This window comes from Ambystoma mexicanum, chromosome 11 (assembly GCF_040938575.1).
Source record: "Ambystoma mexicanum isolate Mex_15411 chromosome 11, UKY_AmexF1_1, whole genome shotgun sequence".
In the NCBI taxonomy this organism is placed as follows: Eukaryota; Metazoa; Chordata; class Amphibia; order Caudata; family Ambystomatidae; genus Ambystoma; species Ambystoma mexicanum.
In genome coordinates, this window is record NC_090934.1 from 13,129,041 (window position 1) to 13,201,129 (window position 72,089).

Sequence of the window (72,089 nt, forward strand, 5' to 3'; positions counted from 1 at the left end):
TCTTATTATCATGTTTGTTCTGATTGCAAACGGCGCATGTTTGTACGTGGATCCTAATGTATCCTTCATCTTCGGCCACCAAAACTGTCTTTGTACTAAATGGAGAGTGTTGGTAATTCCACGATGTCCCGAATGTAAGGTATCATGACATAGCCTTGTGATTCTTTGTCTCAGTCCAGGAGTGGGAATAACTAGGCGATTGTCCTTGAATAAATATCCGTCCTTTGCTGTGAGATTCCATCTGTTATTTCTCTTGTGCTCCTTCCAGAGGTCCGAAAGTCGAGTTTGGCCTTGGATATTCTCCCGGAGGGTGAGTGCTTGGGCAACAAAGATTGTGTGGGGAAACATTTTTGGAAAGGTCCGATCCTCAGGGTTTACATAGTCAGGATGTCTGAAAAGGGCATCAGCAATTATGTTTTGTGATCCAGGGACATGATGGATGTGGAACTGGTATTGGGCAAAGAAGAAGGCCCAACGGGCCTGACAACTGTTCCTACACTCCAAAGATTGTAGAACTTGAACATTTTGATGGTCCGTACCTGGACTTGATGCCTAGCTCCCAGGAGTAGATGTCGCCACTCTGTAAAGGCTGGCGGATGGCTAATAGCTCCTTTTCCAAGACGGAATTATGAGTCTCATTGGGAGTCAGAGTTCGTGAAAGGTAAGCAATGGAGTGCTCCAATTTGTCCTCAAATTCCTGTTTTAGGACTGCTCCTATGGCGTAGTTAGAGGCATCCGTCTCCACTAGGAATGGCCAGTTAATGTCGGGTTGCGCTAGGATGGGGGCTTGAGTGAACTCTGTCTTTAATCGTTGGAATGCCTTGTCTTGGGCTGGGGACCAGAGAAATGGGGTATCTTTCTTCAAGAGAGAAATGATCGGTTGAACAATTTCAGAAAATAACGGTATGAACTTTCGGTAAAAATTAGCAAGTCCCAGGAAGGATTGAATTTGTTTCACGGAAGTCGGAGCCGGCCAAGATAGTATGGCCTTTACCTTTGAAGGATCCATTCCAATTCCTTCAGGACTAAGGAAGAGGAATAGCATATCCGAGAACATCCTATCCATGAAACGTTGAAAAACTGCTGGGGCATTAGCAAGTCCGAAGGGCATGACCAGGTATTCAAAATGGCCGAAGGGGGTTCTAAAGGCTGTTTTCCATTCATCACCTTCTTTTATACGAATGAGATGGTAAGCACCCCTTAGGTCTAATTTAGTAAAGATTACTGCACCTCTGACTGCTTCTAGGATAGCCGAGATGAGGGGTAAGGGATAACGGTTCTTGAGAGTACACTGATTTAGACCACGGTAGTCCAAACATGGTCTGAGTTCCTTGGTATCTTTCTTTGGAACGAAGGACAATGAAGCGCCCGCTGGAGATTTGGACGGGCGTATGGTACCATTTTCCAGGTTAGTATCCAGGTATTCTCGGAGAGCCCTCTTTTCAGGTTCAGATAATATAAACATTCTGCCGAAAGGAATCACTGCAGTGGGCTCGGTATCTATGGCCCAATCTTCTGGTCTGTGAGGAGGTAGAGCTTGAACTATAGTGGTCGAAAAGACATCAGAAAAGGCTTGGTAGGCTCTGGGAATCTGGATGATGTTAGAAACGGTGACTGGACTTTGTTGGTTCTCTTGAAAGTCTTCAGAAGGCTTTGGTACGGTCTCCAGGGATAGGCAGTAAGCCATACAATATTCAGATCCAAGAAACAGTGTGCCGGCTGCCCAATTGATGTAAGGATTGTGCCTTTGTAGCCAGGGCATTCCGAGAACCATCGGATAATGGTCTGATTGAATGAGGTCAAATTTGATCCTCTCTTGATGGTGATTAATAGAAAGTAGAATCTCTTTAGTCTGAAGGGTAATGGGTCCTGAGGAAAGAGGCCTTCCATCAATGGCCTCTACTGGTTGCATTGTTATTCGGCTTTCATGTGGAATGTTGTGAGCAGTGACCCAATCTTGATCTAGAAATACGCCCATGGCTCCACAGTCAACTAATGCCAGGATGGGGTAGGATTCTGTCTTGGAAGGCGATAGTAAGGCCTGAAGAACCACAAGGTTATTTTGTCCAGGAGAGTTCAAGGATGGAATTTATGTGGAGCAAACTTCTCTCTCCCGACACTGTGCTCCATCTAGGATCGGGAGCTGACGTTTCCCGAACGCCATGGAGGAGCAATAGGACATTCTCTCACCAGATGGTTATCGGAGGCGCAATACATGCACAGACCAGTATGGATCCGTCGCATCCTTTCTTGAGGGGTAATGGGTCCATGGAAGACTCCTAGTTGCATAGGTTCGGGGTCCTGGGTAGAAGGAACAGTAGGCTCTGCTCTAGGAGCATGTTCCATGCTGGTCTTTTGGAAACTCGCCTTAGACTTCTTTTTCTCTGCTCTTCTTTCTTGAATTCGGAAATCTATCTGTAAGGATAGGTCCATAAGAGCCTGGAAGGAACTTGGGCGGGCCACCCTTGCTAGCTCATCTTTTATTTCTTTGTTGAGCCCCCTTAGGAAGAGAGTAGAACTAGCTTCTGGAGACCAGTCTGCTTCCTTTACAAGTTGTTTGAAACGAGTAACATAGGTGAGAATATCCTGGGACCTTTGTTGAAACTCGAGTAATCTCTCTTGAGCACTGTACACTTGTTCTGGGCGATCAAACATTTCCTTAAGGGCTCTCACAAAGCCACCATAGTCATCCAAGAGGGCATCACCTGAATTGACCTGGGGAGTGCCCAAGTCAATGCATTTCCAGTGAGGTGTGAGATCATAAAACCCACCTTTGCTCTAGGAGTGGAGAAATAGTGGGTTTGAAGGTGAAGTAAACTAGAGACGAATCAAGTAAGTAAGTAAGGCACGGAGAGTCTTGGAAGAACCGTCATACTTGTCCACTATTCCTCCCAACAACACACTTTCTTTTGTCGCTGAATCACGTAATAGAACTAACTGCTTTAACGCAGCGTTCTCTGTCTTAAGGTTCTGTACCTCTATTGTTAACTCCTGCATGCCTCGCATGAGGTCTTGAACAGCGGCTTCCATCTCTGTATCTGTATCATTTTTTACGGCGTCTCAATCTGTCACAAATCTCTCCCGTCTCACCTGTTTTTGTTGAGTACTTGCGACCTTCTGGGATTTCTTCTTTTTTACGGTCCGGGATTTGTATAGACCCGAACGCTGATCTTCGGCGTCCAGCGTGAGGATAGCGGTTCAGTTTCCAGGAGCGTTCAGAAAGTCCAGGGTACCACCAGGAAGCAAACAAGTTACGCTCGGAGGCATGGGGGACCGTGACATGAGCGCAGAAGGTTTTCCAGGAGTTTGGAGAGGGTAGGAATAGGACGGGGACTGGGAGCTGGGAACAAGGAATCAAGCGAGAGCCCCGATCGAACTCCGGCAAAGCACGTCCGACTACAGGTAGCGGTAGCGTTGAGACGTGCAGAGCCGCGGTGGCGTGTCTCTCTTGTAGGATGAGCAGCGTGGAACGCATAGACTGATCTGGAGCATTCCGTTCTGAGCGGCCATGTTGGAAGGAATACTGCATGCAATCCTCTGCGAGTCAGGGACCAGGAGGACCAGAAAGGAGGTAGACGACGGTTCATGACACTAAGTCTTGTCCACTGAAATCCGAGAATACTTGTTCGAACCGATTAAAGAACTCGGTAGCACCCTCAGACTTTCCTTGGATACAGGCTGTAAGCTTGTCCCAAATAATTCTCTTTTCGGGAATTATGGTTTTTAATTTAGCAACGATTCTGTCAGGCAAAGTTAGTATCACCTGAGGCGGTCTCTCTCCAGCTGGCCTTTCTCCGTCAAGCCTAGTTATGTTAGCCCACGTATCTCCCAACCCAGGTACGTCGTCTATAGTTCTAACCTGTTTCCACAAATCTACGGGCAGGAGTACAGGAAACAACAAATCAATGTCGCCTAGGGTGAACACTGAGGACTGCAAAACGGACTCTATCTCTTTATAGAACCCGGTCGGATTTTTCCTAATGTCAGGAATAGACTGTCTAATGGTGTTCACTTCCTGCCGTGAAAATGGGACGTGAACAAACTGATAGATAATGTGCAGGGATGTTCACAGCGACTATATTATGTGCAGGATCAGCTGCAATCTCAACCTTCGGGTCAAATGTCGGAGGAACCTCTCTCATAGGCAACTGAGATGTAGGCAACTCCGAACGCTTACTAAGCAACAAAGCCAAGTCGAGAAAAAGCTCTCTTATAAATGTTCAATAACTCTGTGGGACAACTAATCTTCCTTTTTACACACTCATCCTGCAGGTACTCTACCATTACCTGTATCACTTTACTCTGCATTTCTAGCATATATTGACTGTATGTGTCATATACCTCAACTGGAGTTATCGATATGTCTGAAATCCATCTAATCGCATCTTTCTTACAAATTCACATTTCCTCAGATATCGATTTACGACAAGGAAGGAACCGTTTCTGCACATACATACTTTCCCCTTTTGTCATCCTCATTCTGTAACCTTTCCAACTCCTTTCTATACTCAAATATCCTCTCGACATGCTCATTTACTTTCTCCACAGTGTCTCTTGAAAATGCTTAAGTTTTTAAATCTCTTAACCCTTGTGGGAGATCTACATTATTTAATCTTCCCCACATTACACACAAATGAATCCCTAAACCTTCAATGAAAACATTTTTCTTAGGAAAATTATCCATTTTAGAAAGTGTGGCAAAAACATTAGATTGATCATCCCTCTCTATACAATCTTTAGCCCATGCAAACAAATCCTGTTTCTTTTCTGTAGGAACAGTATTACGAGTAACAACCCTCGACCTTGCACCCTCATCAACTACAAACGGTACAGGACTACTTGGGTGTCATGCTGCCGAGTTCCTGGCATCTATGGAGCCGCTGGCGACGCGGAACTTAGTCCCGTTCACCGGCAGCTTTCGGCCACGCACCCTGTTTCCTGGTTTTACTTTCCGTCTGTTCCTATTGGTTGGGCGCTGCGCGGCCCGGTGTTTTAACCAGCCACTTCCGGGTCACGGATGCATTGCAACTCTTCCGGTTTCGTCCGTTAGCCCTGAGTTGCTTGCTACCTGTTGCTATCTTCCTGGGTTACTCGCTTTTCCTGCCGGTCGGGTCCTCGTGCCCAGTCCGGCTCCCCCTCTGTTCTTCCTTCGTCCTTCCGCTGGTTCTATCTGCCTTTCTCTCGCTCCCTTGGCTTTGTTTCACTCGCCCGACTCCTCTGCCCTCCTTCCAACTTGCTTACCCTCTCTCCTTCCCATCTTCACTTACCGCTTTTCCTCCTCTTGTCTGTTCCTTGCTCCGTCCTTCTGTTTCCTACTTCCTCTCGCTCTGCTCCGTACCTTCCGTGTGCCAGTTCCCTGCCTTGTCCATTCGACTTGCTCTCGTCTACCTTCTGGATTGTTTGCTGTGACCTTCCATGTACCAGACTCCGGCCTGTTCCCCTGGACTGCCTTTGCTTACTGTTTTGTTACTTCCACTTCTAGCCTCGTGTACCAGTTCCTTGGACCGCTTACTGGACTGCCTGTGTTCTGGGGGGGTGCACTCACGTGCTGCCTCCAGACACTTTCCACCAGCTCTCACCCTTCAAGGATTCCTGGTTCCACACCTCCAAGGCACCCGACGATAACACAGGGGTTTTTTGTGCCTAAGGGCTTTTTCCCCTCTTGGTCGATCCCGGGGGAGGGGCCCCCTGGTCTCCCCTCTTGGGGGGCACGGTGGCTTCCTCCCGGGGGCGTCCCTATCTACATAAAAAAAAAGGTGCGATCACGAAGAAAGGAAAAGAAGGGTTCTTGGAAGGAAGAAGAAGGTGAGGGGTCGGGGGAGGGGGAGATCTCAGAATCTACACTGTCGGACGAAGATATCACCGACCCCGGTGACATTGGGAGTGGGAGTGCAGGCAAATTCAATGGAGGTACTATTACCGGTGCAATGGGAAGAGGTGGAGGAGCAGGTGGAGGAACGACAACCGGAGGAATAGGAACAACAGGTTGAGCAGGAAGAGCAGGAATAACAGCAGGAAGAGGTACAGCAGCGGAAAGAGGAACATACAGAGGTGGTGCAGAGGCACCAGGCCTTTGTTCATTTAAGCAATTTGTCAATAAACTCATCAGAAACATGAAGATCTTTAGAAGGATAGATTTTCTGAATACCGAGTGAGAAAGCCCTATCCATATTTTTAGTCGCCTCAGACTGTTTGTCCGTTCATATAACAACGCTTTTTCAGCATTCGTTTTATGACGGCGCACATGTTTTTCCCTACTTTTAAGCTGTTGCAACGCTTCTCTTTTCCAATTCTGCAAAACATCAAATGCTGCAGGTCTAGCCATTTTCTTTAACAAGACTGACTCCAAATATTTGATGCGAGGGATCGCAAAACTCCCATTGATTGGCCACTGAAGTTCGGAGGAATGTCTGCTTTGTCTGTGCCAAATATCATTAAATACTATACTTCCAATGCCATGCTTACAGTAATTAGTACATGCCGGCGACCCCTCCTGTGGTGCGGGACGGCTAAATTCCAAAGATTGTCTATCGCTGTGGAATAATGCCCTAAAGCAGGTAGACAATTTCCCAGGCATATCTCAAATTCTTGGTGTTACCTGGTCAGTAATTGTGTCTGCAGGTACAATGCACCAAATTCAAATTGTCAGGATTAAATTAAGAATCGGGTCACGACTCACCTGACCAAACCTAAGGAGGTCCGATCGGATTTCAAAGAACTTACCTAACGAATTTTACCTTGTGTTTGGTGATTTCGGCAAATCTGCCCGCCTCAAGAAATGGACCCTCGTCAAGAAGCCGTCTCGGACCACACGCTTATCGTCCAAGGATCGGGTCATGCAGCGCTGCTGAGGTGTCGCATCTCGTTCAGTGGGGCCCCTTATGTCACACCATCCGATCCCTGTCCGATAGCGTACGTCAACCTTCAACAATCCGGCATCAATCTTGAGGGTCCCTATTCGGGCGCCAACTTTGAAAACAAAGAAATAATATGAGGCTGGGTAGCCCAAAAAGGAAATACACCAAACACAGGTTACAAAGGAACATACAATGGTCTTTATTTTATGCTGAACAGTTACAAAAAGTCAAAGACAAATCAGATAGCTATCGGCCCTCAGTACAACACAGCGAACTCCAGCGTGCAGCGTGGTTCGGTGTGCTCAGTGAGTGGGAATATTCATTGAAACAGTCAGGCTTTTATACGATTTTCAGCCTCCTGTCCAACCCTACTGCGGGTTAACTATTCCATAAATACATTACTGATCTAAGGTTCGTGCCAGGTTCGCTTCTAATTTGTTCGTCTATATGTATCTAGTTCATCTTTGGTTTACACATCAACAAGTCAAAATGGCAACAGTGTATTCTCTAGGTTTAACATTAAGCCCTAGGACATAGTTTATACAATGTAGTTAAACAGGCGTTCCCATTCAGTTATTCAAATGACATTGCAGTTAATATATGTTCATAGATCAGTTTCGTTGACACAGGTAATCCATTACACACAGGTCAGCAAAGGACAAGGTCTCAGTTCATGACCCTAACAAGTGGCCTGCAGGCAAGTTACATATTAGCTGTACACAGGGGTCATGACGGCCGTATTCTATTCTGAATGACATTGTCCACCATTTTAACTCACAGGGTGACTTTACAGGGAGAGAGAACCTAAAATGGCGGTTTACATTGATTCTAGGGTCAGGACCTTGCAACACAAATTTCTTCACAAGTAGCTTGTTAGCAGCTTGGCGTAGGCCAATATACATATATTCATAGCAATAGGAGGCACAATATAATTTCCAGTTTGACATTAGGGGTTGGTGGGTTAGCAGGGTGGTTCTACTCTTCTGTTTATGGGGTGGTTCTTTGTTTTAGGGGTGGTTCTGTTTGCAGGGTGGTTCTACTTGTCTGTTTTGGGATGGTTCTGTTTGCATGGTGGTTATACTCTTCTGCTTTAGGGGTGGTTCTTCTCTGTTGGGGTGGTTCTGTTAGCAGGGTGGTTCTACACTTCTGTTTTACGGGTGGTTATGTTCACAGGGTGGTTGTACTCTTCTTTTTTAGGGGTGTTTCTTCTCTGTTTTTAGGGGTGGTTCTGTTTGAAGGGTGGGTCTACTCTTTTGCTTTAGGGGTGGTTCTGTTACAATCATCTGCTTTAGGGGTGGTTCTGTTCGCCGGTGGTTCTGCTTTTCTGTTTTAGTGGTGGTTCTGTTCTATGGGTGGTTCTACTCTGTATTTAGGGATGGGTCTCTCCTATGGGTGGTTCTACTCTTCTTTTTTTGGGGTGGTTCTTCTCTGTTTTTAGGGGTGGTTCTGTTTGAAGGGTGGGTCTACTCTTTTGCTTTAGGGGTGGTTCTGTTACAGTCATCTGCTTTAGGGGTGGTTCTGTTCGCCGGTGGTTCTGCTTTTCTGTTTTAGTGGTGGTCCTGTTCTATGGGTGGTTCTACTCTGTATTTAGGGATGGGTCTGCCCTATGGGTGGTTCTACTCTTCTGTTTTAGGGGTGGTTCTTCTCTGTTTTTAGGGGTAGTTCTGTTAGCAGGGTGGTTCTACTGGTGTTTCTGGTACATTCTTCTGCTTTATGGGGTGGTTCTGTTGTATGGGTGGTTTTACTATGTATTTAGGGCTGGGTCTGTTCTATGGGTGGTTCTACTCTGTATTTAGGGATGGGTCTGTTCTATGGGTGTTTCTACTCTTCTGTTTTAGGGGTGGTTCTTCTCTGTTTTTAGGGGTGGTTCTGTTTGCAGGGTGGGTCTTCTCTTCTGTTTTAGGGGTGGTTCTTCTCTGTTTTTAGGGGTAGTTCTGTTAGCAGGGTGGTTCTACGCTTTTGTTTTAGGTGTGGTTCTGTTCCATATTTCTGTGTTAGGAATGGTTCTGTTCACAGGATGGTTATACTCTTCTGTTTTTGGGATGGGTTAGGTAGCAGCTTGGTTATGCTCTTCTGTTTTAGGGTGGTTCTGTTTTATTCCTCTTTTTTAGGGGCGGTTCTGCTCTATTCCTCTGTTTTAGGGGTGGATCTGTTTACAGGGCGGTTCTACTCTTCTGTTTTAGGGGTGGTTCTGCCCTGTTTTAGGGGTGGTTCTGTTAACAGGGTATTCTACTTTTCTGTTTTAGGGGTGGTTCTGTTCTATTCATCTGTTTTAGGAGTCGATCTGTTTGCAGGGTGGGTCTACTCTTCTGTTTTAGGGGTGGTTCTGTTCTATTAATCTGTTTTAGGGGTGGTTCCACTCTTCTGTTTTCTGATGGTTCTGTTTGCAGGGTGCTTGTACTCTTCTGTTTTAGGAGTGGTTCTTAAGGGTGGTCCTGTTAGCAGAGTGGTTCTACTCTTCTCTTTTAGTCATGGTACTGTTCCATTACTCTGTGTTAGTGGTGGTTCTGATCACAGAGTGGTTCTACTTTTCTGTTTTATGGGAGGTTATGTTCCATTCCTCAGTTTTAGGGGTGGTTCTGTTTGCAGTGTGGTTCTACTCATCTGTTTTAGGGGGGTTACGTTCACATGTTGGTTGTACTCTTCTGTTTTAGGGGTGGTTCCGTTCCATTCCTCAGTTTTAGGGGTGGTTCTGTTCGCAGAGTGGTTCTACTCGTCTGTTTTGGGGGATACGTTTGCATGGTGGTAGTACTCTTCTGTTTTAGGGGTGGTCTTTCTCTGTTTTTAGGGGTGGTTCTGTTCACAGGGTGGTTGTACTCTTCTTTTTTAGGGGTGGTTCTTCTCTATTTTTAGGGGTGGTTCTATTTGCAGGGTGGGTCTACTCTTTTGCTTTAGGGCTGGTTCTGTTCGCCGGTGGTTCTACTTTTCTGTTTTAGTGGTGGTTCTGTTCTATGGGTGGTTCTACTCTGTATTTAGGGAAGGGTCTGTCCTATGGGTGGTTCTACTCTTCTGTTTTAGGGGTGGTTCTTCTCTGTTTTTAGGGGTGGTTCTGTTAGCAGGGTGGTTCTACTGGTGGTTCTGGTACATTATTCTGCTTTATGGGGTAGTTCTGTTCTATTAGTGGTTCTACTCTGTATTTGGGCATGGGTCTGTTCTATGGGTGGTTCTACTCTTCTGTTTTAGGGGTGGTTCTTCTCTGTTTTTAGGGGTGGTTCTGTTTGCAGGGTGGGTCTACTCTGCTGTTTTAGGGGTGGTTCTTCTCTGTTTTTAGGGGTAGTTCTGTTAGCAGGGTGGTTCTACTCTTTTGTTTTAGGCCTGGTTCTGTTCCATATTTCTGTGTTAGGAATGGTTCTGTTCACAGGATGGTTATACTCTTCTGTTTTTGGGATGTGTTAGGTAGCAGCTTGGTTCTGCTCTTCTGTTTTAGGGTGGTTCTGTTTTATTCCTCTTTTTTAGGGGCGGTTCTGCTCTATTCCTCTGTTTTAGGGGTGGATCTGTTTACAGGGTGGTTCTACTCTTCTGTTTTAGGGGTGGTTCTGCCCTGTTTTAGGGGTGGTTCTGTTAACAGGGTATTCTACTCTTCTGTTTTAGGGTGGTTCTGTTCTATTCATCTGTTTTAGGAGTGGATCTGTTTGCAGGGTGGGTCTACTCTTCTGTTTTAGGGGTGGTTCTGTTCTATTCATCTTTTTTAGGGGTGGTTCCACTCTTCTGTTTTCTGATGGTTCTGTTTGCAGGGTGGTTGTACTCTTCTGTTTTAGGAGTGGTTCTTAGGGGTGGTCCTGTTAGCAGAGTGGTTCTACTATTCTCTTTTAGTCATGGTGATGTTCCATTACTCTGTGTTAGTGGTGGTTCTGATCACAGAGTGGTTCTACTTTTCTGTTTTAGGGGAGGTTATGTTCCATTCCTCAGTTTTAGGGGTGGTTCTGTTTGCAGTGTGGTTCTACTCGTCTGTTTTAGGGGGGTTAAGTTCACATGGTGGTTGTACTCTTCTGTTTTAGGGGTGGTTCCGTTCCATTCCTCAGTTTTAGGGGTGGTTCTGTTCGCAGAGTGGTTCTACTCGTCTGTTTTGGGGGATACGTTTGCATGGTGGTTGTACTCTTCTGTTTTAGGGGTGGTCCTTCTCTGTTTTTAGGGGTGGTTCTGTTAGCAGGGTGGTTCTACTCTTCTGTTTAAGGGGTGGTTCTGTTCCATTCCTCTATTTTAGGGGTGGTTCTGTTCTATTTCTCTGTTTTAGGGGTGGATCTGTTCAGAGGGTGGGTCTACTCTTCTGTGTTAGGGGTGGTTCTACTACTGTTTTTGGGGTGGTTCTGTTAGTAGGGTGGTTCAACTCTTCTGTTTTAGGGGAGGTTATGTTCCATTCCTCAGTTTTAGGGGTGGTTCTGTTTGCAGTGTGGTTCTACTAGTCTATTTTAGGGGGGGTTACGTTCACGTGGTGATTGTACTCTTCTGTTTTAGGGGTGGTTCCGTTCCATTCCTCAGTTTTAGGGGTGGTTCTGTTCGCAGAGTGGTTCTACTCGTCTGTTTTGGGGGATACGTTTGCATGGTGGTTGTACTCTTCTGTTTTAGGGGTGGTCCTTCTCTGTTTTTAGGGGTGGTTCTGTTAGCAGGGTGGTTGTACTCTTCTGTTTAAGGGTGGTTATGTTCCATTCCTCTATTTTAGGGATGGTTCTGTTCTATTTCTGTTTTAAGGGTGGATCTGTTCGGATGGTGGGTCTACTCTTCTGTGTTAGGGTGGTTGTACTACTGTTTTAGGGGTGGTTCTGTTAGTAGGGTGGTTCAACTCTTCTGTTTTAGGGGAGGTTATGTTTCATTCCTCAGTTTTAGGGGTGGTTCTGTTTGCAGTGTGGTTCTACTCGTCTGTTTTGGGGGGATATGTTTGCATGGTGGTTGTACTCTTCTGTTTTATGGGTGGTTCCGTTCCATTCCTCAGTTTTAGGGGTGGTTCTGTTCGCAGAGTAGTTCTACTCGTCTGTTTTGGGGGGATATGTTTGCATGGTGGTTGTACTTTTCTGTTTTAGGGGGGTCCTTCTCTGTTTTTAGGGGTGGGTCTGTTAGCAGGGTGGTTCTACTCTTCTGTTTATGGGGTGGTTCTGTTCCATTCCTCTGTTTTTGGGGTGGTTCTGTTAGCAGGGTGGGTCTACTCTTCTGTTTATGGGGTGGTTCTGTTCCATTCCTCTGTTTTAGGGGTGGTTGTGTTCGCAGAGTGGTTCTGTTTTTGGGGTGGTTCTGTTAGCAGGGTGGTTGTACTCTTCTGTTTTAGGGGTGGTTCTGTTCTATGGGTGGTTCTACTCTTCTGTTTTAGTGGTGTTTCTACTCCTCTGTTTTAGGGGTGGTTCTATTGTTCTGTTTTTAGGGGTGGTACTGTTACCAGGGTCGTTGTACTCTTCTGTTTATTGGGTGGTTCTGTTCCATTCCTCTGTTTTAGGGGTGGTTGTGTTCGCAGAGTGGTTCTACTTTTCTGTTTTTGGGATGGTTCTCTTCTATAGGTGGTTCTACTCTTCTGTTTTAGTTGTGTTTCTACTGCTCTATTTTAAGGGTGGTTTTATTCTTCTGTTTTTAGGGGCGTTTCTGTTACCAGGGTGGTTGCACTCTTCTGTTCTAGGGGTGGTTCTGTTCCATTCCTCTGTTTTAGGGGTGGTTGTGTTCGCAGGGTGGTTCTACTTTTCTGTTTTTGGGGTGGTTCTGTTACCAGGGTGGTTCTACTCTTCTGTGTTAGGGGTGGTTCTGTTCCATTCCTCTGTTTTAGGGGTGGTTGTGTTCGCAGGGTGGTTCTACTGTTCTGTTTTTGGGGTGGTTCTGTTAGCAGGGTGGTTGTACTCTTCTGTTTTAGGGGTGGTTCTGTTCTATGGGTGGTTCTACTCTTCTGTTTTAGTGGTGTTTCTACTCCTCCGTTTTAGGGGTGGTTCTATTCTTCTGTCTTTAGGGGTGGTTCTGTTACCAGGATGGTTGTTCTCTTCTGTTTATGGGGTGGTTCTGTTCCATTCCTCTGTTGTAGGGGTGGTTGTGTTCGCAGAGTGGTTCTACTTTTCTGTTTTTGGGGTGGTTCTGTTACCAGGGTGGTTCTACTCTTCTGTGTTAGGGGTGGTTCTGTTCCATTCCTCTGTTTTAGGGGTGGTTGTGTTCGCAGGGTGGTTCTACTGTTCTGTTTTTGGGGTGGTTCTGTTAGCATGGTGGTTGTACTCTTCTGTTTTAGGGGTGGTTCTGTTCTATGGGTGGTTCTACTCTTCTGTTTTAGTGGTGTTTCTACTCCTCTATTTTAAGGGTGGTATTATTCTTCTGTTTTTAGGGGCGTTTCTGTTACGAGGGTGGTTGCACTCTTCTGTTCTAGGGGTGGTTCTGTTCCATTCCTCTGTTTTAGGGGTGGTTCTGTTAGCAGGGTGGTTGTACTCTTCTGTTTATGGGGTGGTTCTGTTCCATTCCTCAGTTTTAGGGGTGGTTGTTGTCCGCAGGGTGGTTCTACTTTTATGTTTTTGGGTTGGTTCTGTTAGCAGGGTAGTTGTACTCTTCTGTTCTAGGGGTGGTGCTGCTCCATTCCTCTGTGTTAGGGGTGGTTCTGTTCGCAGGGTTGTTCTGCTATTGTGTTCTATGGGTGCTTATGTGTTTCTTCCTTTTGGGGGGAGGGTGGGGCTGTTCTCGGTGTGGTTCTTCGCTTCTGTTTCTGTGTTGGTTTTGACCTCATTGTGGTCCTGGTCTCCTGTTCTAAGGCTGGGTCTGTGCTCTGCGCAGTGTGTTTGCCCTGGGGCGGGTCCGTTCGAGGAGGGAGTTCGCTCCTGGGTGCAGTTCGGTCGTTAGCTCCACTGTGAAGTTCTCCTTGAAAGAGTCCGTGGTGCTCCAGTGCTCGGTTTCGGACCGGGTTCGCGGTTTTCTAATACCTGGGCTGGGCTCGGCCCGGGCTCTAACGGCTGGGTTCGGCCCGGGTCCGCTGTGCTCTAATACCCGGGTTCGGCCCAGGCCCGCGGGACTCTAGTTTCCGGGTTCGGCCCGAGTCCGGGCTCTAACGGCTGGGTTCGGCCCGGGTCCGGGCTCTAATGTCTGGGTTCGGCCCGGGTCCGCGTGCGGGGCACTTCCTCCCTCGCCTTTTCCTGGTTCATCTTTTGTTTGAGTCCAACATGTGCTCGGCTCGGGCTGGTGGCGGGGAGGGGGAGGGGCAGCGAGGCTTCCAGGGAGGGAGTGTCCTGCGGCTCCTCCCGCCTCAGCTCCTATAAGCGCTGCGGGAACAAAGCGCCGCATTCAGAAAGAACCGAGAAAGAGCGCGGAGGTGAGAGCGGGCTCTGCGCGGGAGGCACCGGGCGGATACCGGGCGTTAACGGCCCGGCCATGCCGGCGACGTTGAGTGGGCGAGGGCGAAGGGTCTGGCCGCACACGGGGGGGTGGGACGGTATTTGGAGAACCGGTTTCGCTGACCAATTCCGGCCATGAGCACCCATCCGCAATCAGAGGGTGGACCGGGGTCAGGGGGCAGAAACGGGCACTACACTGGCCCGGCAATCAGAAGAGGAGGAGGGGGGAGGGAGGGAGAGGGGGGGTGCATGCGAGTGCAGCATGGGTTGGGAGGCAAACAGGGCGTTAACTTGGGCGGAAGAGGGCGCGTAGGAGCAGTGGCCCGGGGTTAGGTCCAGTAGTCGGCGTTAAGGACCAGTGAGGTGCGGTGGGCAATATCGGGGGTAAGGAGCGGCGGGGGGGGGGGGGCAGGAGTATGGGAGAGGTAAGGAGAGTACCACCCAAGAATCCCCGGCATCTAGAGGGGCGCACGTGGGCAGGGAGGTCAGTGAAGGGAGGGGAGTTACCCTCCGGGGTACTTGCATGGGTTTTGGGGCGGGGGGCGCAATCCCAAGCAGCAGTGATGGGATGAGTGGGGGGGGGCTTGACAGGGAAACGCGGCAAGATGAGTGGTTCTTAAGGGTAGCTGGGGGGCGGGGAGGGGTTTAATCTGCTGTAAGTTGCCTTCATACACCAGAGGTGTTAACCTTTCCGTTTTTGGGGGGGGGGGGGGGGGGGGGTGACGCCACGAAGGATTTACTTAAACTGCAGTTTTTCTTGTCCTTGCACCACCACGTGCGCATCTGTTCGCATCCCCTTGCCCCCCCCCCTCTCCGTCACTTCCCACCCATGCACTTTCCCGCCTCTTTGGAAGTCACTTAGATGGATTCTGAGCCGCCCCCCCTTGCACCCCTTTCTGTCATGTTCCTTGCCTCTTCTGCAGGTCTGAAGCACTTCCGCCTTCCTTGCAACCCCCCTCCCCTGGGGGCTGCCTCACCTTCCTCGTGCTGCAGGTCTGAAGCACTTCATCCTTCCTTGTGCCGCCTCCTCCTCCCCTGGGGGGCTGCCTCACCTCCCTCGTGCTGCGGCTGCCTCACCTCCCTCGTGCTGCGGCTGCCTCACCTCCCTCGTGCTGCGGCTGCCTCACCTCCCTCGTGCTGCGGCTGCCTCACCTCCCTCGTGCTGCAGGTCTGAAGCACTTCATCCTTCCTTGCGCCGCCCCCTCCTCCCCTGGGGGGGCTGCCTCACCTCCCTCGTGCTGCAGGTCTGAAGCACTTCATCCTTCCTTGCAACCCCCTCCCCTGGGGGCTGCCTCACCTTCCTCGTGCTGCGGCTTCCTCGTGCTGCGGCTGCCTCGCCTTCCTCGTCCTGCAGGTCTGAAGCACTTCACCCTCCCTTGCGCCGCCTCCTCCTCCCTCGTGCTGCGGCTGCCTCGCCTCCCTCGTGCTGCAGGTCTGAAGCATTTCATCCTTCCTTGCGCCCCCTCCTCCCCTGGGGGGCTGCCTCACCTCCCTCTTGCTGCAGGTCTGAAGCACTCCATCCTCCCTTGCGCCCCCTCCTCCCCTGGGGGGCTGCCTCGCCTCCCTCGTGTTGCAGGTCTGAAGCACTCCATCCTCCCTTGCTCCCCCTCCTCCCCTGGGGGGCTGCCTCACCTCCCTCGTGCTGCAGGTCTTAAGCACTTCATCCTTCCTTGCGCCCCCCTCCTCCCCTGGTGGGCTGCCTCACCTCCCTCGTGCTGCAGGTCTGAAGCACTCCATCCTCCCTTGCTCCCCCTCCTCCCCTGGGGGGGCTGCCTCACCTCCCTCGTGCTGCAGGTCTGAAGCACTCCATCCTCCCTTGCTCCCCCTCCTCCCCTGGGGGGGCTGCCTCACCTCCCTCGTGCTGCAGGTCTAAAGCACTTCATCCTTCCTTGCGCCGCCCCTCCTCCCCTGGGGGGCTGCCTCACCTCCCTCGTGCTGCAGGTCTGAAGCACTTCATCCTTCCTTGCGCCGCCCCCTCCTCCCCTGGGGGGCTGCCTCGCCTCCCTCGTGCTGCATATCTGAAGCATTTCATCCTTCCTTGCGCCCCCTCCTCCCCTGGGGGGCTGCCTCACCTCCCTCGTGCTGCAGGTCTGAAGCACTTCATCCTTCCTTGTACCCCCCCCCTCGTCCCCTGGTGGGCTGCCTCACCTCCCTCGTGCTGCGGCTGCCTCGCCTTCCTCTTGCTGCAGGTCTGCACACCATCCTTCCTTGCATACACCCCCCCTTCCCTGGGGCGCTGCTTCACCTTCCTCGTGCTGCAGGACTGGTCCCATCTTCACGCTCAACCCATCCTATCTCCCTGCCTCGTGTCCTCTCCTCGTGGACTGCCTTTCCTCTCTCCTCCTCCAGCTCCCCCTACATCCCACGATAGAAGAGCAATTCTTCACTCCGTTTTAGTTTCTTTCCCATCTTTCTTGGGTCCACACCTAGTTCTGGCTCCTCTACTGCTCCGACATGTGTTCCCTGCACTTCTCTGTAGGCCTGTCTCCTTCCCTGGCCTGGCAATCCTTTTGCTACCCCCTCACCTGGTTCTGATGCTGGTGCCCCCTTTTTTGTCTCTTCTCCTCACCTGTCACCCCTTCCATGCCTTCCCCTATGGTGTATCTTGGTGAGCTGGTCTCTTCATTGCTTTCTCTTTTGATCTGTTTGCCCGGAGACGGTCCACCACGGTTCGGTGTTATGCCTACAGTTAATCACTGCAAGAAAAGAGGCCTCTATAAATGCTTTCTCCTGGTGCTACATTTGCTGTCTCCTCTCCTCCCTCCACCAGATGCCTTGTCTCTCCTCCTCCCTCCACCAGATGCCTTGTCTCTCCTCTCCTCCCTCCACCAGATGCCTTGTCTCTCCTCTCCTCCCTCCACCAGATGCCTTGTCTCTCCTCCCTCCACCAGATGCCTTGTCTCTCCTCCTCCTGTTGTCTCCTTAGGTGTGCCTCCAGGATGGAGTTGGATGTTGCCTTTCCTTTTCTGTTGCTTTGCCGCTCCTCCTGGTGTTGACACTGTCTTTGTCTCCTTAGGTGTGCCTCCAGGATGGACTTGGATGCTCTTCACCACTACTTCTACTTTTATGATACAGATCTTGAAGAGGACCCCTCTCGCTGTGTGGCTCCCAGCGAGGATATCTGGAAGAAGTTTGAGCTTGTGCCCAGCCCCCGGCCCACATCAGGCCGCTTAAGTGGGGGCACTGGTGTTATGGCACCCCTGGGTTCAGAGCTGGGGTGGGACTTGTCTCCCCCTATGAAAGGGCCAGGCCCCTGGGCTGGAGCCCTCAGCTCTATGGTATTACTCCGGGACTGCATGTGGGGGGGTTTCTCCACGAGGGGGTGTCTAGAGAAGGTACTCAATGAGCGACTCTCCACTGGATCCCCAAAAGTCCAGCCAGCCTGCAAACTGGAGCCGGAGGCACCAGAAGTCGTGACCAAGATCCCAGAACCTGTTGCCCTGCCAGTCACACCTGCTGCACCAAAGCCAGACACCAAGGCCCCCATCTCATCTGGGTCTGACACCCCCAGTGACTCTGGTAAGGAATGGCTTTTTATTTCTTCTACTTTATGGGTAAAGTTGAGGGTCAGGAATAGTGGAGGGCAATGCCCCCAATAGAGCTGTGGGTGGCATGTCCGCTGAGTAGAGCTGGAGACCAGGGTCTAGCCGAAGGCGGGCTGCTCAGCAGATGGGCAGGCTCCGACTGACATGGCAGATGAATCCAGCATGTGGGTATTTGTCAGTGTTCTAGGCCCTTGATATGATGGTGGAGTCTGAGGCATGTGCAGTTTACACGGACAGCCCCTCTGCTGGGGTACAGACACTGGGTTTGATGCTAAGGCTGTGTAGCACAGTATTTGTGTATGTTTTGGGTAGTGTCTCTCCAGTAACGATGAGCGTGTGAGTGAGTAGAGCTGCACGTGCTGCAGGGAGGCTTCAGGTCCCCGGGTCCTAGTCACCTTGCTATTCAGGCTGCTTATGCCCAGTTAGCTGGTAGCGAGCAGGGGGGCATGGTGTGGGGAACCGTCCCATTCTGTAGGTCTCTGGCACCTCTTAACCTTTGCTTGTGGGGGACTCTTTGGAATCTCATTCCAGTGGGACCATGAGTGGGGGGCCCTCTGCTGTAAGTGAAGTGAGATGCATGAAGTTCTTTTGCAGAGTCCTGCCCAGCTTCATAGGAAAGGGCTTCCTTGTTCCTGCAGGGGAGTGCCGCGTGTCGCTCTCTACCTGTACTTATTTAGCGCAAACCTCTCTTCCAGAAGGAAGATGGTGCTGTACAATAATGGGGTGAGGGGAGCAGGGACCCGGGAGGGGTCACCAGCAACCAGGGGAGGAACTGTGCTTTCTTCTTGCTGATAGATTGGATCCATCCGCCGTGATTTTTGGATACCGAGACTTGAGCCTCATTACCCCATCTTCTCGGGTTGAGGGTGTAGTCATACGTTTCTATTCTTCTTGGTCTGTGTGGACTCGCCACAGTAGGGCTGGTTTCACAGGGTCTTTGCTGTGATGGGACGCGGGTAGTGGTGGAACAGGTGTTGCAGTGGTGGCAGTTTTCTGATCAGAGGGTTCGGGTTCTGGCCCATTCCTTGGCAGAAGTTCTTGCTCAGCTTCGCTAGATGTTCGTCCAACATCCCGATGTCCAGGACTCTGTGAAGGTCGGCTATCCTTGTGAAGAGTGGACATCCACACTCTAGTCACAGGGCCTTGTTCTGGACTATCTGAAGACTCTTCCTGTCACTCCTGGCCGGTCATCCATGCCAGGTAGACATGATCTTTGTCTGGAGGGGCATGGACTGGGTATTCAGAAGTGGGTAGTGCCACCAGCTTTTCTGATGCCGTCTGCTGAATTTTCTCAATATGGCTTTTCCAGTTTGCTGTCCAGGGTCACCCCAAGGTAGTGGGTGCCCTTTTAACTTCTTCTTTCTGGTGAAGTGTGGTGCTTATCTGCCAATCATACCAAGTGAGGGTAAAAAGCCCAATCACTGTTTTATATTTTTTGTAAGTGGGTGCCGCAGGAGAAGGGCAGTTCATACAGAATTATCAGCAGACGCAATTGCAAAGAAATGGGGCTTTTTACCCTCACTTATGATTATCATCTTGGTTTGGACTCTTAATACCTGTTAACATATGCCTTGAAAAAGAGCAGCGTTCGACATGTCGGCTGGTTCTGAAGTCAACCTATTTTTTGAAACCAACATTAAAACTATATTTGACATTGGCGTAGTGTGGTTGTATCGCAGTAATTCAAATGTTTCGAAGGTTGGAACATTAAGCAGAGGTTCCACAACTACCCGAAGCCAGTCAACTAGTATTACATGTTCACTGATGTCTGTTTGCAAGTGCTGGGTTTCCAGTTCTTTTCTGTTTCTTGATGCTTATACATGTATAAAGGAGCACTGTCCTCTTAGACAAGTTTTCCTGAGGAAAAAGATTTGCATTTGAGCTAATTTGCATACCCACATGCCTTGCTGTTTTACCTCCGAACTGGAGATGTACTTCCATCAATGGCTACTGGGTGGCTTTGTGGGATGTGACTTGGCTCAAATGGACTTTCACATTTCCGGTGTAAGGGTTTTTCCAAACCTCTTTAAACCCACCATAGCTTTCTTGGGGGGGGGGGGGGGGGGGGGGCGGGGATGTGTATCTGGATTTGCAGAAGCTAGACCTTGCTAGAGTTTGCTAGACCTTGCACTGCACAGGGAAGTGGAATTGCATGTGGCAGTGCCTAGAAACACTTGTGTACAGCATGTTATAAATGCCATGTCATAGCCATGTGCTAGATTCCACTGGGGAGAGGGTTTGCACATAGCAGTGTTAATGTCTAAGGATATTTAGGATATTTCTACCATGCACTATAACCACGAATGGTACCCTGGCGCTCTCTCGTAGATCTGGAAAGTGGGTGAGTTAGTGGGAAAAGTGCAAGAGATAAGTAATAAGAGAAGTGATGTTGGGTAAACACCATTTGCTGAGTTTGGGGGTGCTTTCCGGTCGGTAGCCATTGTGTGATGTTGTGCAAAGCTGTGTGGTTTTTTGCAATGTAGTGAAGCTTGCGCGATTGTGCTTGGTTGGAGTTTGAGAGGTGTACGCAGAGGGGTGAAATTGTTAGTGGGGTAGTTATTGGCCTTGCTATCTAGAAGTGGTGGTAAATTTCCACGTTCTTTCTAGATGTGGCGTGTGAATCTCCACATTTTTATCTGGATCCTGCACTGGCTAATAATCACAATCCTGTCTATATATTCATGCCAATATTCACAATTCTATGCAAATGTGGCACTGGACCACTTACAAAAACCTATTAGCACATCTATCTAAATGTGGCACTTGTTAACGTTCACCGTTCTGTCTCGATGCAACGCAGGCTAATGTTCATAATTTTATGTAGTTAAGCAGGTTAGTGTTATTGTCCTGGTCTAAGGGCAGGTAGAATGGCAGGGCTTCTGGTGTAGTTACTGCTCTAATCCACACCTACCTTGATGGTTGCTGCTGGGTGACGGCTGGCCGCTGGCCTCCCCTGTTGACACCTGCAGACACAATCTGGAGCCGCCTCTGTGGGAGCTGCCCTTTGCCTTGGGGCCCTTAGCTGCTGGTGTTGCACAGGCAGAGGGCTGCCCTGGGAAGGTCAGTTATGACCAGGTGGATGTACCAATCTGGGGAGGTGGGCGGTTTGAGGGGGAGGGTGGGACAGGGAGAAAGCCAGACACCAAGGACTACACCCCAGGGACTGCACTCTACCTGCAGGCCAGCACAGAAAAACGGGGTCCGAAGCTACAAAAACACTAGAGCAACCCATCACAATAGCACATGTTGGTCAGGAAACGATTTAAAAAAACCCTCATCCATGTACATGAAATGGGCCAAAAACAGATTAAAATCAATGTAAAACTACTCGCTGAGCATAAACCAGCCCTTAAAGCTGATTCCCTAGTGGTTTCCAGACCAGATCCTTTGAGATTGCAGTCCAGAAAGCAGGGGCAAAACGGCAGTGTGCTAGACTCGGGTTTGTGCTTGTACATGTGAAGCGCTGGGTTCGCAGCATGTCTTGTGGCTACTGTCTTGGGCAAGATCAGCGGGGCTGATTTTTTTTTTCTGCTTGTTGCCTAGAAGAGGCTGGTTGGCTTCCAGGAGCTACAATGTACTCGGCATGAGGTTCCCAGTTCAGCTGTGGCCTGTAGGTTGGGGATTCTTTAAGGTGATGGACTTGGATGGTTGCCCATTGTAGCTCCAAGGGTTGACGCAAGGCCTCCTGTCCTTTTCTGGGGCTGCTGCAGTGAGCTTTTTGGGGTCAGCGAAGATCTCTTGCACCACAGTTCAGAACTCATGGTAGGAGTGAGGAACTGTTCAGGCTGCTGCCTGGGTTTCCTTTCTCTTCCTCTCGTTGGCACCAGAAGTGTGAAGCTATGGAGCGTGCTACTCCCTCTGGGGTGGGTCTGCTTGTTGGGGCCTTGAGGAGGATGAATTTGGCCATTGTAGGGGGTGGTTTGGGGCAGGTGGGTTGGCCTTCTGAGCATAAACGAGTGAAGGGTGAGAGTTGACCTTTATGGCACTGGGTGTGTTGGTGGGTGTAGATGCCTAGCTGTTCTTTGGAAGGTGACGCCGGGGATAGGTTGTGCCGTTGTGGGACTCCACTGGTTATGGGTGGTATTGACCTCTAAGCGCCCGCCTTACTCTTTTGGTTGTAGGATGTTCAGCTGGTGCCCACATGGTAGGAGGCAAATCATTGTGGAGCTGTTTAGAAAACCTCTGAAGGCTGGTAATTATCACATGCTCTATGTTCTGTTTGACACGTGGAGTAGACCCCTTCTGCAGGACCGCATTCTCCATGAATTAATCCTCCATGTCGTGGTGGAGTAAACCCCTTCTGCAGGACCGCATTCTCCATGAATTAATCCTCCATGTCGTGGTGGAGTAAACCCCTTCTGCAGGACCGCATTCTCCATGAATTAATCCACTATGTCGTGGTGGAGTAGAACCCTTGGGCAGGACATTCTCCATGAATTAATCCTCCGTGTTGTGGTGGAGTAGAACCCTTGGGCAGGACGTTCTCCATGAATTAATCCTCCGTGTTGGGTGGAGTAGAACCTTTGGGCAGGACATTCTCCATGAATTAATCCTCCATGTTGCGGTGGGTTGTGTTGAATCTAGATTGGTAGGACGTGTTTGGTTCTTTTGTGGAGCTGGGGGGAGGGGTAAATATGGTGATGCAGCTCGCCCTTGCGAAGCCAAGGCTAGTCTTGCCAAGGGACGAAGCATCCTTGCAGCCAGAGGGCACCCATGGCTGAATGCAGCAGGGGTAGCGCGTGGGAACTCCAAGATAGCGTGGGGCCCACTGGGCGATTAGTGGCGCTGTGAAGATGAGGGGGGAACATGCTTCAGAACCTGGAGCCCCTCTAGCCCTGAACCAGTGGCGGGGGGGGGCAGCAGCACACCCTGGCTGTGTGGGGGGCGTAGGGTAGAGCTCGGTCTCAATGGGGTATTCCCGCTGGGGTGCAGCTCCTGGGTCTGCGTGCGTACCCAGACTCTGAAATGCCTATACAGGGCAGGTGGGAAGTTCCGGCGTCACTGGGGTGGCTCGAGCATGGCTGCTGTGTATGCCAGGGTGGTCCCCAGCCGCTGGGACATAGGTGCACGAGCATCAGGTGGTGGGGGATGGCCACTGCCAAGCAAGTACATACCGTAAGCCAGTGGCTTCAGAACTCTGCCACCGAGTGGCGGTGGCACAGACTGTGGCGTGGCCGCACCTTCATGGAGGTTGGGCGGGGGTGGGGGCATACTTGCCTCCACAATTCTACTCTGCATGCATTTTTTGGGGGGCGCAGGGTCAGGTTTCGGGCCATGCCTGGGCCGATTTGGAATAAATAAAATTTGATTTTTTTTTTCTTTTTCAAAAAGCCTTTCATCCTCCTTAGGTCGATACATGAGTACCAACACAGCCTGGGTGATACTGTGTGCATATTTGTTCTATAAAGAGTTTAAGCGTAAGTGCTATCCAATAACATTATCCTTTGGCCTTGGACTTCTGCTTGGATTCACAGTAATTTAGTGTACTTAGGAACAATGCTATTTGATGCCACTTCCTGTTTTGTCAAGGGGTGAAAGGTCGTGCTTCATCGCTTCTGGGATGTCACTTTGGGGTGGAGTCAAATGACATCATTTCTGGTGATGACATCAGATGTCAAGGGTCGTTAGGCAAGGAGTGGGTCACTTTTGGGTGACCGGGTCTGTTCCTTGTCCCAGTCCGGACGGGAGGGAGGGGAGTGGGTCTCGTATCTATTGCCAGAAGAGTAGGGCCGCGCCTTCCGTAGATGATCCTGTCCCTCTTGACAAGGTCTTGGGGAGGTGGTCCCCGAACTTCCCTCCCCTATAGGCTAGATTTGGTAGCTGTGTAGAAGTGCAGGTTTGTGATCCAGGGGGAATGTGGGTCCTTATTTTTTGGGGGGGTGGAGGGGTAGTGCTGCATTCAAGTTTGTGGCGGACACGCTCTAATGCATACTGCATGATTGCATGCACCAAGACACTCCTCGCTCAGACCTTTGCTGTATCCATCCATTTGAGATTACATTACATTTACCCCAGACACCTGTATCTAATTTAAGAAGTGTGTGTGTGTATATATATATATATATATATATATATATATATATATATGAGAAGTTGCATAAGTAGTTGGCATGGAGCAGTCTCATTCGTTATCGGAATTACAGGCATTCGGCTCCAACTCTGCTTGAATGGCTACCATCGGAACAGACTTTGGGAGGCCTAGGGTACTCCTCCACAACAGGCCTTCCATAGAAACAAAATGATGATTAATTGACCGTCAATGGACCCACCCGTAGACTTATCGGGAATCATCTTTCATTCATGAAACTTAATCAGCAGATTTGGTGATACCAAAGCTGCGATGTAATGGCTTCATTTGGCATAGCATGTTTAATCTTGGCAGTCCAAGTTTTCCCTTTCGCCCCGTAGATGTTAAAACTCGGATGTAGGTTTTGTACCTCTTCAACATCCAGCTCAAAGCTTCCACGACCAGCATGAAACCATTGATTTGTGGTATGAATTGTCGCTGCGTTATTCACTACGTACTGACCAGATGCCTCCAGGGGGTGCCGGATGACTCTTGCAAGGGTCCAGAAGCAGGATGTCGTCTGCATAGGTAACCCAAAATATTACATCCGAACACACACGCTGCATGTAAACTTCCTCTCCAATGCCTTGACAAGTAGAACTTAAATAATGGGGGCTCAGGACACAGCTGATGCAAAGGGGAGTCTAGTGTCCAAGAGTTATTGGCAAACCCGGTCCTTGCCAGGTCACTCTGTTAATGGATGGGCACAATCCATGCACACTGCCATGAACCTGGGGAGTGGGGGGACAAGGAATCTGGAGTGGGGGGCAGATTTAAATACTCCATGTAATACTACTAACGACTGATGGTCCTTCTGGCCTTCGCTGTTGGTCCATTCGGGTTTTGGACCCTTGAGTGTCTTTCAAAGACCAGATCCCAGGACCTCTGATAAACTAGAACTCTAGAACTGGGGGGAGTGTGGACCCCATCGCTCCTCAGACGGGGCACTCTTATAAGGTCCCCTGGAAGCTTTCTCGTTTACGATTGGTCACAAATTCTTCACCACTTGGCCAAGGCAAACGTAGTCTAAGAAGAACTTTGGTAGTCTCTCCTGATTGGAGGAGAAAGACCCTCGTGGGCAATAGCTGGGGTAAACTGAAATTAGAGGACCCAACTCGTACTCGCAGCGCTATGGAAAGTGGCAAAACTTTGAACTTGATTGTACGCCACTTATTTTTATGTTCTCCAAAATAGACGCATGCCCCTGCTCGCTGATCTCTCCTCACTCGGACAGGGTTTAACTTGTCCTAAAGCTCGTCTTTTCCTCTTCTGGCTTGGGGAGGGGCAGCAATCGCAGGAGCTGAAGGTTTCCAACTCGCCTTCACATCTCACTCTTTAAATGTTTGTACCTCTGGGCGGTAATTGCCCCCCCCCCCTTTGGGCAACAGCACAAAATCCCCTCTTAATGCTTTACATGGTGCCCTGCAATACTTAAGCAAACTGGGCGTAGAGGGCAATGGTGTCCCCATCACTTCCCACTCTACACCAAACAAACTGCATAGAGGGCAATGGCGTCCCCTCACCCTACTCCAAGCAAACTGGGCATAGAGGGCAATGGCGTCCCCTCTCCCTACTCTAAGCAAACTGGGCATAGAGGGCAATGGCGTCCCCTCTCCCTACTCCAAGCAAACTGGGCACAGAGGGCAATTGTGTCCCTGTCGCCTCCCACTCTGCTCCAAGCAAACTGCGTAGAGGGCAATGGCGTCCCCTCACTCTACTCCAAGCAAACTGGGCGTAGAGGGCAATGGTGTCCCCGTCGCCTCCCACTCTACTCCAAGCAAACTGGGCATAGAGAGCAATGCCGTCCCCTCACTCTACTCCAAGCAAACTGGGCATGGAGAGCAATGGCGTCCCCTCACTCTACTCCAAGCAAACTCGTATGCTGCCTAGTTGGGTCGTCGATGCTGCGGAGGCCATACCAATTGAATGAGGCTTCAGTTGCAATGTAACATTCTCCAAGACATTGGAACTCCGCATCCTTTAGACCCCCTATGGATGAGTCGCAGCATTCTAGTTCCTGCACTTCGCCTTTTAGCAGCTCGGAGGTGCTCGCTGGTGAGCTTGGAGTACAGAGTTGCTTTGCTTGTGCCTTTGTGGGGTCCCCTGGCGTTCCAGTCAGTTGTGCCCCCTCATTGGGGTAATCGGGTGGACCTTACTCGCCACCGGCGTCACTAGGATGGGACTTGGATCCAAGTCACCCATCAGATCAATGCTGGACCCTGGTAGCGCAAACGAGGCCATATCCCCGTCCCTGCCATCTGTTGGAAGGGTCTTCTGTGAACCATAAACCTCCCAGGCTCCTACTCTGCCCTTGAGAGGAGGTGGTGGGCTTTTCCTTCGTTGAAGGTGATCAAGCCTAATCCTTCATTGCCAGCACCACCAGAGCCCTGGGTCTGGCACCCAATGGGGGACTCGAAGCTACTTTGGGTAACCAAAGGGAAGATTTGTCCTAAGACCCGCAGAGACTACGGTTTGGCTTCCTGGTTGCGACGGCCCTTTCTACCATTGCAGCGCCTCGAGTACAATCGAGGTCAACCTTCTTGATTCCTTCGGATCAAGGAGACCTGCACGCCACAGGTTCTACATGCATGTTACTGTTCGTGTGTTTGGCTCGTCTAGAGTTGCGCCAAGGCTGTCTCGCAGCCGGGCAGAACTAGTATTGCAAGGTGGGGGGGGGGGGTGTTGGTACCAGATTAGGTTTCTACTTCTCTGGGTCAGTAGTAGCATAACTCAGTAGCTGTCCATGTACCTTGCTCTCCCCACTGCACATTCCGCAGAATAAAGCTTTGCCTTCGCTCTTTTTTTTTTTTCTTTCCCCTACTCCTTTCCCTAGGATGGCTGTATATATTGTACCGTGCCGTCCTTTGGCGTAAAGTGCTTTAAAAAAAACTGAAGCCAGGGTGAGCCGGCACTGGCTGCTCGATGGCCATCGCCCTGTTCTCCAGATGGGAGCCGCCATCCTGGCCCGCACATGGCACTGGACACACATTCCCCCAGGTCGGGGAGCGGGGTGTGACCCCTCCATAGTGTGGCACGGTTCCCTTCATGGTACTGGACACATGCCCAGGTCAGGGAGCAGGGGGTGACCCCCACCCTCCCCATAGTGTGGCACAGGTCCCTGTGTGTGTGCCTCAATGATTACTGAGCTTCTCATTGTGGGCTCCACAACTAAAATGAATGCCCTGTGTCCTAAATACTCAGCAATTAATATCGCTGGCGCTCTGATCCCAGTACTCGGGCTCTAGTTGATGCCCTTTCCTCAGCCGCCTCTTACCCCGCCAAACTTACCATAAATCACCAATTCCTTACTCCCAAAAGCGGTAGCACTCTAGCCAGGGCCTAATACTATCTGAGTTGGGTTACTGCAGAGTACTACTACTACTACTAGGCACCGCTGGCCAAACTAGAGCTGATGCCGAATAAAGCCCCACGAGCAGCCTTAGGAATTAGTCTGATCACCTCTCGAACATTAGGAGAGAAACCCACTGGCTACCCGCCAAGGACAGAATCATTCAGAACTCTATGAATTACGTGTAATTCTTACACAATAGCCAAAAAACCCTTGAACAGAAGGAAGTCTTGCATGAAATAAAAATGCACTCCCTGAGACCCCGCACTAGACCACCAGAGCAGGGGTAGTAGCTTTACAGTCTTGGCCCCCAACACTGGAACACTCTCCCCTAAAATATCAAAACCGAAGAGTTCTTCGCAGATCACTAAGCCTGGTCATTGACGCCCCAGCCCAGCGCATCGCTGCCTAGAGCCTGGTCCCCAGCGACTCCTCTGCCATGGTGCTTTCTCCTTCAGGAGCTCGAACTACGCCATGAGACCTCGGGGTCTGTGAAATGAATACTTTCTACGTTCCTAGCCCTGTGAGTTGAGCTCCGAGTCACTGCTTGGTTCGGATCTGATCTCCTTAGCGCCTGGAGGCCACGGCAACGGTCTGCGCTATAATGCCAGTCACCTGGGTGTTGGGGTAGTGCACTTCCATGGTGCTTTAGACCTCCCTCCTTTTTCACTGCACACCCACTTCGGCGGGAATCTATATGGGAGTTTGACTCCTAAACCCCATTAAATAGCTAACCTTGACCCCCCCCCCCTAACTCTGATCAGACGGGCCCCACACTGAGCTCATCGATGCTTGGCTTCCAAGGGACTTTGAAGGTGGTGGGGGAGGGGGGCGGCTTCATCCACCAGGACACTGGGGTCAGACGAGCAGGGTGTGGCAAGTGAGGGAGAAGCTCTAAGATGTACTGGGGCCTTCGCTGCCCCCCTTCTAGAGAACCCCACACTGCACGGGTTTACTCGGATGCATTACGTGGCATGCCACTGACACCCGGGGTGTGGAAGCTGTCTTTGGGGAGGGGGGTTGTTGGTGGGGTCTTTGGGGAGGGGGGTTGTTGGTGGGGTCTTTGGGGAGGGGGGTTGTTGGTGGGGTCTTTGGGGAGGGGGGTTGTTGGTGGGGTCTTTGGGGAGGGGGATTGTTGGTGGGGTCTTTGGGGAGGGGGGTTGTTGGTGGGGTCTTGGGGAGGGGGGTTGTTGGTGGGGTCTTTGGAACTGGTGTTCGATCCTAGTGGGGCTGACAGTAAAGGGTACTAATGGCCTGGCAGGTGAATTCCCTCCACGGCGGTGGGGGGGTGGTGGGGGTTTAGTCGAGTCTTGGAGGTTCTCTTGCATGTGAATGGGGGGCCCCCGGAGGGGCACAAAGGAATGTGAGAAGCCGCCGAACAAAAGGCGCGATCCGGGCAGCAGCTGAGGGTGGGGCTCGCGGGTGGGGGGATGGGGGCGCTTTGTTCTGAGCTTTCTTATCCAGCCTCGGGACTGCACCTCCTGGTGCCCCCCCCCCGGGCTGTAATGGTTCGAATGCCCCCTCCCTTCAGATCTGTTGAACACCCCCTCCCCACCATGCACCCAGTCCATGTTGCAAGTGCTTGGGCGGACCCCCATCATCAGATCATGTCTGATGGGCATCCATTAGTAACGCAGCTTCTCCGCCCCCCCCCCCCCTGCCCCTCGGCACATACGCAAGATGGTCACACTGAGGTCGTGCTCACACAGGCTGGCTCGGGCTTCTACTCGCGTTATTGCCCCTCGCTGCTTTAATGTGCTGAGTTTGTTGGTCTGTTATTGACCTGAGCATCGGAAGGGGCGAGTGATCGTAGGTGTGACCCATTACAGCGCTTAGAAGCTGGCGGAAGCGGGCATTCAGCGCTAAGGCTCAAAACGAATGCAACATGTTTCTGCATCGCACCTCCCCGTGGCAGCAGCGACTGTCATTGGTCCCCGGCTTTACACCCGAGTTGGCCACGTGTCGGGCAAGTGACCAGGCCACATCCCGAGACTGGCGCCACACGTGCTTCCTGCCATGAGATGTAGTGGGGTGGTCCTGGCACTGGGTCTCATGGGCCTGGGGGCGCGTTCTAGCTGCAAGAGGTCGACTTCCAGTTTCTAGGTGCACCCAACGGCCAGGTTCCTGCACCTGTGGCGATGAGGGGCGCTCCAGTGCAGCAGTCCCCCGAGGGCCATCGTAGCGCACGATCCACGGCTACTTCACAGCGCGGGGGGGGGGGGGGGGGGCGTGCAGGGGGTGCAGTCTCGTGGTTTAGCTCGTGTCCATCCACTCTGTATAAGGACCGTGTGCCTTAGTGCTGGTGGTCCCAAGTCTAAGGGGGGGGGGCTTCTAAAATGACCCGGGAAGGAGTTGGGGCTTCAAGGCGCTTTTCTTCATTCTAGGGTGCACAGCTCCAGCTTACCAAGACGCCCTGAAATGCTGCCACGTGGCATGGCGCGACTCTCCCATAAGGTTGATGGGTGTTGAGCTGGATTTACCAACCATCCCTACAGAGCCTAGCACTCCAGTAGTGTCGTGCGTTAGCAGCGTGCAGTGGGGCAGAAAGTGGACTCTCTTCGGGGCGCTGGTGCTGCTCAGGAAGGGGCTTGAGACGATGAAGTTCTATTCCTAGAAGAGGGTCTACCCTTGCAGACAGACCAACGTTCAGAGTTCGGGAATAGCTGGGGGGGGGGGGCACCCCAGCCAAGGTGAGTATCTTTTGAGGGACACTAGTGCATACAAATTAATGGCTGTGCCAGGGGGCTACTGGTAAGCTAGGAACATGCTCACTGACTCTCGACGCGGTCCAGACCAAACTTTGAGCCTAGCCCACTTCACCTGTAGGTGTTAACCCTGCATTTTCAGCAACGCTCCAGCTTTCAGCGGCTGTAGTACGGGGCGATCATCCTTGCCAGGACGTTGGGAATCGTTCTGGTGCAGGGTCGTCTCGGGACACGGGAGGTAAGAAGTGCAGGCACTTTAGTGATTTGTCACCACAGCAGGGGGGGGGCGACGCAGGGCCTGCAAATGATCAAGGCTGGGTGCACCCTCGTAAATCACGACCCAGAGGAGCTGGCACGAGTTTTGGCAAGAGGGCCCAGGACCACAAGCTAGAGATTCCCTGAGTCGCAACTAGGGACGGTGGCGTTCTGTGCAATACGTAGGTTCGAGCTGGTCAGGTGGGCCAGGAACACGTCCGAAAAGGCTCTATGAAAGTTAAAGCAAAGGGTAGTTCACACTACTCCAAAGAGGCAAAGCGCCCTTGCATGCCTTCTTGGTTCGATGAAGAAACAGGGGTCCAACAGGAGAACAGCAGGGTTGGGTTTCTAAACCTTCCAAGCACGTCACTGGCGGTTCTAGAGTCTGCTCTTTCGCTCGGGATACTTGGCTCCTTCTGTAGTTCGGTCTGAACCTCGGTAGATCGACCTGGAATGGATGCAGAGTCCCTTCTTATACAAAATTCAGTTCACGCTCAAATCTCAGCCAATGGAAGATCTGCTCTTACTTGCATGCCAGGCGTGGGCCAATCGTGGCCCACATTGCTTCCAGTCCTTCAGGCATCCTGGCACCACTAGTGTGAACTGGGACCAGAGGCCCAACCCTCTTCCTGGGCACTAGCCGACCCGACATGCAGGAGCCCGCAGACGTTGGCTTTTTGTGGGAGGTGGCATCCCCAAATAAGAAATGCCCTGGTCTCTGGACCTGGGGGGGGGTGGGCACAGGACCTGGGGGGTGGGCACAGGACCCGGGGGGGTGGGCACAGGACAAAAGACGTTGTGGCATGGGTATTTTTGCCACTGGCCAAGTCTTGGGCCAAACTCAGTAAATGTAGTTGGTACATAAGTAAACTTCTGCCACCAGTTCCTCACAGGAATCTCACAGATTACTGTCCAGCGGTGTCTTAAAGGAGCCAGTTATTGACATTGGTTGTCTTAGTGTTGGTGTAGACCACAGTGTGCAACAGGTTTTTCATCCAACATTTGGGGATTGAGGATCTTGGCTTTCTTAATTATATTTTTGATTTGTTTACTTTGCTGTGTGAGGTGTGGGAATGGCATGGGTGTGTACGTGTGAGGAACAATTGTGTTTTTTTTTTTTTTTTTTTTTTTTTTAATTCTCGTTTTGTTACATCGGTCTTTGAAACGTATTGTTCAATGATGTTTGTATGCAATGATTTTAATGCCTTCTAAATCTCCTTATATAATTGTCATGATTTACATTCAACTCAGAATTGCTATAGGGTATGTCCGTTATTTGCCTTTTGACCGGTTTGTTCTAGGCACACTTGTACAAATACACCAAAAATCCTTTGAGGGTGGCTAGTGCCATTAAAGGACCCCTATGCGCAGTCCTGTAAGGTGCTTGGCACATGGATAAAAAGTTCCCAAGAAATGGCAATATAGTCAAAGACTAAGGGGGACTTTTTCCCAGTGCTGAGGTCTGAAGGACGTGTCATGTTCCCCATAACATGTGAGCAAAGGCGCCGGAGGAGCGCAGCTGAAGGCTGAGCTCCACTGGAAAGTCAGGTTAGGGCAGCCAAGCAAAAGCAAAACGTTTGGGGGGGGGGGGGGGTCCATAAATGGAGGGAAAATTGCACCATGGGAAATCTTTCCTAAGAAATCCTCTGTAATTGATTCTGGAAATGGTAAATGCCCAGGAAACTGACTTCTAATCAAGTACTACACCTTTCAGAAGGGAATCTGCGAGCTGGGGCTGAAACCCGATGATTTAACTTCACATCCACTATCAATACCACTATCTTTTTTTGGCTCTGGGTTTAAGGGGTGCAAATGCACTTGGAACCTCTTGCTTTTCTAATATTCTGATTTGGTTGACTAACCTTTACCTACAAATTCTAGAAAAACGCCCAGAGGTCGACCTTGGTCAATTGTTTGGTGCCTTTTTTGTATTGACGAATAACGTTTGAGGGGGAGGGGCAGGGGGAGGAGTGTTGACATTAAGGTGGCAACCAGTGTCCTGCAGCAAAGGGTCTAATGTTTTGCTGGTAGCATGAGCAGCTGAGGGCTGATATGGGGGGTGCCCCCCTAAACTGTACAATCACCCTTCACTGCTGGAATTTCCAATAGCAGTTGTATGAGATGGCAGCAGGTGATCCCCCCCCCCCCCCCTATTCTCACTGTCTGCCAGGTCAATAACTTGGGTGATCTTTGGTCACTGCACAGTAGAGTTGAAGTGTTGGTATGTGGTATTTTGCTGTCAACGTGACCTTTGCCCTATCCCCATGTCTGGTGAATGTACATGTGTGGTCCATGCAAAGCTGACTTCTAACTCCTGCTTCCGCTTGTTTTTCAGAGGACGACGATGAGATCGATGTTGTGTCGGTGGGTAAGCGCCGAGCACGCCGTGCGGGGCGGAAGCCGGTCCTCATCACTGTGCGTACAGGACTCCTGGACCCCGGCATGAGACACTTCCACATCTCCATCCACCAGCAACAGCACAACTATGCGGCCCGCTACCCTCCAGACCCTGCCCCGCAGCCGCCACCTGAGCCGGTGGTACAAGTCAAGATGGAGGAAGAGGACTCTCCATCCTCCCCCGATGGGACCATGTCCCCCATGCTCGATAGCCCTTCCTCACCAGAGGCCCTGTCCCCTAAAGGGGGAAGCAGTGGGAGTGGTGCAAGCTCTGGCTCGGACGGTGAGGTGGTCAAAAAGAACAACCACAACTACATGGAGCGCAAGCGCAGATACGACCTGCGCTCCCGCTTCCTGGCGCTTCGCGAGCAGGTGCCTGGCCTGACAACCACCTCAAAGACCCCCAAAGTGGTTATCCTGAGTGCTGCCACCACCTTCCTCCATTCCCTGGTGACCCGAGAGCGGCGCTTGGCCCTAGAAAAGCGGCAACTGCAAGCTCGGCAGCGGCAACTGCGCAAACTGATAATACGCCTGAAGGCGAAGTGAAGTGGCCGTAGTGCGCACACACCATTCCAACCTTGGCCTCTACCAAGGGAGTCGCCACCAAAGGCCCCCCTGTCCCACAAGGCGCGCACTGGAGAATTCTGGGAAGGCCCAGTGACTTGCGCAGCCGCTAGAAGACTCCAACCACACTGCACTGAGCTATACACACCGGAACATTCTGAATGGCCTCACTAATCGAGGACCAGACTGGTCTCCACTAGCCCAAGGGCTGCAGGAAACAGGCGTTATCGCAACGCCCACAATGGACAGTGGACTTGACCTTTTACCCCTGGAGGATCACGGAGCAGGGCTCTCAGTCAATATGGTGGCCAGAAGCTCTAGTCTGGATCTGAAAGGCAGGGATATTCCACCTTGCAAGGCTGTTATGGGGGCAATAGTGCAGTAACTAATGCCCCCTCCTACTTCGCCTCAGGTGGGAGCTGTGTGGGTGAAACTTATTTGCTAATTTTTGCACAAATCTGGGACTGCCATAGGCTTAAGGGCACTACTTTGCACGTTTTTCTTGTACCGGTCTTGATGCTGGACCGGTCTGTTATCCTTCCTGTCCCACGCAGGGAGATTTATGGAAATGACCCGGGGGTGGCGGGGTGCCCCCCTGGGAAAGCTGGGAAAGCTGTGTTTGTCATGGCTAGTGATATTCACCCCGTTTTGGGGGTGTTGAGGCTGGGAATGAGGAAGGAACCGTATGATTGTATCTAGTCCAACACTGAAGTTATCCTCAAGCCTTTTTGTTTTGTTCAGCGCCTGGAAGCCTTGGTGCCTCTTCCAATGGGTGTATGTGGTACCGATTGCCCTCAGTTTAGAGTGAGGTCATCTCTATGCAATGCTTTTGGGGCTGCCATGTACAGTGATCCGTTTCCCCCTGGCGGTTTATCTGTAGTGGAGTTTGGATTGGTCCCCACCTGCAGAAAGGCAGGGTGTGGCTGGAACCCCTCCCCAGTGAAGGGAGGCTTTTACTTTCTCTTTGGAATCAGCTGCTGGAACGGACACCTTTTCTACGGAGGATGTTTTGATACTGTATTTTTGTACAATTTTTGTTTAAAGAAAAATCACACATAAAAAACAAATGCTCCATTTCTTGTGTCTTGTGCTTTCTGCTTCCCCTCTTCTTTGGGCGGTGGGCTACTGGGCACAGTGTAGGTTCTGCTGCCCCCTTCATGGGGGGTTAAATGGCGACCGTGCATGATACAAACATCTTTACCAACGACGTTGGTCCCCAGGGGCTCTGCCGGATCTGCAAACACCAACTGAGCATAGCAACCTACTTTGCTGGATTTCGTAGACAATGAATAATTGGTGCAGTCCCAAAACACCAAGAGTCCCGCAAGGCGAGAGGCCCACACCTGACAAAGAGTTGGTTTTTGCACAAAGCATTCCCTGTTGTGTTCTAATGAGCTAAGTATACTGTACTATTTTAGTGAACTATATAGTGAAGTTGGAGTGTCTGTTCTCCCCTTGGGTGTCGGACCAGGGGTAGGGGTCTCCTCTTACCCTACCATTTTAGTGAGAATGTCTACTTGAACATTCGGAGTGGGACGTGCTGTGATGCTGTGGGTGAGTCGACTGAGTGGTTTCATCTTTGTTGGACTATGTGTTTGGTCTGTAGTGTCGTCTTCTTGTGACGATCTCTTGATGTCTTATGGACTGTTGTGGGGTGCATTCTGATCAAGTTTTTTTTTTTGTGGGGGCTGAGGTCGGCTGCCGCATTTTGTATGTATTGTAGTTTTTTAGTCTTTCAGGCATGCCCAGGTACAGGCTGTTACCATCATCGCTCTGGTCATGTCCAGAGTAGATTATGCCAAGTGTTTTGTTCGCGAATGAAAGGAACAGTAGGATCCTTTTTGCCGCTCACAGGAGAAGGGAGCATTTCTTGAGTAGTTTATTGTGGCTCTAGAGTGAAGTTGTCCATCAGGACCCCTAGGTTTTTCACAATAGACGATGGTTTTGGGGTCCAGAGTTCTCTTGGCCAAGATGTGTAGTTGCTGTTGCCTCTTTTGCGACAATCATCTGTTTTGCTTGGGTTGGTTTTGAGGTGGTTTTCATCCAGTTGAATATATCCCGAAGACAAAGCTCGGTTTTCTTCTTGGTTGTCTTGTAGTTTGAAGATTGTTCTCGGCGTAGTTGTAGCAGGCGAGGCATGGTCTTTGATGATTTTGATCACTAGAGATGGGTAGATGTTGAATAGAAGTGGGGAGAAGGGTGATCCTTGGGGTACTCCACATGTGGAGTCTCTTGGGTTGGATTTGAAATGTTTCATACTGTTTCTGGTCTATTGGGAAGGATTTGATCCATAGTAGGGCAGTGGATAAATGCTGCGGATAGGTCAATTAGTATCGGGGCGGTGCTGTTGGCTGAGCCTGCGTTTGTTTTTAGGTCGTCCCATATTGAGAGGAGAGCTGAATCTGTTCCCTTCATTGGTCTGAAACCAACTTGTGCCTTGTCTAGTAGGCAGTGTTCTATGAATTTGTGGGTTATTTTGTAGACATGTTTCTAGCAGTTTGGCTGTGTATGGGATATTGGAGATGGGCCTATAGTTCCTTAAGTTTCCTGTTGTGTCTGAGTAGCGGCCTGATGTATGCTGATTTTTAAAAGCCTGTGGTACTTTACCTGTTGAAAGGTTGAAGATGTTTCTTTGGTAGTCCATGGGAGTTCCTTGTTTGAGGATTGATTCGTATATGTCCGGGGGGCAGGGGTCTTCAGGAGAGCCTGATTTGTTGCTTTGATTTACCAGTTCGATGAAAGCCTCCACTGATATTTTGGGGAAGCTTTGTAGTTTATGTGTTCCTTGTGAGGCTGTGTAGTCTATGGTGTGGTCTGCTTTGTATGGTTTGTTGGATGGTAATCTTGTTCTAAGTGTTGTCCTAGGTCATTGCTTAGTTTCATCAATGGGGTTGGCGTGTTGCATCCTGGTGTTTTTTTTTTAATTTGTTTATGATTTAGAAGTTCTTTTTGGGTGTTTGGTGCTTTGAAGATTTGGTTGTCATGTTTCCTATTCGCTTTTTCCTTTTTGTACGAGTGGATATTTTGCAGAAATTTGTTTGCGGAGTGGTTGTTCCTCCATTCTGATTGTAGTTTTCGTTTTTTTCTTCATGATGCTGGGTATTGGGTGAACCATTTTGCCGTGTTGTTTTCCATGAGGGAGTGAAGGGTTTTTCTTTGGCAATGCCGTCTAGAGTCGTTACAATCCATGTGTGGGGTAAGGCTACATTTGTGTCGGGTTTGTTTCTTCCATAATTGATGATTGTGGCTTGCTAAGTTACAGGAGTTCAGTTGGAGTTTTTGATGGTTCTCCAGTTTCTCTTCATGGTGATCGGTGGTTATTGGAGTGGCCTTTGTGATTATGACTGGGAGGATGAGGTGGTCGCTCCAGAGTATTTGAATTGGGGGTGGGGAGGGTTGCTGTTTTTGTTAATTTATAATGCGCAACAGACCATGGGTGTTAGGGGCACAACAATTACAAGGAGATGCAAGGCTTATTTAACAGGTTACAGATTATACCAAAAAATACAACGAAATGCAGGTATGATAACAGTGCATGAATATAAACAGTTTGAGTTGCTTAAAACAGACCTTTAAGTATTGTGAGACTTGAGCTATTTGTAACTAAATCTGAAATTCAGATAAGGTTGATCTTCTCTGTGGCAGAGAGTTCCAGAGTTGGGCCGCTTTAACAGAATCTTTAGCCACCAACCTTGGAGAGCCTAAATCTGGGTACGGCGAGGCAATTGGTATTAGTTAGTCCCATTGGTCTGGTGGAACTTCTCCTATGGAATCTGTCAGTGAGATAGCTAGGGGCAGCATTGTTCAGAGCTTTGAGTCCAGGATGAAGTTTTCAGTTGAATTTTGTTGTAGGTTGAGAGCAAACTATGTTGTCGACAATGGGTTTTTTTTTTGGGGCACACAGAGTGCCGCTCGTCAGGTGTTATTTTAAAAGATCTTCTGGATAATTGATTTGTTGGCACCAATGTAAAGGGTGTTGCAATAATCGAGCCTGGAAAGGATGAGGGCTCTGGCCAGGATAATGCAGTTGTCGTCAGATAGGAAGGGCTTGCCAGTTCTGATGAGCATGCATGTATAGGCCGTGGCAGGAGGCCATGGTGTTCACATGTTTGGCAAAGGAGAGGGTGGAATTGAGGTAGAAGCAGAGGGTCTTAACCTCCTTGGCCACCTTAATGATTGATTATGGAGGATGAGTGTTCCTGGCCTAGTGGTATGAGTTTATCATTGGCTTAGATTGTGAGGGCTGCCCCTTGACTAGTTGTAAATTCATTGCTGCTAGTTGGGCGGTTAAGGATTTTTGTGGGTTCTTCCTCAAACCAGATGTTGAATCCGAGGATGATCAGATTGTGCTTGATGGATAGGATGGTGATTGCTTCTGTGAAGGCGTCAACAAAGGTTGCATCGTAGGTTGGTGGTCTGTATATCAGTATGAATTTCCGGTTTGTTTTGGGGTTTACTGATAAGTGCAGTATTAGGATTCACATTTATCTGTGTTTAATCAATCTTCCAGATTGATGGCCAGTTGTTCCTTGGGTATGATTGCCAGTCCCCCCTCTTGGTTTTCCTGTTTGCTTGGGTACATTTGAAGTTTTCAGGCAGTTGAGGGTGAGCTTGTAGTTGTCTAGCCATGTTTCGATTACAAGTAGGATGTTTATGCCTCCATCTGATAGTTGTATGTTTCAGTTGAGTGTTTGGACATTGACCTTGCATTTATTAAATTACAGTGGATTCTCTTGCTGTGATTATGTTTGTTTTGTAGTTGTCCAGTCATGGTATTTCTTTAGTGATGTTGGTTGGATGAAGAATGGTGACAACCTCTTCAGGGAAGCAGTCCACTAGGTTGGTAGTGTGACTAATCGTGGTGCATCTCCAGTGATGGCGATTGGTTGAATATCGATGGCTTCATTGGTCTTTTAGGTACATTTTTGGTTACCAAGGCTTTGTCTGGTATGTGGTGGGTATCGATGGTGCCCCTCTGTTCTTGTAATGTATGGGGTTGGTGTCATTCCACTCTTTTTGGGGTCTGTCTTTTTTCCATGTGTTTAGGCGATTGTGTCAACATTCCAGTGTTGGGGTATCGAAGCTCTGTAGTTGTCGTGAGGTAGGGTGTAAGATATGAATTTTTTTCTTACATAGTTTGTTCTGGTGGTAACCGTGTTTGGTGGGGTGTATCCTGCATTTGAGGCTGCTTCTGCTGGGTGCCAATAGTATTGTGTTCGTGGCGATTGTTGCGTGATCCTCTTTCTCGGCGTCCCTTTCTGTGTTGGGGCATTTTGGTTCACAATGCAGGGGTAGTAGGGTAAACGGTCCTTTGATGTATTGTACAAGCGCAGTATTGATTCTCTTTAGTCTTAATGCGCTCAGGATTGTTTCCTATGGGTGTATTGTCAGGGCCATTAGGTACTACCCCTAAAAGGTCAGAGGAATATACTCATAAGCACACCTAGATTTGAGATTCCTGTATGGTGGGAGAATACAATACTGAAAACGGCTAGATTTGAGATTGCTGCGCAGTGGCAGAGAGGCCCACACCTAATGGGTCAATTGAATACAGTACTGAACACAGCAAGATTTGGGTCTCACTAGAATTGCAGCAGTTGTGTACAATTTTTTTTTATTTTTATAAAAACAGCTAGATTTTAGATCCCTGTATAGTGGGAGAGGGGCCTACGCCTAGTAGGTCAGTTGGGGTACAATACTAAATGCAGCTAGGTTTTGGCTATGGGTTTGCTTAAGTGGCTAGGATTCCAGGGTAGAGTATTTGCTCCACTCCTAACCCAGGCCACAACTACCTTACTGGTCCAATCGTGGCTGGGAGATGGGCAGGGGAGGAATCGGGAAGTGACAGAGGGCTGGGGGAGGGGGGGGGGGGGGAATACCAGCAATTGTGGAGAAGCAACACAGGGACTGGGGCTAACAGAGGTGGATTGAGGCCTGTAGGGTCTCAGAAGTAGTTTCTACTTGCAGGTGGGCACTTAGGCATGGGTCAGTAGGCCCGGCTGACTTGATAGTGGTGGGCTATTGGGTACAGTGTGGGTTGCAGGAGTGTTTGAAATATTTCATGGTGCCATGTCTTGCAAATCTAGAGGTACAGGAAGTAAATCCAATAGCCTGGGCTATACAGGAAGTGATGACCCCGTGTTGGCAGTGATCATGTGATCCCTGTCCCAAGTGGCTTGTTGGTAACAGTCCATGGCACTAACTGGCTGGCCCCGAATGTAAAGCACGCCTTTGTCCATGGCGCTTGCTGTATCTTAAGGTATATGGCTCTAGGATTTATGCCACGCACTGCTGCTTGCTTGGCCTTCATTCTCTCTGGAGGATGGGATTGAGTGACAGGAAATGCTGCATTGGTGCCAACCCAGAAGTGCGCTGTGGTCTGCATGTCACAGGCTTATATCCCCATGGGAGGAGAATGTTGTTCATTGCTAAGGGTGGGCACACACGCTTTATCCACAGGGAGCGGAATGTGCCAGGGGTGGGCACACAGGCTTCTATCCTCATGGAGGATGGGCACACAGGCTTCTATTCACAGGGATGGGCACACGGGCTTCTATCCACATGGAGGTGAATGTGTTGGGTGTGGGCACGGGGGGGGGGGGGGGGGTGAATGTGCCAGGGATGGGCACAGGCTTCTATCCACATGGAGGTGAATGTGCCAGGGATGGGCACACAGGCTTCTATCCACATGGAGGTGAATGTGCCAGGGATGGGCACACAGACTTCTATTCACAGGGATGGGCACACGGGCTTCTATCCACGGAGGTGAATGTGCCAGGGTTGGGGAAACAGGCTTCTATCCACATGGAGGTGAATGTGTTGGGTGTGGGCACAGGGGGGAAGGGTGGGGGGTGAATGTGCCAGGGATGGGCACAGACTTCCATCCACATGGAGGATGGGCACAGACTTCTATTCATATGGAGGTGAATGTGCCAGGGATGGGCACAGGCTTCCATCCACATGGAGGATGGGCACAGAGGCTTCTATCCACATGGAGGATGGGCACACAGGCTTCTATTCATATGGAGGTGAATGTGCCAGGGATGGGCACACAGGCTTCTATCCACATGGAGGATGGGCACACAGGCTTCTATTCATATGGAGGTGAATGTGCCAGGGATGGGCACACAGGCTTCTATCCACATGGAGGTGAATGTTCCAGGGATGGGCACACAGACTTCTATCCACATGGAGGATGGGCACACAGGCTTCTATCCACATGGAGGATGGGCACACAGGCTTCTATCCACATGGAGGGGGAATGTGCCAGGGATGGGCACACAGGCTTCTATCCACATGGAGGTGAATGTGCCAGGGATGGGCACACAGGCTTCTATCCACATGGAGGATGGGCACACAGGCTTCTATTCACATGGAGGTGAATGTGCCAGGGATTGGCACACAGGCTTCTATTCACATGGAGGTTAATGTGCCAGGGATGGGCACAGGCTTCTATCCACATGGAGGATGGGCACACAGGCTTCTATTCATATGGAGGTGAATGTGCCAGGGATGGGCACACAGGCTTCTATTCATATGGAGGTGAATGTGCCAGGGATGGGCACACAGGCTTCTATCCACATGGAGGATGGGCACACAGGCTTCTATTCATATGGAGGTGAATGTGCCAGGGATGGGCACACAGGCTTCTATCCACATGGAGGATGGGCACACAGGCTTCTATCCACATGGAGGATGGGCACACAGGCTTCTATCCACATGGAGGTGAATGTGCCAGGGATGGGCACAGAGGTTTCTATCCACATGGAGGTGAATGTGCCAGGGATGGGCACAGAGGTTTCTATCCACATGGAGGTGAATGTGCCAGGGATGGGCACACAGGCTTCTATCCTCATGGCGGTGAATGTGCCAGGAATGGGCAGAACGTTTTGTCCTCATGGAGGTGAATGTGCCAGGGATGGGCACACAGGCTTCTATTCACATGGAGGTGAATGTGCTGGGGATGGGCAGAACGTTTCTATCCACATGGAGGTGAATGCGCCAGAGATGGGCACACGGGCTTCTATTCACAGGGAGGTGAATGTGCCGGGGATGGGCACAGAGGTTTCTATTCACATGGAGGTGAATGTGCCAGGGATGGGCACACAGGCTTCTATCCACATGGAGGTGAATGTGCCAGGGATGGGCACACAGGCTTCTATCCTCATTGAGGTGAATGTGCCAGGGATGGGCACACAGGCTTCTATTCACATGGAGGTGAATGTGCCAGGGATGGGCACAGGCTTCTATCCACATGGAGGATGGGCACACAGGCTTCTATCCACAGGGAGGTGAATGTGCCTGGGATGGGCACAGGCTTCTATCCACATGGAGGATGGGCACACAGGCTTCTATTCATATGGAGGTGAATGTGCCAGGGATGGGCACACCGGCTTCTATCCATATGGAGGTGAATGTGCCAGGGATGGGCACACAGGCTTCTATCCATATGGAGGTGAATGTGCCAGGGATGGGCACACAGGCTTCTATTCATATGGAGGTGAATGTGCCAGGGATGGGCACACAGGCTTCTATCCACATGGAGGATGGGCACACAGGCTTCTATTCATATGGAGGTGAATGTGCCAGGGATGGGCACACAGGCTTCTATTCATATGGAGGTGAATGTGCCAGGGATGGGCACACAGGCTTCTATCCATATGGAGGTGAATGTGCCAGGGATGGGCACACAGGCTTCTATCCACATGGAGGATGGGCACACAGGCTTCTATTCATATGGAGGTGAATGTGCCAGGGATGGGCACACAGGCTTCTATCCACATGGAGGATGGGCACACAGGCTTCTATCCACATGGAGGATGGGCACACAGGCTTCTATTCATATGGAGGATGGGCACACAGGCTTCTATTCATATGGAGATGAATGTGCCAGGGATGGGCACAGAGGTTTCTATCCACATGGAGGTGAATGTGCCAGGGATGGGCACACAGCCTTCTATCCACAGGGAAGGGAATGTGCCGGGGATGGGCACATAGCCTTCTATCCACAGGGAGGTGAATGTGCCGGGGATGGGCACAGAGGTTTCTATCCACATGGAGGTGAATGTGCCGGGGATCGGCAGAAAGGCTTCTGTTCTCATGGAGGTGAATGTGCCAGGGATGGGCACACAGGCTTCTATCCTCATGGCGGTGAATGTGCCAGGAATGGGCACACAGGCTTCTATTCACAGGGAGGTGAATATGCCGGGGATGGGCACAGAGGTTTCTATTCACATGGAGGTGAATGTGCCAGGGATGGGCACAGGCTTCAATCCACATGGAGGATGGCCACACGGGCTTCTATCCACAGGGAGGATGGGCACACAGGCTTCTATCCTCATTGAGGTGAATGTGCCAGGGATGGGCACACAGGCTTCTATTCACATGGAGGTGAATGTGCCAGGGATGGGCACAGGCTTCAATCCACATGGAGGATGGGCACACGGGCTTCTATCCACAGGGAGGTGAATGTGCCTGGGATGGGCACAGGCTTCTATCCACATGGAGGATGGGCACACAGGCTTCTATTCATATGGAGGTGGATGGGCACACAGGCTTCTATCCATATGGAGGTGAATGTGCCAGGGATGGGCACACAGGCTTCTAATCATATGGAGGTGAATGTGCCTGGGATTGGCACACTGGCTTCCATCCACATGGAGGATGGGCACACAGGCTTCTATTCATATGGAGGTGAATGTGCCAGGGATGGGCACACAGGCTTCTAATCATATGGAGGTGAATGTGCCAGGGATGGGCACACAGGCTTCTATTCATATAGAGGTGAATGTGCCAGGGATGGGCACACAGGCTTTTAGCCACATGGAGGATGGGCACACAGGCTTCTATCCACATGGAGGATGGCAATGTGCCAGGGATGGGCACACAGGCTTCTATCCACATGGAGGATGGGAACACAGGCTTCTATTCATATGGAGGTGAATGTGCCAGGGATGGGCACACAGGCTTCTATTCATATGGAGGTGAATGTGCCAGGGATGGGCACACAGGCTTCTATCCACATGGAGGATGGGCACACAGGCTTCTATCCACATGGAGGTGAATGTGCCAGGGGTGGGCACACAGACTTCTATCCACCTGGAGGATGGGCACACAGGCTTCTATTCATATGGAGGTGAATGTGCCAGGGATGGGCACACAGGCTTCTATCCACATGGAGGATGGGCACACAGGCTTCTATCCACATGGAGGGGAATGTGCCAGGGATGGGCACACAGGCTTCTATCCACATGGAGGATGGGCACACAGGCTTCTATCCACATGGAGGTGAATGTGCCAGGGATGGGCACACAGGCTTCTATCCACATGGAGGTGAATGTGCCAGGGATGGGCACACAGGCTTCTATCCACATGGAGGATGGGCACACAGGCTTCTATCCACATGGAGGATGGGCACACAGGCTTCTATTCATATGGAGGTGAATGTGCCAGGGATGGGCACACAGGCTTCTATCCACATGGAGGATGGGCACACAGGCTTCTATCCACATGGAGGATGGGCACACAGGCTTCTATCCACATGGAGGATGGGCACACAGGCTTCTATTCATATGGAGGTGAATAGGCACACAGGCTTCTATTCATATGGAGGTGAATGTGCCAGGGATGGGCACACAGGCTTCTATTCATATGGAGGTGAATGTGCCAGGGATGGGCACACAGGCTTCTATTCACATGGAGGTGAATGTGCCAGGGATGGGCACAGGCTTCTATTCACATGGAGGATGGGCACAGGCTTCTATCCACATGGAGGTGAATGTGCCAGGGATGGGCACACAGGCTTCTATCCACATGGAGGTGAATGTGCCAGGGATGGGCACACAGGCTTCTATCCACATGGAGGATGGGCACACAGGCTTCTATCCACATGGAGGATGGGCACACAGGCTTCTATTCATATGGAGGTGAATGTGCCAGGGATGGGCACACAGGCTTCTATTCATATGGAGGTGAATGTGCCAGGGATGGGCACACAGGCTTCTATTCATATGGAGGTGAATGTGCCAGGGATGGGCACACAGGCTTCTATTCACATGGAGGTGAATGTGCCAGGGATGGGCACAGGCTTCTATTCACATGGAGGATGGGCACAGGCTTCTATCCACATGGAGGTGAATGTGCCAGGGATGGGCACACAGGCTTCTATCCACATGGAGGATGGGCACACAGGCTTCTATCCTCATGGGGGTGAATGTGCCAGGGATGGGCACACAGGCTTCTATTCACATGGAGGTGAATGTGCTGGGGATGGGCACACAGGCTTCTATCCTCATGGAGGTGAATGTGCAGGGGGTGGGCAGCAAGGCTTCTGTTCTCATGGAGGTGAATGTGTCCGGGATGGACACAGGGAGGTGAATGTGCCAGGGATGGGCATACAGGCTTCTATTCATATGGAGGTGAATGTGCCTGGGATTGGCACACTGGCTTCCATCCACATGGAGGATGGGCACACAGGCTTCTATTCATATGGAGGTGAATGTGCCAGGGATGGGCACACAGGCTTCTATTCATATGGAGGTGAATGTGCCAGGGATGGGCACACAGGCTTCTATTCATATAGAGGTGAATGTGCCAGGGGTGGGCACACAGGCTTTTATCCACATGGAGGATGGGCACACAGGCTTCTATCCACATGGAGGATGGCAATGTGCCAGGGATGGGCACACAGGCTTCTATCCACATGGAGGATGGGAACACAGGCTTCTATTCATATGGAGGTGAATGTGCCAGGGATGGGCACACAGGCTTCTATTCATGTGGAGGTGATTGTGCCAGGGATGGGCACACAGGCTTCTATCCACATGGAGGATGGGCACACAGGCTTCTATCCACATGGAGGTGAATGTGCCAGGGGTGGGCACACAGACTTCTATCCACCTGGAGGATGGGCACACAGGCTTCTATCCACATGGATGGGAATGTGCCAGGGATGGGCACACAGGTTTCTATCCACATGGAGGTGAATGTGCCAGGGATGGGCACACAGGCTTCTATCCACATGGAGGTGAATGTGCCAGGGATGGGCACACAGACCTCTATCCACATGGAGGTGAATGTGCCAGGGATGGGCACACAGACTTCTATCCACATGGAGGATGGGCACACAGGCTTCTATTCATATGGAGGTGAATGTGCCAGGGATGGGCATACATGCTTCTATCCACATGGAGGATGGGCACACAGGCTTCTATTCATATGGAGGATGGGCACACAGGCTTCTATTCATATGGAGGATGGGCACACAGGCTTCTATTCATATGGAGGTGAATGTGCCAGGGATGGGCACACAGGCTTCTATTCATATGGAGGTGAATGTGCCAGGGATGGGCACACAGGCTTCTATTCATATGGAGGTGAATGTGCCAGGGATGGGCACACAGGCTTCTATTCACATGGAGGTGAATGTGCCAGGGATGGGCACAGGCTTCTATTCACATGGAGGATGGGCACAGGCTTCTATCCACATGGAGGTGAATGTGCCAGGGATGGGCACACAGGCTTCTATCCACATGGAGGTGAATGTGCCAGGGATGGGCACACAGGCTTCTATCCACATGGAGGATGGGCACACAGGCTTCTATCCACATGGAGGATGGGCACACAGGCTTCTATTCATATGGAGGTGAATGTGCCAGGGATGGGCACACAGGCTTCTATTCATATGGAGGTGAATGTGCCAGGGATGGGCACACAGGCTTCTATTCATATGGAGGTGAATGTGCCAGGGATGGGCACACAGGCTTCTATTCACATGGAGGTGAATGTGCCAGGGATGGGCACAGGCTTCTATTCACATGGAGGATGGGCACAGGCTTCTATCCACATGGAGGTGAATGTGCCAGGGATGGGCACACAGGCTTCTATCCACATGGAGGATGGGCACACAGGCTTCTATCCTCATGGGGGTGAATGTGCCAGGGATGGGCACACAGGCTTCTATTCACATGGAGGTGAATGTGCTGGGGATGGGCACACAGGCTTCTATCCTCATGGAGGTGAATGTGCAGGGGGTGGGCAGCAAGGCTTCTGTTCTCATGGAGGTGAATGTGTCCGGGATGGACACAGGGAGGTGAATGTGCCAGGGATGGGCATACAGGCTTCTATTCATATGGAGGTGAATGTGCCTGGGATTGGCACACTGGCTTCCATCCACATGGAGGATGGGCACACAGGCTTCTATTCATATGGAGGTGAATGTGCCAGGGATGGGCACACAGGCTTCTATTCATATGGAGGTGAATGTGCCAGGGATGGGCACACAGGCTTCTATTCATATAGAGGTGAATGTGCCAGGGGTGGGCACACAGGCTTTTATCCACATGGAGGATGGGCACACAGGCTTCTATCCACATGGAGGATGGCAATGTGCCAGGGATGGGCACACAGGCTTCTATCCACATGGAGGATGGGAACACAGGCTTCTATTCATATGGAGGTGAATGTGCCAGGGATGGGCACACAGGCTTCTATTCATGTGGAGGTGATTGTGCCAGGGATGGGCACACAGGCTTCTATCCACATGGAGGATGGGCACACAGGCTTCTATCCACATGGAGGTGAATGTGCCAGGGGTGGGCACACAGACTTCTATCCACCTGGAGGATGGGCACACAGGCTTCTATTCATATGGAGGTGAATGTGCCAGGGATGGGCACACAGGCTTCTATCCACATGGAGGATGGGCACACAGGCTTCTATCCACATGGATGGGAATGTGCCAGGGATGGGCACACAGGTTTCTATCCACATGGAGGTGAATGTGCCAGGGATGGGCACACAGGCTTCTATCCACATGGAGGTGAATGTGCCAGGGATGGGCACACAGACCTCTATCCACATGGAGGTGAATGTGCCAGGGATGGGCACACAGACTTCTATCCATATGGAGGTGAATGTGCCAGGGATGGGCACACAGGCTTCTATTCATATGGAGGTGAATGTGCCAGGGATGGGCACACAGGCTTCTATCCACATGGAGGATGGGCACACAGGCTTCTATTCATATGGAGGTGAATGTGCCAGGGATGGGCACACAGGCTTCTATTCATATGGAGGTGAATGTGCCAGGGATGGGCACACAGGCTTCTATCCATATGGAGGTGAATGTGCCAGGGATGGGCACACAGGCTTCTATCCACATGGAGGATGGGCACACAGGCTTCTATTCATATGGAGGTGAATGTGCCAGGGATGGGCACACAGGCTTCTATCCACATGGAGGATGGGCACACAGGCTTCTATCCACATGGAGGATGGGCACACAGGCTTCTATTCATATGGAGGATGGGCACACAGGCTTCTATTCATATGGAGATGAATGTGCCAGGGATGGGCACAGAGGTTTCTATCCACATGGAGGTGAATGTGCCAGGGATGGGCACACAGCCTTCTATCCACAGGGAAGGGAATGTGCCGGGGATGGGCACATGGCCTTCTATCCACAGGGAGGTGAATGTGCCGGGGATGGGCACAGAGGTTTCTATCCACATGGAGGTGAATGTGCCGGGGATCGGCAGAAAGGCTTCTGTTCTCATGGAGGTGAATGTGCCAGGGATGGGCACACAGGCTTCTATCCTCATGGCGGTGAATGTGCCAGGAATGGGCACACAGGCTTCTATTCACAGGGAGGTGAATATGCCGGGGATGGGCACAGAGGTTTCTATTCACATGGAGGTGAATGTGCCAGGGATGGGCACAGGCTTCAATCCACATGGAGGATGGGCACACGGGCTTCTATCCACAGGGAGGATGGGCACACAGGCTTCTATCCTCATTGAGGTGAATGTGCCAGGGATGGGCACACAGGCTTCTATTCACATGGAGGTGAATGTGCCAGGGATGGGCACAGGCTTCAATCCACATGGAGGATGGGCACACGGGCTTCTATCCACAGGGAGGTGAATGTGCCTGGGATGGGCACAGGCTTCTATCCACATGGAGGATGGGCACACAGGCTTCTATTCATATGGAGGTGGATGGGCACACAGGCTTCTATCCATATGGAGGTGAATGTGCCAGGGATGGGCACACAGGCTTCTAATCATATGGAGGTGAATGTGCCTGGGATTGGCACACTGGCTTCCATCCACATGGAGGATGGGCACACAGGCTTCTATTCATATGGAGGTGAATGTGCCAGGGATGGGCACACAGGCTTCTAATCATATGGAGGTGAATGTGCCAGGGATGGGCACACAGGCTTCTATTCATATAGAGGTGAATGTGCCAGGGATGGGCACACAGGCTTTTAGCCACATGGAGGATGGGCACACAGGCTTCTATCCACATGGAGGATGGCAATGTGCCAGGGATGGGCACACAGGCTTCTATCCACATGGAGGATGGGAACACAGGCTTCTATTCATATGGAGGTGAATGTGCCAGGGATGGGCACACAGGCTTCTATTCATATGGAGGTGAATGTGCCAGGGATGGGCACACAGGCTTCTATCCACATGGAGGATGGGCACACAGGCTTCTATCCACATGGAGGTGAATGTGCCAGGGGTGGGCACACAGACTTCTATCCACCTGGAGGATGGGCACACAGGCTTCTATTCATATGGAGGTGAATGTGCCAGGGATGGGCACACAGGCTTCTATCCACATGGAGGATGGGCACACAGGCTTCTATCCACATGGAGGGGAATGTGCCAGGGATGGGCACACAGGCTTCTATCCACATGGAGGATGGGCACACAGGCTTCTATCCACATGGAGGTGAATGTGCCAGGGATGGGCACACAGGCTTCTATCCACATGGAGGTGAATGTGCCAGGGATGGGCACACAGGCTTCTATCCACATGGAGGATGGGCACACAGGCTTCTATCCACATGGAGGATGGGCACACAGGCTTCTATTCATATGGAGGTGAATGTGCCAGGGATGGGCACACAGGCTTCTATCCACATGGAGGATGGGCACACAGGCTTCTATCCACATGGAGGATGGGCACACAGGCTTCTATTCATATGGAGGTGAATAGGCACACAGGCTTCTATTCATATGGAGGTGAATGTGCCAGGGATGGGCACACAGGCTTCTATTCATATGGAGGTGAATGTGCCAGGGATGGGCACACAGGCTTCTATTCACATGGAGGTGAATGTGCCAGGGATGGGCACAGGCTTCTATTCACATGGAGGATGGGCACAGGCTTCTATCCACATGGAGGTGAATGTGCCAGGGATGGGCACACAGGCTTCTATCCACATGGAGGTGAATGTGCCAGGGATGGGCACACAGGCTTCTATCCACATGGAGGATGGGCACACAGGCTTCTATCCACATGGAGGATGGGCACACAGGCTTCTATTCATATGGAGGTGAATGTGCCAGGGATGGGCACACAGGCTTCTATTCATATGGAGGTGAATGTGCCAGGGATGGGCACACAGGCTTCTATTCATATGGAGGTGAATGTGCCAGGGATGGGCACACAGGCTTCTATTCACATGGAGGTGAATGTGCCAGGGATGGGCACAGGCTTCTATTCACATGGAGGATGGGCACAGGCTTCTATCCACATGGAGGTGAATGTGCCAGGGATGGGCACACAGGCTTCTATCCACATGGAGGATGGGCACACAGGCTTCTATCCTCATGGGGGTGAATGTGCCAGGGATGGGCACACAGGCTTCTATTCACATGGAGGTGAATGTGCTGGGGATGGGCACACAGGCTTCTATCCTCATGGAGGTGAATGTGCAGGGGGTGGGCAGCAAGGCTTCTGTTCTCATGGAGGTGAATGTGTCCGGGATGGACACAGGGAGGTGAATGTGCCAGGGATGGGCATACAGGCTTCTATTCATATGGAGGTGAATGTGCCTGGGATTGGCACACTGGCTTCCATCCACATGGAGGATGGGCACACAGGCTTCTATTCATATGGAGGTGAATGTGCCAGGGATGGGCACACAGGCTTCTATTCATATGGAGGTGAATGTGCCAGGGATGGGCACACAGGCTTCTATTCATATAGAGGTGAATGTGCCAGGGGTGGGCACACAGGCTTTTATCCACATGGAGGATGGGCACACAGGCTTCTATCCACATGGAGGATGGCAATGTGCCAGGGATGGGCACACAGGCTTCTATCCACATGGAGGATGGGAACACAGGCTTCTATTCATATGGAGGTGAATGTGCCAGGGATGGGCACACAGGCTTCTATTCATGTGGAGGTGATTGTGCCAGGGATGGGCACACAGGCTTCTATCCACATGGAGGATGGGCACACAGGCTTCTATCCACATGGAGGTGAATGTGCCAGGGGTGGGCACACAGACTTCTATCCACCTGGAGGATGGGCACACAGGCTTCTATTCATATGGAGGTGAATGTGCCAGGGATGGGCACACAGGCTTCTATCCACATGGAGGATGGGCACACAGGCTTCTATCCACATGGATGGGAATGTGCCAGGGATGGGCACACAGGTTTCTATCCACATGGAGGTGAATGTGCCAGGGATGGGCACACAGGCTTCTATCCACATGGAGGTGAATGTGCCAGGGATGGGCACACAGACCTCTATCCACATGGAGGTGAATGTGCCAGGGATGGGCACACAGACTTCTATCCACATGGAGGATGGGCACACAGGCTTCTATTCATATGGAGGTGAATGTGCCAGGGATGGGCATACATGCTTCTATCCACATGGAGGATGGGCACACAGGCTTCTATTCATATGGAGGATGGGCACACAGGCTTCTATTCATATGGAGGATGGGCACACAGGCTTCTATTCATATGGAGGTGAATGTGCCAGGGATGGGCACACAGGCTTCTATTCATATGGAGGTGAATGTGCCAGGGATGGGCACACAGGCTTCTATTCATATGGAGGTGAATGTGCCAGGGATGGGCACACAGGCTTCTATTCACATGGAGGTGAATGTGCCAGGGATGGGCACAGGCTTCTATTCACATGGAGGATGGGCACAGGCTTCTATCCACATGGAGGTGAATGTGCCAGGGATGGGCACACAGGCTTCTATCCACATGGAGGTGAATGTGCCAGGGATGGGCACACAGGCTTCTATCCACATGGAGGATGGGCACACAGGCTTCTATCCACATGGAGGATGGGCACACAGGCTTCTATTCATATGGAGGTGAATGTGCCAGGGATGGGCACACAGGCTTCTATTCACATGGAGGTGAATGTGCCAGGGATGGGCACAGGCTTCTATTCACATGGAGGATGGGCACAGGCTTCTATCCACATGGAGGTGAATGTGCCAGGGATGGGCACACAGGCTTCTATCCACATGGAGGATGGGCACACAGGCTTCTATCCTCATGGGGGTGAATGTGCCAGGGATGGGCACACAGGCTTCTATTCACATGGAGGTGAATGTGCTGGGGATGGGCACACAGGCTTCTATCCTCATGGAGGTGAATGTGCAGGGGGTGGGCAGCAAGGCTTCTGTTCTCATGGAGGTGAATGTGTCCGGGATGGACACAGGGAGGTGAATGTGCCAGGGATGGGCATACAGGCTTCTATTCATATGGAGGTGAATGTGCCTGGGATTGGCACACTGGCTTCCATCCACATGGAGGATGGGCACACAGGCTTCTATTCATATGGAGGTGAATGTGCCAGGGATGGGCACACAGGCTTCTATTCATATGGAGGTGAATGTGCCAGGGATGGGCACACAGGCTTCTATTCATATAGAGGTGAATGTGCCAGGGGTGGGCACACAGGCTTTTATCCACATGGAGGATGGGCACACAGGCTTCTATCCACATGGAGGATGGCAATGTGCCAGGGATGGGCACACAGGCTTCTATCCACATGGAGGATGGGAACACAGGCTTCTATTCATATGGAGGTGAATGTGCCAGGGATGGGCACACAGGCTTCTATTCATGTGGAGGTGATTGTGCCAGGGATGGGCACACAGGCTTCTATCCACATGGAGGATGGGCACACAGGCTTCTATCCACATGGAGGTGAATGTGCCAGGGGTGGGCACACAGACTTCTATCCACCTGGAGGATGGGCACACAGGCTTCTATTCATATGGAGGTGAATGTGCCAGGGATGGGCACACAGGCTTCTATCCACATGGAGGATGGGCACACAGGCTTCTATCCACATGGATGGGAATGTGCCAGGGATGGGCACACAGGTTTCTATCCACATGGAGGTGAATGTGCCAGGGATGGGCACACAGGCTTCTATCCACATGGAGGTGAATGTGCCAGGGATGGGCACACAGACCTCTATCCACATGGAGGTGAATGTGCCAGGGATGGGCACACAGACTTCTATCCACATGGAGGATGGGCACACAGGCTTCTATTCATATGGAGGTGAATGTGCCAGGGATGGGCATACATGCTTCTATCCACATGGAGGATGGGCACACAGGCTTCTATTCATATGGAGGATGGGCACACAGGCTTCTATTCATATGGAGGATGGGCACACAGGCTTCTATTCATATGGAGGTGAATGTGCCAGGGATGGGCACACAGGCTTCTATTCATATGGAGGTGAATGTGCCAGGGATGGGCACACAGGCTTCTATTCATATGGAGGTGAATGTGCCAGGGATGGGCACACAGGCTTCTATTCACATGGAGGTGAATGTGCCAGGGATGGGCACAGGCTTCTATTCACATGGAGGTGAATGTGCCAGGGATGGGCACACAGGCTTCTATCCTCATGGGGGTGAATGTGCCAGGGATGGGCACACAGGCTTCTATTCACATGGAGGTGAATGTGCTGGGGATGGGCACACAGGCTTCTATCCTCATGGAGGTGAATGTGCAGGGGGTGGGCAGCAAGGCTTCTGTTCTCATGGAGGTGAATGTGTCCGGCATGGACACAGGGAGGTGAATGTGCCAGGGATGGGCACACAGCCTTCTATCCACAGGGAAGGGAATGTGCCGGGGATGGGCACATGGCCTTCTATCCACAGGGAGGGGAATGTGCCAGGGACGGGCACACGGGCTTCTATCCACATGGAGGTGAATGTGCCGGGGATGGGCACAGAGGTTTCTATCCACAGGGAGGTGAATGTGCTGGGGATCGGCAGAAAGGCTTCTGTTCTCATGGAGGTGAATGTGCCAGGGATGGGCACACAGGCTTCTATCCTCATGGCGGTGAATGTGCCAGGAATGGGCAGAACGTTTTTGTCCTCATGGAGGTGAATGTGCCAGGGATGGGCAGAACGTTTTGTCCTCATGGAGGTGAATGTGCCAGAGATGGGCACACAGGCTTCTATTCACAGGGAGGTGAATGTGCCGGGGATGGGCACAGAGGTTTCTATTCACATGGAGGTGAATGTGCCAGGGATGGGCACACAGGCTTCTATCCACATGGAGGTGAATGTGCCAGGGATGGGCACACAGGCTTCTATTCATATGGAGGTGAATGTGCCAGGGATGGGCACACAGGCTTCTATTCACATGGAGGTGAATGTGCCAGGGATGGGCACAGGCTTCTATTCACATGGAGGTGAATGTGCCAGGGATGGGCACACAGGCTTCTATCCTCATGGGGGTGAATGTGCCAGGGATGGGCACACAGGCTTCTATTCACATGGAGGTGAATGTGCTGGGGATGGGCACACAGGCTTCTATCCTCATGGAGGTGAATGTGCAGGGGGTGGGCAGCAAGGCTTCTGTTCTCATGGAGGTGAATGTGTCCGGGATGGACACAGGGAGGTGAATGTGCCAGGGATGGGCACACAGCCTTCTATCCACAGGGAAGGGAATGTGCCGGGGATGGGCACATGGCCTTCTATCCACAGGGAGGGGAATGTGCCAGGGACGGGCACACGGGCTTCTATCCACATGGAGGTGAATGTGCCGGGGATGGGCACAGAGGTTTCTATCCACAGGGAGGTGAATGTGCTGGGGATGGGCAGAACGTTTCTATCCACATGGAGGTGAATGTGCCAGAGATGGGCACACAGGCTTCTATTCACAGGGAGGTGAATGTGCCAGGGATGGGCACACAGGCTTCTAACCTCATGGCGGTGAATGTGCCAGGAATGGGCAGAACGTTTTGTCCTCATGGAGGTGAATGTGCCAGGGATGGGCACACAGGCTTCTATTCACATGGAGGTGAATGTGCTGGGGATGGGCAGAACGTTTCTATCCACATGGAGGTGAATGTGCCAGAGATGGGCACACAGGCTTCTATTCACAGGGAGGTGAATGTGCCGGGGATGGGCACAGAGGTTTCTATTCACATGGAGGTGAATGTGCCAGGGATGGGCACACAGGCTTCTATCCACATGGAGGTGAATGTGCCAGGGATGGGCACACAGGCTTCTATCCACATGGAGGATGGGCACACAGGCTTCTATCCTCATTGAGGTGAATGTGCCAGGGATGGGCACACAGGCTTCTATTCACATGGAGGTGAATGTGCCAGGGATGGGCACAGGCTTCTATCCACATGGAGGATGGGCACACAGGCTTCTATCCACAGGGAGGTGAATGTGCCTGGGATGGGCACAGGCTTCTATCCACATGGAGGATGGGCACACAGGCTTCTATTCATATGGAGGTGAATGTGCCAGGGATGGGCACACAGGCTTCTATCCATATGGAGGTGAATGTGCCAGCGATGGGCACACAGGCTTCTATCCATATGGAGGTGAATGTGCCAGGGATGGGCACACAGGCTTCTATTCATATGGAGGTGAATGTGCCAGGGATGGGCACACAGGCTTCTATCCATATGGAGGTGAATGTGCCAGGAATGGGCACACAGGCTTCTATTCATATGGAGGTGAATGTGCCAGGGATGGGCACACAGACTTCTATCCACATGGAGGATGGGCACACAGGCTTCTATTCATATGGAGGTGAATGTGCCAGGGATGGGCACACAGGCTTCTATCCACATGGAGGATGGGCACACAGGCTTCTATTCATATGGAGGTGAATGTGCCAGGGATGGGCACACAGGCTTCTATCCATATGGAGGTGAATGTGCCAGGGATGGGCACACAGGCTTCTATTCATATGGAGGTGAATGTGCCAGGGATGGGCACACAGGCTTCTATCCATATGGAGGTGAATGTGCCAGGGATGGGCACACAGGCTTCTATCCACATGGAGGATGGGCACACAGGCTTCTATTCATATGGAGGTGAATGTGCCAGGGATGGGCACACAGGCTTCTATCCACATGGAGGATGGGCACACAGGCTTCTATCCACATGGAGGATGGGCACACAGGCTTCTATTCATATGGAGGATGGGCACACAGGCTTCTATTCATATGGAGGGGAATGTGCCAGGGATGGGCACAGAGGTTTCTATCCACATGGAGGTGAATGTGCCAGGGATGGGCACACAGCCTTCTATCCACAGGGAAGGGAATGTGCCGGGGATGGGCACATGGCCTTCTATCCACAGGGAGGTGAATGTGCCGGGGATGGGCACAGAGGTTTCTATCCACATGGAGGTGAATGTGCCGGGGATCGGCAGAAAGGCTTCTGTTCTCATGGAGGTGAATGTGCCAGGGATGGGCACACAGGCTTCTATCCTCATGGCGGTGAATGTGCCAGGAATGGGCACACAGGCTTCTATTCACAGGGAGGTGAATGTGCCGGGGATGGGCACAGAGGTTTCTATTCACATGGAGGTGAATGTGCCAGGGATGGGCACACAGCCTTCTATCCACATGGAGGTGAATGTGCCAGGGATGGGCACACAGGCTTCTATCCACATGGAGGATGGGCACACAGGCTCCTATCCTCATTGAGGTGAATGTGCCAGGGATGGGCACACAGGCTTCTATTCACATGGAGGTGAATGTGCCAGGGATGGGCACAGGCTTCAATCCACATGGAGGATGGGCACACGGGCTTCTATCCACAGGGAGGTGAATGTGCCTGGGATGGGCACAGGCTTCAATCCACATGGAGGATGGGCACACGGGCTTCTATCCACAGGGAGGTGAATGTGCCTGGGATGGGCACAGGCTTCAATCCACATGGAGGATGGGCACACAGGCTTCTATTCATATGGAGGTGAATGTGCCAGGGATGGGCACACAGGCTTCTATTCATATGGAGGTGAATGTGCCAGGGATGGGCACACAGGCTTCTATTCATATAGAGGTGAATGTGCCAGGGATGGGCACACAGGCTTTTAGCCACATGGAGGATGGGCACACAGGCTTCTATCCACATGGAGGATGGCAATGTGCCAGGGATGGACACACAGGCTTCTATCCACATGGAGGATGGGAACACAGGCTTCTATTCATATGGAGGTGAATGTGCCAGGGATGGGCACACAGGCTTCTATTCATATGGAGGTGAATGTGCCAGGGATGGGCACACAGGCTTCTATCCACCTGGAGGATGGGCACACAGGCTTCTATTCATATGGAGGTGAATGTGCCAGGGATGGGCACACAGGCTTCTATCCACATGGAGGATGGGCACACAGGCTTCTATCCACATGGAGGGGAATGTGCCAGGGATGGGCACACAGGCTTCTATCCACATGGAGGATGGGCACACAGGCTTCTATCCACATGGAGGTGAATGTGCCAGGGATGGGCACACAGGCTTCTATCCACATGGAGGTGAATGTGCCAGGGATGGGCACACAGACCTCTATCCACATGGAGGTGAATGTGCCAGGGATGGGCACACAGACTTCTATCCACATGGAGGATGGGCACACAGGCTTCTATTCATATGGAGGTGAATGTGCCAGGGATGGGCACACAGGCTTCTATCCACATGGAGGATGGGCACACAGGCTTCTATCCACATGGAGGATGGGCACACAGGCTTCTATTCATATGGAGGTGAATGTGCCAGGGATGGGCACACAGGCTTCTATTCATATGGAGGTGAATGTGCCAGGGATGGGCACACAGGCTTCTATTCATATGGAGGTGAATGTGCCAGGGATGGGCACACAGGCTTCTATTCACATGGAGGTGAATGTGCCAGGGATGGGCACAGGCTTCTATTCACATGGAGGATGGGCACAGGCTTCTATCCACATGGAGGTGAATGTGCCAGGGATGGGCACACAGGCTTCTATCCACATGGAGGTGAATGTGCCAGGGATGGGCACACAGGCTTCTATCCACATGGAGGATGGGCACACAGGCTTCTATCCTCATGGGGGTGAATGTGCCAGGGATGGGCACACAGGCTTCTATTCACATGGAGGTGAATGTGCTGGGGATGGGCACACAGGCTTCTATCCTCATGGAGGTGAATGTGCAGGGGGTGGGCAGCAAGGCTTCTGTTCTCATGGAGGTGAATGTGTCCGGGATGGACACAGGGAGGTGAATGTGCCAGGGATGGGCATACAGGCTTCTATTCATATGGAGGTGAATGTGCCTGGGATTGGCACACTGGCTTCCATCCACATGGAGGATGGACACACAGGCTTCTATTCATATGGAGGTGAATGTGCCAGGGATGGGCACACAGGCTTCTATTCATATGGAGGTGAATGTGCCAGGGATGGGCACACAGGCTTCTATTCATATAGAGGTGAATGTGCCAGGGGTGGGCACACAGGCTTTTATCCACATGGAGGATGGGCACACAGACTTCTATCCACATGGAGGATGGCAATGTGCCAGGGATGGGCACACAGGCTTCTATCCACATGGAGGATGGGAACACAGGCTTCTATTCATATGGAGGTGAATGTGCCAGGGATGGGCACACAGGCTTCTATTCATGTGGAGGTGAATGTGCCAGGGATGGGCACACAGGCTTCTATCCACATGGAGGATGGGCACACAGGCTTCTATCCACATGGAGGTGAATGTGCCAGGGGTGGGCACACAGACTTCTATCCACCTGGAGGATGGGCACACAGGCTTCTATTCATATGGAGGTGAATGTGCCAGGGATGGGCACACAGGCTTCTATCCACATGGAGGATGGGCACACAGGCATCTATCCACATGGATGGGAATGTGCCAGGGATGGGCACACAGGCTTCTATCCACATGGAGGTGAATGTGCCAGGGATGGGCACACAGGCTTCTATCCACATGGAGGTGAATGTGCCAGGGATGGGCACACAGACCTCTATCCACATGGAGGTGAATGTGCCAGGGATGGGCACACAGACTTCTATCCACATGGAGGATGGGCACACAGGCTTCTATTCATATGGAGGTGAATGTGCCAGGGATGGGCACACATGCTTCTATCCACATGGAGGATGGGCACACAGGCTTCTATTCATATGGAGGATGGGCACACAGGCTTCTATTCATATGGAGGTGAATGTGCCAGGGATGGGCACACAGGCTTCTATTCATATGGAGGTGAATGTGCCAGGGATGGGCACACAGGCTTCTATTCATATGGAGGTGAATGTGCCAGGGATGGGCACACAGGCTTCTATTCACATGGAGGTGAATGTGCCAGGGATGGGCACAGGCTTCTATTCACATGGAGGTGAATGTGCCAGGGATGGGCACACAGGCTTCTATCCTCATGGGGGTGAATGTGCCAGGGATGGGCAGCAAGGCTTCTGTTCTCATGGAGGTGAATGTGCTGGGGATGGGCACACAGGCTTCTATCCTCATGGAGGTGAATGTGCAGGGGGTGGGCAGCAAGGCTTCTGTTCTCATGGAGGTGAATGTGTCCGGGATGGACACAGGGAGGTGAATGTGCCAGGGATGGGCACACAGCCTTCTATCCACAGGGAAGGGAATGTGCCGGGGATGGGCACATGGCCTTCTATCCACAGGGAGGGGAATGTGCCAGGGACGGGCACACGGGCTTCTATCCACATGGAGGTGAATGTGCCGGGGATGGGCACAGAGGTTTCTATCCACAGGGAGGTGAATGTGCTGGGGATCGGCAGAAAGGCTTCTGATCTCATGGAGGTGAATGTGCCAGGGATGGGCACACAGGCTTCTATCCTCATGGCGGTGAATGTGCCAGGAATGGGCAGAACGTTTTTGTCCTCATGGAGGTAAATGTGCCAGGGATGGGCAGAACGTTTTGTCCTCATGGAGGTGAATGTGCCAGGGATGGGCACACAGGCTTCTATTCACATGGAGGTGAATGTGCTGGGGATGGGCAGAACGTTTCTATCCACATGGAGGTGAATGTGCCAGAGATGGGCACACAGGCTTCTATTCACAGGGAGGTGAATGTGCCGGGGATGGGCACAGAGGTTTCTATTCACATGGAGGTGAATGTGCCAGGGATGGGCACACAGGCTTCTATCCACATGGAGGTGAATGTGCCAGGGATGGGCACACAGGCTTCTATTCATATGGAGGTGAATGTGCCAGGGATGGGCACACAGGCTTCTATTCACATGGAGGTGAATGTGCCAGGGATGGGCACAGGCTTCTATTCACATGGAGGTGAATGTGCCAGGGATGGGCACACAGGCTTCTATCCTCATGGGGGTGAATGTGCCAGGGATGGGCACACAGGCTTCTATTCACATGGAGGTGAATGTGCTGGGGATGGGCACACAGGCTTCTATCCTCATGGAGGTGAATGTGCAGGGGGTGGGCAGCAAGGCTTCTGTTCTCATGGAGGTGAATGTGTCCGGGATGGACACAGGGAGGTGAATGTGCCAGGGATGGGCACACAGCCTTCTATCCACAGGGAAGGGAATGTGCCGGGGATGGGCACATGGCCTTCTATCCACAGGGAGGGGAATGTGCCAGGGACGGGCACACGGGCTTCTATCCACATGGAGGTGAATGTGCCGGGGATGGGCACAGAGGTTTCTATCCACAGGGAGGTGAATGTGCTGGGGATGGGCAGAACGTTTCTATCCACATGGAGGTGAATGTGCCAGAGATGGGCACACAGGCTTCTATTCACAGGGAGGTGAATGTGCCAGGGATGGGCACACAGGCTTCTAACCTCATGGCGGTGAATGTGCCAGGAATGGGCAGAACGTTTTGTCCTCATGGAGGTGAATGTGCCAGGGATGGGCACACAGGCTTCTATTCACATGGAGGTGAATGTGCTGGGGATGGGCAGAACGTTTCTATCCACATGGAGGTGAATGTGCCAGAGATGGGCACACAGGCTTCTATTCACAGGGAGGTGAATGTGCCGGGGATGGGCACAGAGGTTTCTATTCACATGGAGGTGAATGTGCCAGGGATGGGCACACAGGCTTCTATCCACATGGAGGTGAATGTGCCAGGGATGGGCACACAGGCTTCTATCCACATGGAGGATGGGCACACAGGCTTCTATCCTCATTGAGGTGAATGTGCCAGGGATGGGCACACAGGCTTCTATTCACATGGAGGTGAATGTGCCAGGGATGGGCACAGGCTTCTATCCACATGGAGGATGGGCACACAGGCTTCTATCCACAGGGAGGTGAATGTGCCTGGGATGGGCACAGGCTTCTATCCACATGGAGGATGGGCACACAGGCTTCTATTCATATGGAGGTGAATGTGCCAGGGATGGGCACACAGGCTTCTATCCATATGGAGGTGAATGTGCCAGGGATGGGCACACAGGCTTCTATCCATATGGAGGTGAATGTGCCAGGGATGGGCACACAGGCTTCTATTCATATGGAGGTGAATGTGCCAGGGATGGGCACACAGGCTTCTATCCATATGGAGGTGAATGTGCCAGGAATGGGCACACAGGCTTCTATTCATATGGAGGTGAATGTGCCAGGGATGGGCACACAGACTTCTATCCACATGGAGGATGGGCACACAGGCTTCTATTCATATGGAGGTGAATGTGCCAGGGATGGGCACACAGGCTTCTATCCACATGGAGGATGGGCACACAGGCTTCTATTCATATGGAGGTGAATGTGCCAGGGATGGGCACACAGGCTTCTATCCATATGGAGGTGAATGTGCCAGGGATGGGCACACAGGCTTCTATTCATATGGAGGTGAATGTGCCAGGGATGGGCACACAGGCTTCTATCCATATGGAGGTGAATGTGCCAGGGATGGGCACACAGGCTTCTATCCACATGGAGGATGGGCACACAGGCTTCTATTCATATGGAGGTGAATGTGCCAGGGATGGGCACACAGGCTTCTATCCACATGGAGGATGGGCACACAGGCTTCTATCCACATGGAGGATGGGCACACAGGCTTCTATTCATATGGAGGATGGGCACACAGGCTTCTATTCATATGGAGGTGAATGTGCCAGGGATGGGCACAGAGGTTTCTATCCACATGGAGGTGAATGTGCCAGGGATGGGCACACAGCCTTCTATCCACAGGGAAGGGAATGTGCCGGGGATGGGCACATGGCCTTCTATCCACAGGGAGGTGAATGTGCCGGGGATGGGCACAGAGGTTTCTATCCACATGGAGGTGAATGTGCCGGGGATCGGCAGAAAGGCTTCTGTTCTCATGGAGGTGAATGTGCCAGCGATGGGCACACAGGCTTCTATCCTCATGGCGGTGAATGTGCCAGGAATGGGCACACAGGCTTCTATTCACAGGGAGGTGAATGTGCCGGGGATGGGCACAGAGGTTTCTATTCACATGGAGGTGAATGTGCCAGGGATGGGCACACAGGCTTCTATCCACATGGAGGTGAATGTGCCAGGGATGGGCACACAGGCTTCTATCCACATGGAGGATGGGCACACAGGCTCCTATCCTCATTGAGGTGAATGTGCCAGGGATGGGCACACAGGCTTCTATTCACATGGAGGTGAATGTGCCAGGGATGGGCACAGGCTTCAATCCACATGGAGGATGGGCACACGGGCTTCTATCCACAGGGAGGTGAATGTGCCTGGGATGGGCACAGGCTTCAATCCACATGGAGGATGGGCACACGGGCTTCTATCCACAGGGAGGTGAATGTGCCTGGGATGGGCACAGGCTTCTATCCACATGGAGGATGGGCACACAGGCTTCTATTCATATGGAGGTGGATGGGCACACAGGCTTCTATCCATATGGAGGTGAATGTGCCAGGGATGGGCACACAGGCTTCTATTCATATGGAGGTGAATGTGCCTGGGATTGGCACACTGGCTTCCATCCACATGGAGGATGGGCACACAGGCTTCTATTCATATGGAGGTGAATGTGCCAGGGATGGGCACACAGGCTTCTATTCATATGGAGGTGAATGTGCCAGGGATGGGCACACAGGCTTCTATTCATATAGAGGTGAATGTGCCAGGGATGGGCACACAGGCTTTTAGCCACATGGAGGATGGGCACACAGGCTTCTATCCACATGGAGGATGGCAATGTGCCAGGGATGGACACACAGGCTTCTATCCACATGGAGGATGGGAACACAGGCTTCTATTCATATGGAGGTGAATGTGCCAGGGATGGGCACACAGGCTTCTATTCATATGGAGGTGAATGTGCCAGGGATGGGCACACAGGCTTCTATCCACATGGAGGATGGGCACACAGGCTTCTATCCACATGGAGGTGAATGTGCCAGGGGTGGGCACACAGACTTCTATCCACCTGGAGGATGGGCACACAGGCTTCTATTCATATGGAGGTGAATGTGCCAGGGATGGGCACACAGGCTTCTATCCACATGGAGGATGGGCACACAGGCTTCTATCCACATGGAGGGGAATGTGCCAGGGATGGGCACACAGGCTTCTATCCACATGGAGGATGGGCACACAGGCTTCTATCCACATGGAGGTGAATGTGCCAGGGATGGGCACACAGGCTTCTATCCACATGGAGGTGAATGTGCCAGGGATGGGCACACAGACCTCTATCCACATGGAGGTGAATGTGCCAGGGATGGGCACACAGACTTCTATCCACATGGAGGATGGGCACACAGGCTTCTATTCATATGGAGGTGAATGTGCCAGGGATGGGCACACAGGCTTCTATCCACATGGAGGATGGGCACACAGGCTTCTATCCACATGGAGGATGGGCACACAGGCTTCTATTCATATGGAGGTGAATGTGCCAGGGATGGGCACACAGGCTTCTATTCATATGGAGGTGAATGTGCCAGGGATGGGCACACAGGCTTCTATTCATATGGAGGTTAATGTGCCAGGGATGGGCACACAGGCTTCTATTCACATGGAGGTGAATGTGCCAGGGATGGGCACAGGCTTCTATTCACATGGAGGATGGGCACAGGCTTCTATCCACATGGAGGTGAATGTGCCAGGGATGGGCACACAGGCTTCTATCCACATGGAGGTGAATGTGCCAGGGATGGGCACACAGGCTTCTATCCACATGGAGGATGGGCACACAGGCTTCTATCCTCATGGGGGTGAATGTGCCAGGGATGGGCACACAGGCTTCTATTCACATGGAGGTGAATGTGCTGGGGATGGGCACACAGGCTTCTATCCTCATGGAGGTGAATGTGCAGGGGGTGGGCAGCAAGGCTTCTGTTCTCATGGAGGTGAATGTGTCCGGGATGGACACAGGGAGGTGAATGTGCCAGGGATGGGCATACAGGCTTCTATTCATATGGAGGTGAATGTGCCTGGGATTGGCACACTGGCTTCAATCCACATGGAGGATGGGCACACAGGCTTCTATTCATATGGAGGTGAATGTGCCAGGGATGGGCACACAGGCTTCTATTCATATGGAGGTGAATGTGCCAGGGATGGGCACACAGGCTTCTATTCATATAGAGGTGAATGTGCCAGGGATGGGCACACAGGGTTTTATCCACATGGAGGATGGGCACACAGGCTTCTATCCACATGGAGGATGGCAATGTGCCAGGGATGGGCACACAGGCTTCTATCCACATGGAGGATGGGAACACAGGCTTCTATTCATATGGAGGATGGGCACACAGGCTTCTATTCATATGGAGGTGAATGTGCCAGGGATGGGCACACAGGCTTCTATTCATATGGAGGTGAATGTGCCAGGGATGGGCACACAGGCTTCTATTCATATGGAGGTGAATGTGCCAGGGATGGGCACACAGGCTTCTATTCACATGGAGGTGAATGTGCCAGGGATGGGCACAGGCTTCTATTCACATGGAGGTGAATGTGCCAGGGATGGGCACACAGGCTTCTATCCTCATGGGGGTGAATGTGCCAGGGATGGGCACACAGGCTTCTATTCACATGGAGGTGAATGTGCTGGGGATGGGCACACAGGCTTCTATCCTCATGGAGGTGAATGTGCAGGGGGTGGGCAGCAAGGCTTCTGTTCTCATGGAGGTGAATGTGTCCGGGATGGACACAGGGAGGTGAATGTGCCAGGGATGGGCACACAGCCTTCTATCCACAGGGAAGGGAATGTGCCGGGGATGGGCACATGGCCTTCTATCCACAGGGAGGGGAATGTGCCAGGGACGGGCACACGGGCTTCTATCCACATGGAGGTGAATGTGCCGGGGATGGGCACAGAGGTTTCTATCCACATGGAGGTGAATGTGCCGGGGATCGGCAGAAAGGCTTCTGTTCTCATGGAGGTGAATGTGCCAGGGATGGGCACACAGGCTTCTATCCTCATGGCGGTGAATGTGCCAGGAATGGGCAGAACGTTTTTGTCCTCATGGAGGTGAATGTGCCAGGGATGGGCACACAGGCTTCTATTCACATGGAGGTGAATGTGCTGGGGATGGGCAGAACGTTTCTATCCACATGGAGGTGAATGTGCCAGAGATGGGCACACAGGCTTCTATTCACAGGGAGGTGAATGTGCCGGGGATGGGCACAGAGGTTTCTATTCACATGGAGGTGAATGTGCCAGGGATGGGCACACAGGCTTCTATTCACAGGGAGGTGAATGTGCCAGGGATGGGCACACAGGCTTCTATCCACATGGAGGTGAATGTGCCAGGGATGTGCACACAGGCTTCTATCCACATGGAGGGGAATGTGCCAGGGATGGGCACACAGGCTTCTATCCACATGGAGGTGAATGTGCCAGGGATGGGCACACAGGCTTCTATCCACATGGAGGTGAATGTGCCAGGGATGGGCACACAGACTTCTATCCACATGGAGGATGGGCACACAGGCTTCTATTCACATGGAGGTGAATGTGCCAGGGATGGGCACATAGGCTTCTATCCACATGGAGGTGAATGTGCCAGGGATGGGCACACAGACTTCTATCCACATGGAGGATGGGCACACAGGCTTCTATTCATATGGAGGTGAATGTGCCAGGGATGGGCACACAGGCTTCTATCCACATGGAGGATGGGCACACAGGCTTCTATCCACATGGAGGATGGGCACACAGGCTTCTATTCATATGGAGGATGGGCACACAGGCTTCTATTCATATGGAGGTGAATGTGCCAGGGATGGGCACACAGGCTTCTATTCATATGGAGGTGAATGTGCCAGGGATGGGCACACAGGCTTCTATTCACATGGAGGTGAATGTGCCAGGGATGGGCACAGGCTTCTATTCACATGGAGGATGGGCACAGGCTTCTATCCACATGGAGGTGAATGTGCCAGGGATGGGCACACAGGCTTCTATCCACATGGAGGTGAATGTGCCAGGGATGGGCACACAGGCTTCTATCCACATGGAGGATGGGCACACAGGCTTCTATCCTCATGGGGGTGAATGTGCCAGGGATGGGCACACAGGCTTCTATTCACATGGAGGTGAATGTGCTGGGGATGGGCACACAGGCTTCTATCCTCATGGAGGTGAATGTGCAGGGGTTGGGCAGCAAGGCTTCTGTTCTCATGGAGGTGAATGTGTCCGGGATGGGAACATACGATTCTATCCACAGGGAGGTGAATGTGCCAGGGATGGGCACACAGCCTTCTATCCACAGGGAAGGGAATGTGCCGGGGATGGGCGCATGGCCTTCTATCCACAGGGAGGGGAATGTGCCAGGGACGGGCACACGGGCTTCTATCCACATGGAGGTGAATGTGCCGGGGATGGGCACAGAGGTTTCTATCCACATGGAGGTGAATGTGCCGGGGATCGGCAGAAAGGCTTCTGTTCTCATGGAGGTGAATGCGCCAGGGATGGGCACACAGGCTTCTATCCTCATGGCGGTGAATGTGCCAGGGATGGGCAGAACGTTTTTGTCCTCATGGAGGTGAATGTGCCAGGGATGGGCACACAGGCTTCTATTCACATGGAGGTGAATGTGCTGGGGATGGGCAGAACGTTTCTATCCACATGGAGGTGAATGTGCCAGAGATGGGCACACAGGCTTCTATTCACAGGGAGGTGAATGTGCCGGGGATGGACACAGAGGCTTCTATTCACAGGGAGGTGAATGTGCCAGGGATGGGCACATGGCCGTCTATTCACATGGAGGTGAATGTGCCAGGGATGGGCACACAGGCTTCTATTCACATGGAGGTGAATGTGCTGGGGATGGGCACACAGGCTTCTATCCATAGGGAGGGGAATGTGCCAGGGATGGGCACATGGCCTTCTATTCACATGGATATGAATGTGCCAGGGATGGGCACACAGGCTTCTATTCACATGGAAGGGAATGTGCCAGGGATGGGCACATGGCCTTCTATTCACATGGAGGTTAATGTGCCAGAGATGGGCACACAGGCTTCTATTCACAGGGAGGTGAATGTGCCGGGGATGGGCACAGAGGTTTCTATTCACAGGGAGTTGAATGTGCCAGGGATGGGCACACATGCTTCTATTCACATGGAGGGGAATGTGCTGGGGATGGGCACACAGGCTTCTATCCACATGGAGGATGGGCACACAGGCTTCTATTCATATGGAGGTGAATGTGCCAGGGATGGGCACACAGGCTTCTATTCATATGGAGGTGAATATGCCAGGGATGGGCACACAGGCTTCTATCCACATGGAGGATGGGCACACAGACTTCTATCCACATGGAGGATGTGCACACAGGCTTCTATCCACATGGAGGATGGGCACACAGGCTTCTATTCATATGGAGGTGAATGTGCCAGGGATGGGCACACAGGCTTCTATTCATATGGAGGTGAATGTGCCAGGGATGGGCACACAGGCTTCTATTCATATGGAGTTGAATGTGCCTGGGATGGGCACACAGGCTTCTATCCACATGGAGGATGGGCACACAGGCTTCTATTCATATGGAGGTGAATGTGCCAGGGATGGGCACACAGACTTCTATCCACATGGAGGATGGGCACACAGGCTTCTATTCATATGGAGGTGAATGTGCCAGGGATGGGCACACAGGCTTCTATCCACATGGAGGATGGGCACACAGGCTTCTATCCACATGGAGGGGAATGTGCCAGGGATGGGCACACAGGCTTCTATTCACATAGAGGTGAATGTGCCAGGGATGGGCACAGGCTTCTATCCACATGGAGGATGGGCACACGGGCTTCTATCCACAGGGAGGTGAATGTGCCTGGGATGGGCACAGGCTTCTATCCACATGGAGGATGGGCACACAGGCTTCTATCCATATGGAGGTGAATGTGCCTGGGATGGGCACACAGGCTTCTATTCATATGGAGGTGAATGTGCCTGGGATTGGCACACTGGCTTCCATCCACATGGAGGATGGGCACACAGGCTTCTATTCATATGGAGGTGAATGTGCCAGGGATGGGCACACAGGCTTCTATTCATATGGAGGTGAATGTGCCAGGGATGGGCACACAGGCTTTTATCCACATGGAGGATGGGCACAGGCTTCTATCCACATGGAGGATGGGAATGTGCCAGGGATGGGCACACAGGCTTCTATCCACATGGAGGATGGGAACACAGGCTTCTATTCATATGGAGGTGAATGTGCCATGGATGGGAACACAGGCTTCTATTCATATGGAGGTGAATGTGCCAGGGATGGGCACACAGGCTTCTATCCACATCTATCCACATGGAGGATGGGCACACAGGCTTCTATCCACATGGAGGGGAATGTGCCAGGGATGGGCACACAGGCTTCTATTCATATGGAGGTGAATATGCCAGGGATGGGCACACAGACTTCTATCCACATGGAGGATGGGCACACAGGCTTCTATCCACATGGAGGGGAATGTGCCAGGGATGGGCACACAGGCTTCTATTCATATGGAGGTGAATGTGCCAGGGATGGGCACACAGGCTTCTATCCACATGGAGGTGAATGTGCCAGGGATGGGCACACAGACCTCTATCCACATGGAGGGTGGGCACACAGGCTTCTATTCATATGGAGGTGAATGTGCCAGGGATGGGCACACAGGCTTCTATCCACATGGAGGATGGGCACACAGGCTTCTATCCACATGGAGGGGAATGTGCCAGGGATGGGCACACAGGCTTCTATCCACATGGAGGTGAATGTGCCAGGGATGGGCACACAGGCTTGTATCCACATGGAGGTGAATGTGCCAGGGATGGGCACACAGACTTCTATCCACATGGAGGTGAATGTGCCAGGGATGGGCACACAGACTTCTATCCACATGGAGGATGGGCACACAGGCTTCTATTCATATGGAGGTGAATGTGCCAGGGATGGGCACACAGGCTTCTATTCATATGGAGTTGAATGTGCCTTGGATGGGCACACAGACTTCTATGATGGGCACACATGCTTCTGTCCTCATGGAGGTGAATGTGCCAGGGATGGGCACACAGGCTTCTATTCACAATGAGGTGAATGTGCCAGGGATGGGCACAGGCTTCTAACCACATGGAGGATGGGCACAGGCTTCTATCCACATGGAGGTGAATGTGCCAGGGATGGGCACACAGGCATCTATCCACATGGAGGATGGGCACACAGGCTTCTATCCTCATGGGGGTGAATGTGCCAGGGATGGGCACACAGGCTTCTATTCACATGGAGGTGAATGTGCTGGGGATGGGCACACAGGCTTCTATTCTCATGGAGGTGAATGTGTCCGGGATGGGAACACACGATTCTATCCTCAGGGAGGTGATTGTGCCAGGGATGGGCACACAGCCTTCTATCCACAGGGAAGGGAATGTGCCGGGGATGGGCACATGGCCTTCTATCCACAGGGAGGGGAATGTGCCAGGGACGGGCACACGGGCTTCTATCCACATGGAGGTGAATGTGCCGGGGATTGGCACAGAGGTTTCTATCCACATGGAGGTGAATGGCCCGGGGATCGGCAGAAAGGCTTCTGTTCTCATGGAGGTGAATGTGCCAGGGATGGGCACACAGGCTTCTATCCTCATGGCGGTGAATGTGCCAGGGATGGGCAGAACGTTTCTATCCACATGGAGGTGAATGTGCCAGAGATGGGCACACAGGCTTCTATTCACAGGGAGGTGAATGTGCCGGGGATGGGCACAGAGGTTTCTATTCACAGGGAGGTGAATTGCCAGGGATGGGCACATGGCCTTCTATTCACATGGAGGTGAATGTGCCAGGGATGGGCACATGGCCTTCTATTCACATGGAGGTGAATGTGCCAGGGTTGGGCACACAGGCTTCTAGTCACATGGAGGTGAATGTGCTGGGGATGGGCACACAGGCTTCTATCCATAGGGAGGGGAATGTGCCAGGGATGGGCACATGGCCTTCTATTCACATGGAGGTGAATGTGCCAGGGTTGGGCACACAGGCTTCTAGTCACATGGAGGTGAATGTGCTGGGGATGGGCACACAGGCTTCTATCCATAGGGAGGGGAATGTGCCAGGGATGGGCACATGGCCTTCTATTCACATGGATATGAATGTGCCAGGGATGGGCACACCTGATTCTATTCACATGGAGGGGAATGTGCCAGGGATGGGCACGTCGCCTTCTATTCACAGGGAGGTTAATGTGCCAGAGATGGGCACACAGGCTTCTATTCACAGGGAGGTGAATGTGCCGGGGATGGGCACAGAGGTTTCTATTCACAGGGAGGTGAATGTGCCAGGGATGGGCACACATGCTTCTATTCACATGGAGGTGAATGTGCTGGGGATGGGCACAGAGGTTTCTATTCACAGGGAGGTGAATGTGCCACGGATGGGCACATGGCCTTCTATTCACATGGAGGTGAATGTGCCAGGGATGGGCACACAGGCTTCTATTCACATGGAGGTGAATGTGCTGGGGATGGGCACAGAGGTTTCTATTCACAGGGAGGTGAATGTGCCGGGGATGGGCACAGAGGCTTCTATTCACATGGAGGTGAATGTGCTGGGGATGGGCACACAGGCTTCTATCCATAGGGAGGGGAATGTGCCAGGGATGGGCACATGGCCTTCTATTCACATGGAGGTGAATGTGCCAGGGATGGGCACACAGGCTTCTATTCACTTGGAGGTGAATGTGCTGGGGATGGGCACACATGCTTCTATTCACATGGAGGTGAATGTGCTGGGGATGGGCACACAGGCTTCTATTCACAGGGAGGTGAATGTGCCAGGGATGGGCACACATGCTTCTATTCACATGGAGGTGAATGTGCTGGGGATGGGCACACAGGCTTCTATCCTTAGGGAGGGGAATGTGCCAGGGATGGGCACATGGCCTTCTATTCACATGGAGGTGAATGTGCCAGGGATGGGCACATGGCCTTCTCTTCACATGGAGGTGAATGTGCCAGGGATGGGCACACAGGCTTCTATTCACATGGAGGTGAATGTGCCAGGGATGGGCACACATGCTTCTATTCACATGGAGGTGAATGTGCTGGGGATGGGCACACAGGCTTCTATCCACAGGGAGGGGAATGTGCCAGGGATGGGCACATGGCCTTCTATTCACAGGGAGGTGAATGTGCCGGGGATGGGCACAGAGGTTTCTATTCACAGGGAGGTGAATGTGCCAGGGATGGGCACATGGCCTTCTATTCACATGGAGGTGAATGTGCCAGGGATGGGCACATGGCCTTCTATTCACAGGGAGGTGAATGTGCCAGGGATGGGCACATGGCCTTCTATTCACATGGAGGTGAATGTGCCAGGGATGGGCACACAGGCTTCTATTCACATGGAGGTGAATGTGCCAGGGATGGGCACATGGCCTTCTATTCACATGGAGGTGAATGTGCCAGGGATGGGCACACAGGCTTCTATTCACATGGAAGTGAATGTGCTGGGGATGGGCACACAGGCTTCTATCCATAGGGAGGGGGAATGTGCCAGGGATGGGCACACAGGCTTCTATTCACATGGAGGTGAATGTGCCAGGGATGGGCACATGGCCTTCTATTCACATGGAGGTGAATGTGCCAGGGATGGGCACACAGGCTTCTATTCACATGGAGGTGAATGTGCCAGGGATGGGCACACATGCTTCTATTCACATGGAGGTGAATGTGCTGGGGATGGGCACACAGGCTTCTATCCACAGGGAGGGGAATGTGCCAGGGATGGGCACATGGCCTTCTATACACAGGGAGGTGAATGTGCCGGGGATGGGCACAGAGGTTTCTATTCACAGGGAGGTGAATGTGCCAGGGATGGGTACACAGGCTTCTATCCATAGGGAGGGGAATGTGCCAGGGATGGGCACATGGCCTTCTATTCACATGGAGGTGAATGTGCCAGGGAAGGGCACACAGGCTTCTATTCACATGGAGTTGAATGTGCCAGGGATGGGCACATGGCCTTCTATTCACATGGAGGTGAATGTGCCAGGGATGGGCACACAGGCTTCTTTTCACATGGAGGTGAATGTGCCAGGGATGGGCACACATGGTTCTATTCACATGGAGGTGAATGTGCTGGGGATGGGCACACAGGCTTCTATCCACAGGGAGGGGAATGTGCCAGGGATGGGCACATGGCCTTCTATTCACAGGGAGGTGAATGTGCCAGGGATGGGCACAGAGGTTTCTATTCACAGGGAGGTGAATGTGCCAGGGATGGGCACATGGCCTTCTATTCACATGGAGGTGAATGTGCCAGGGAAGGGCACACTGGCTTCTATTCACATGGAGGTGAATGTGCCAGGGATGGGCACACAGGCTTCTATCCACAGGGAGGTGAATGTGCCAGGGATGGGCACACAGGTTTCTATCCATAGGGAGGTGAATGTGCCAGGGATGGGCACATGGCCTTCTATTCACATGGAGGTGAATGTGCCAGGGATGGGCACACAGGCTTCTATTCACATGGAGGTGAATGTGCTGGGGATGGGCACACAGGCTTCTATTCACATGGAGGTGAATGTGCTGGGGATGGGCACAT

General features: G+C 51.8%; 1 protein-coding gene across 2 annotated transcripts; it reads left to right on the forward strand.

The window, feature by feature from the left end:
- Nucleotides 1–14,011: 14,011 nt before the first annotated feature.
- On the forward strand, nt 14,012–34,093 carry MYCL (MYCL proto-oncogene, bHLH transcription factor). 2 transcript variants are annotated; one of them, XM_069622398.1, is made up of 3 exons: nt 14,012–14,115; nt 17,154–17,656; nt 32,394–34,093. In XM_069622398.1, the coding sequence occupies exons 2-3, from the start codon at nt 17,167–17,169 to the stop codon at nt 32,999–33,001; spliced, it is 1,098 nt and encodes a 365-aa protein (XP_069478499.1). In that variant the 5' UTR covers nt 14,012–14,115; nt 17,154–17,166; the 3' UTR covers nt 33,002–34,093. The 2 variants fall into 2 exon arrangements, with proteins under 2 accessions (XP_069478499.1, XP_069478500.1); XM_069622399.1 differs by having other exon boundaries at nt 14,086–14,115; nt 17,064–17,656.
- The last annotated feature ends 37,996 nt before the right edge of the window (nt 34,094–72,089 follow it).

What these genes read in the sequence shown, in the direction of transcription:
- MYCL (XM_069622398.1), top strand. Translation starts at nt 17,167, where the DNA reads ATGGACTTGGATGCTCTTCACCACTACTTCTACTTTTATGATACAGAT. An exon ending in TGACACCCCCAGTGACTCTG is followed by an intron (nt 17,657 to 32,393) that starts GTAAGGAATGGC and finishes CTTGTTTTTCAG; the next exon opens with AGGACGACGATGAGATCGAT.